This window comes from Pelophylax lessonae, assembly GCF_965119305.1.
Source record: "Pelophylax lessonae genome assembly, chromosome: 11".
In the NCBI taxonomy this organism is placed as follows: domain Eukaryota; kingdom Metazoa; phylum Chordata; class Amphibia; order Anura; family Ranidae; genus Pelophylax; species Pelophylax lessonae.
Window position 1 is genome coordinate 162,200,808 of NC_138778.1, and position 72,089 is coordinate 162,272,896.

A 72,089-nucleotide genomic window follows, 5' to 3' on the forward strand; every position below is an offset into this window, starting at 1 on the left:
AGGCGTTTTCCTGACATTTATAGAGCCCTTATGCGCAGATTCATTGATTCTTTCCCACTCAGCATCTGATAGGGTAATTTGTAAATCTCTTTCCCGGGCATTCATGGTTGTGTCAGAGATCTGGGGAGAATTTTCCTGGAGAAAAGAGTAAATCAGGGAAATTAAATGGTTTTGTGAAGACTTCCTTGTACACAAGGATTCAAAAGGCGTCAGTGGTCTAGACCACGCCCCTTCTGAAGCTGGGGATCTGAGAAAATGGTGGATTTGCCTAAAAGTCCACAACGGAAAGGAGTTTGTTAGGGATTTGGATTCTAGCTGAACCATGGAGAGAGTGGTTTACTATTGCAAAAGAAGAGGTGTGCCAACACCTCTTTATATGGCCATTCCTCCTTCAGGAATGTCCACAACATGCCAGGGGGAAAATATGGGTTGCCACGGATTGTGGTGAGAGGACCGGGGATGGGAGGATGTTTTACAGCAGAGCAATGATGGACCTATAAACAGATGTTCCTGAATCTACTTTGAAAGACAATGGAAGGTAAGCCAAGGCAATAGAGGGAGTGATAAGGGGGATTGGTCATGTTCAATTGCTACCAACGCTTTGTTTCGAGCATGGATGTTCCAATCCACTACTCAGGATAAATGACAGGCCATATAGTATTTCTGAATATCTGGTAGGCCAATGCCACCCCTCAGTTTCGGGAGAGTAAGTCGAGTATATTTAATGCAAGGTATCGAATCTTTCCGTATGAACTCAGAAGCAGCACGTCTATACTCAGAGAAGAAGGAGTTGGGTAAAGTATTCGGTATTGTTTGCATTAGGTACAGCAATCTGGGGAGTACATTCATTTTGATAAGTGTTGTATGTCCCCAGTTAGAGGAAATCCTGGAGGTGGGTTGCCAACATCCCAGAAGACTGTACAAGACAAAAAATTCCCCCTGGGAGTGGGACTTTAACGGCTATCACACTTCCAAAAAAGAGTAAAATCAATAGTTTATTTCTAGCAAGATAAAATAGATCATGGGATCAAATCAATATACAATTAAACAACATTTACAAAGATATATTGCATGGATATGAAGTCATGTGAGAGACATAAATAGGGGCGACATAAATCCTACAGCACTGTGCAGGCACTGGCGCCCTTAGTTCTCATATTTATACAGCGGTGGGCACGGTCAGTTTGCCCGCTGCTGTCAGCCATTGGACAACCATTGGAACACCCTGTTGGCACCCCTACCCAGGTAACCTCCACCTCCATACACAGCGCTAACACCCTCATACGACACCATACATGTTTTGATATATGTGCCATGCCTTTTACCCCAGATCCAGCACTTTGGGCCCACCTCTCCATATATGCTCCCAGGGAGGACCACCTATCCTCACAGCTCCTTGATGAGTGAACACATTACTACCTGGTGACTGCATTTGAAAGACAAAAGGGTACTCTTTTGATCCAGACAACTTTTCCTACATGACAATGTCCAGACTTTACGCTCACACATGTATATACAGTGGGTACGAAAAAGTATTCAGACCCCCTTAAATTTTTCACTCTTTGTTACATTGCAGCCATTTGCTAAAATCATTTAAGTTCATTCTTCTTCCTCGTGAATGTACACACAGCTCCCCATGTTGACGGAAAAACACAGAATTGTTGACATTGTTGCAGATTTATTAAAAAAGAAAAACTGAAATATCACATGGTCCTAAGTATTCAGACCCTTTGCTGTGACACTCATATATTTAACTCAGGTGCTTTCCATTTCTTCTGATCATCCTTGAGATGGTTCTACACCTTCATTTGAGTCCAGATGTGTTTGATTATACTGATTGGACTTGATTAGGAAAGCCACACACCTGTCTATATAAGACCTTCCAGATCACAATGCATGTCAGAGCAAATGAGAACCATGAGGTCAAAGGAACTGCCTGAAGAGCTCAGAGACAGAATTGTGGCAAGGCACAGATCTGGCCAAGGTTACAAAAAGATTTCTGCTGCACTTAAGGTTCCTAAGAGCACAGTGGCCTCCATAATCCTCAAATGGAAGACGTTTGGGACGACCAGAACCCTTCCTAGAGCTGGCCGTCCGGCCAAACTGAGCTATCGGGGGAGAAGAGCCTTGGTGAGAGAGGTAAAGAAGAACCCAAAGATCACTGTGGCTGAGCTCCAGAGATGCAGTCAGGAGATGGGAGAAAGTTGTAGAAAGTCAACCATCACTGCAGCCCTCCACCAGTCGGGGCTTTATGGCAGAGTGGCCCGACGGAAGCCTCTCCTCAGTGTAAGACACATGAAAGCCCGCATGGAGTTTGCTAAAAAAACACCTGAAGGACTCCAAGATGGTGAGAAATAAGATTCTCTGGTCTGATGAGACCAAAATAGAACTTTTTGGCCTTAATTCTAAGCGGTATGTGTGGAGAAAACCAGGCACTGCTCATCACCTGTCCAATACAGTCCCAACAGTGAAGCATGGTGGTGGCAGCATCATGCTGTGGGGGTGTTTTTCAGCTGCAGGGACAGGACGACTGGTTGCAATTGAGGGAAAGATGAATGCGGCCAAGTACAGGGATATCCTGGACAAAAACCTTCTCCAGAGTGCTCTGGACCTCAGACTGGGCCGAAGGTTTACCTTCCAACAAGACAATGAACCTAAGCACACAGCTAAAATAACAAAGGAGTGGCTTCACAACAACTCCGTGACTGTTCTTGAATGGCCCAGCCAGAGCCCTGACTTAAACCCAATTGAGCATCTCTGGAGAGACCTAAAAATGTCTGTCCACCAACGTTTACCATCCAACCTGACAGAACTGGAGAGGATTTGCAAGGAGGAATGGCAGAGGATCCCCAAATCCAGGTGTGAAAGACTTGTTGCATCTTTCCCAAAAAGACTCCTGGCTGTATTAGATCAAAAGGGGGCTTCTACTAAATACTGAGCAAAGGGTCTGAATACTTAGGACCATGTGATATTTCAGTTTTTCTTTTTTAATAAATCTGCAACAATGTCAACAATTCTGTGTTTTTCTGTCAGTATGGGGTGCTATGTGTACATTCATGAGGAAGAAGAATGAACCTAAATGATTTTAGCAAATGGCTGCAATATAACAAAGAGTGAAAAATTTAAGGGGGTCTGAATACTTTTCGTACCCACTGTATATCTTAGACCCTGTTGGAACTTCATACCAAACTCTCTGGAGATCTCTCTCCTTTGGCCCTTCTGGATTGATCTGGCACAGGCACAAGGTACAACTTACCTTTTTTTTTGTTACCCATGCTTTACTCCAGATATGACCTCTTACGCAGACAGTGACAGCACTTTTTACGCATATTCATATACCACTAGGGACGCCACAGCGGCCTTTTATATTGGCATCCTCGCTGAAAACTCCTCGGGGGGAGGCATCTCTTGGTGGTCAGGCTCCATCCACATATACCATCTTCCACAGCAGATCTACATACATTCTTCTTGATTTTACCCGCTGCGACTCTCTTGTCGCCTTCTACAATCACCCGGTATGCATTCATTTTTCCTTTTGTTTTTTATCATATCCTCTTGATCCCACGTGATCAATGTTGTATGATGTTATATTATACAGTAACTAATATGATACTATTTACTGTACTGTCTAGGAAATCAATGTTCTCCATCTATATGCCCCTGAAGAAAGGCACACCTGTCTGAAACGTGTTGGGTTGGAGGATTTCCTTTTCTTTCATCATATACACCACAGTATATGTACTATTTATGTCTCTCACATGACTTCATATCCATGCAATATATCTTTGTAAATGTTGTTTAATTGTATATTGATTTGATCCCATGATCTATTTTATCTTGCTAGAAATAAACTATTGATTTTACTCTTTCTTGGAAGTGTGATTGCTGTTAAAGTCCCACCCCCAGGGGGAATTTTTTGTCTTGTTCATTTTGATAAGAGTCGAAGGTCCAAACCAGGAAAGGGTGAGTCCCTTCCAGTTTTTTAAGTCATTCTGAATTTTACGAAGCAATGGCCTAAAGTTCATATCGGATCTTTAAAGGAGGGTGGAATTTGGATGCCCAGATACGTTATTGCATCTGACTTACAGGTGAACGGGAAATTCTCTTCACATGCGTTTTTAATTGATACTGGGAGCAAGATGTTCAGAGCGTGCGATTTAGCATAATTAATTTGAGGTGTGATAATTGACGGTATTAATCCAAATCTTTGAGTAGGTTTGGTAAAGATGTCTGTGGGGCCAATAAAAATAGCAGCAGGTCATCAGCGCACGCTGCTAGTTTATGTTCCGTCCCATTTAGGCCCCTTTTATACTTGTGCGACCTAAAAGTCGCACAATTTTACCACAATTTTGCTGCCTGCGATTTTGACGCGACTTTGACACAACTTGAAGCAATACCTATGTCTTTGGACCTCAAAACGCATTAAAATAGGCCAAAAGTAGTGCAGGGACTACTTTTGAAGTCGTTGCGACTTGAAGTCGTACAGATATGAACGGTACTCATTGGAAATCATGGAGAACGACTTTTATAGGCGTTTTTTGCAGGTGTTTGGAGGAAGGCATTGACATCTAACAAAAACGCCTGTAATCTGCCCAAAAAGAAGCTCATGTACTTTTTGGAGCATCTGGCTTTTTGCTCAAGGCGTCGGAACGCTCAGATGTGAACAGGGGCCATTGAAATGAATAGGATTTGTCTTGTTGGACCTTTTTTGAGCTGATCCTTAGAGCTGAAAAATGCCCCAAAACGCCTACATGTGAACGTAGTCTAAGTGTTAGAGGTACTAGTCTAGGTACTTTTCTAGTCTCCCTTCCAGTCTTATACTCATCTGTCTCCGATCCAGCAAGATATTGCTCCTTGGATTGCACAGCCACTTATCAAAATCTTTCTGGCTGGGCATGTGCATGTGTTGTGCTGTACTATTTATTTCTATGGACTTCAAAGTATGAACTTGTACCAAATACTTTAATTACATTATTTATGCAGTTAAATCATCTTTGAATAAATCTTCCCTTAAGAATAGCCATGATGAATGGAATCATGAATGGAAATGCACAAAAGAAAATGAGACATTGCATTGGTAATAATCTAAACCAGGGAATGATACAGAAACATACAAAAATATGGCCTACAATTGACCTCCCTTGAGAAAATTTCCAAGAACACGTACAGTCACCTAAAATTGGTCATAACTGAGGACAAAGGTTTCTAGTCCTTGGCAGCCTTTAGTATTTCATGGTTCAAATTCTAGTTACTGCATGAGTAAATGTTTACCGCTAGATCAGTGGTTCTCAACCTGTGGGTCGCAACCCCTTTGGTGGTCGAACGACTCTTTCACAGGGGTCGTCTAAGACCATTGGAAAACACATATTCCCGATGGTCTTAGAGGAGCGGTGTCTCGGTTCCTATCAGTCTCCAGGTGCTGACATCCCAAGTCTCCCGCCGATCTCCCGGCTGCCGTGGGAGACTTTTTCCTTTAGACTTACCAAAACCATATAATATGAGGTAAAACCTAAACACGTTCAATTTGTATGCAATCTGGCAAGCCCTTGCACTACATAGAAAAGGTAAATCTGAAGGAAATCTAACCACAAAAGTTGGATAGTGTGTATCCAGCTTTAGGATGTCAATGACAGAGCCGTTGCTTCCTGTATAGTTCCGGCTCTGTCACAGGCGGAGTGATATGAAATGCACTCCGCCTGTGAGAGGAGCCATAGGAAGCAGCGGCTCTGCTCTCTACTGCAGCCGCTGCTTCCTCCAGCAGTGTGCACACCTCTTTTCTGTGAGGAAACCTGAGACTACAAGGAAGAAAAGAACAATCGGGCTCACCAAGAATAGAGAAGTGGTGCAGTTACCTGCAAGACCATATGGTGAGTTTGAATTTCTTCCCCAATTCCACTGAACATGGAGGGTGTCACCACTATTACTTCTGGCATTTGGCACTTTCAAGGAGTGCATCTACTTTGGCTGTGACCCTTAACCACTCAGCGACCGCCCACCGCAGTTTTACTGCGACAGGCAGCCGCTCCTGGGCAAAGCGACGTAGTACTATGTCGCTCGCTCAGGAGACTCTAGGGGGAGCCAGTGCTCAGGAGACCGCTCGTCAGCTGGGGAGCCAGTGCGCGTGACCGGCGGCTCAGATGGCCGCCGGCCACTTGTGATCTCCCGCCGCTGACAGAGAAGGACGGACAGCTGATGTAAACACAGCCGTCTGTCATTCTCCCTTAGATAATCACAGAGGCTATGTGATCCTGCTATATAGGAGCGCATTTCTCTGTGATGATCTCACAAGCCACGCCCCCTCTACAGTTAGAATCACGCCCCTAGGGTCACATTTAACCCCTTGATCACAGTACAGTTAACCCCTTCCCTGCCAGCGTCATTTTTACAGTAACAGTGCATATTTCTAGCACTGATTACTGCAGTAGTGTCACTGGTACCCCCAAAAGTGTCAAAAATGTCAGGGGTCCGATCTGTCCGCTGCAATGTCGCAGTCCCGCAAAAAATCGCAGATTGCCGCCATTACTAGTAAAAAAAAAAAAAAAAAAACAATAAAAATTACATACATCTTTCCCGTAGTTAGTAAACGCAATAACTTTTGCGCAAACCAATCAAAATACACTTATATCGATTTTTTTTTTTTTTTACCAAAAATATGTGGCAGAAAACAAATTGGCGTAAAATGTTAAAAAATTTTTGAGAATTTTATATAAAAGAATGGGAAAAATATTGTTATTTTTTTCAAAATGGTTGCTCTTTTTATGTTTATAGCGCAAAAAATAAAAATCGCACAGGTGATCAAATACCACCAAAAGAAAGCTCTATTTGTGGGGAAAAAAGGACGTCAATTTAATTTGGGTACAGAGTCGCACGATCGCGCAGTTGTCCGTTAAAGTAACGCAGTGCCGTATCGCAAAATAGGGCCTGGTCATTGAGCAGCCAAATTCTCTGGTCTTAAAGTGTTTAAAGGAGTCCACGTCACATTCTGGCTTATTAGTGGACTCTTTTTTTTCTGCACGTTGCACTTGTTTTCCGGACTTGTTTTTTGCACAATATTTTTGCACACAACTTGTATATTTATTTTTATAATTTTTCCATGTATTTTTGATTGAATTTTCCTAGTGTTTATATGTATTTATAGCTTTAACACTTTGCACAGAAGCACTTTATCACCCATCTTTGAATATTAGGATTGTATTTAGTATTGTATTTTTTTGTGATTATATATATATATATATATATATATATATATATATATATATATTTAAAGTACTGTATGGGTACACTATATTAGCACTGGGATTCATTATTGGAAGAGTTTGCGCTGCTAAAATTGCAATTATTGCAATTTAATTATATACGATCTGTTCCTCCAGCAGTAACCGCATGACCAGCATTACTCGCCACCAGTGCCAGCATTACCACCAGCATTACCAGCCAGCAGTTACCGCCAGAAGTAACCACCAGCAGTAACCGCCAGCAGTATGCAAAATAAGTAGAAAATATGTTTTTTAATAACTAGTTGTATTTTGTCATATGTCCTTGTTCATACATGTATGTATAAGGGCATGGCATTTTCTGGCTGCCTAAGTCATATGTGCTAGGGGAGCAACTAGCCCCCAGCACAAAACTGTAAATATCCCAGCATGTGCAGTGTTCCTGACTCCTCCCACCATGACCACTTGAAATCACTGAAGTGGTCATGGTAGTTAGAGTGTTCCTTTAGTTATATCTCTCAGAAGAAGTAAACCTCTGTATACTGATTCCATTTCATTTGATCATCCTCTAGTTGTGTTAAATTAGTGCGGGGGGAATGGCGGCGCAGGAATGGCAAATAATCACTATGCTTTAATTATGTTCAATTTGTAACAATAAAAATACATCCTGCATATCAAATATCTACATTACGATTCATAACCGTAGCAAAATTACAGTTATGAAGTAGCAATGAAAATGATTTTATGATTGGGGGTCACCACAACATGAGGAACTGTATTAAGGGGTTGCGGCATTAGGTACGTTTAGAACCACTGCACCAGTGGCGGCTGGTGCATTGGGGGCGCCGGGGCGCCACCCCCCCTATCCATGCGTCCGGCCCCCTAATCTACATGCGGGGCGCCGGACACATGGAGTTCAATGGTTTTTTTTTTTAATCACCTGATTAGAGCCAGAGGCTCAAATAGCCTTATTGTCACACGGATCCTCCTCCTGGCCAATCAGGGCCCGCTTCCTGATTGGACCAAAAGGCGAACCCATGCCATTGGCCGAGGAGGAGGCGGGAGGACTCGAGGAGACGCGGGGCACTGACGAGAAGCCACCACTGCAGGGAAGTGCACTGGTCTCTCTGCATTGAATGGGGGCACGGCACAATGGTCTCTCTGCATTGAAAGGGGGCACGCTGGTCACTCTGCATTGAAAGGGGGCACGCTGGTCACTATGCATTGAAAGGGGGCATGATGGTCACTATGCATTGAAAGGGGGCACGCTGGTCTCTCTGCATTGAAAGGGGGCACGGCACACTGGTCACTCTGCATTGAAAGGGGGCACGATGGTCACTCTGCATTGAAAGGGGGCACGATGGTCACTCTGCATTGAAAGGGGGCACGGCACACTGGTCACTCTGCATTGAAAGGGGGCACACTGGTCACTCTGCATCGAAAGGGGGCACGATGGTCACTCTGCATTGAAAGGGGGCACGACACACTGGTCACTCTGCACTGAAAGGGGGCACACTGGTCACTCTGCATTGAAAGGGGGCACGATGGTCACTCTGCATTGAAAGGGGCACGATGGTCACTCTGCATTGAAAGGGGGCACACTATACCTTGATTACTGAAGGCCCCTTTCACACTTTTGTGACCTCAAAGTCATGCAATTTTTTACATTGTTTTGTGCCGCAAAGCAATGCCTATTACATTTTTCTGTTTGCGCCCCCCCCCCCCCAAAAAAAAAATTTTGAGCACCAGCCGCCACTGCACTGCACTAGATGGTGGCAATTTTGTATGGATAATTATTCAGCACCAGTACACAAAGATTTCCCGGTGCATTTACCACCTGGCCTGCAAAAAAAAGCCGAATTGACCCTGTCTAAAAATCCACATTAAAAACAGAGGTTTTAGTTGCACACATTTGCAAATATATGTGGAAGCTGCAGTGCCTAGTCAAGGCTCTTTTGTGTACTGCGGTCCTGAGAGTCTCCAAGTTGGAGTCTATATAGCAGTGTATAAATCAGAAACGTTTGCCTTTAGAAACATATTACATGTTTTTATGGTGAAACATGTAACATGTAACTCCTGCAGCCTCTCATCGATCAAACATCCCCGTGACAGCTGGTCGGTGATCTTCTCCCAGCATCAGCTGTCACAGTTTGAAAAGGCCACCTCATTCATTCACAGTTTGCTTAATGAATGAACTGCAAGTACCAACAACCTTTGGGGCTAACGGCTTGTAGTTCTCAATGAACTTCCAGGGTGCTAGTGAGCACTCTAGGTAGTTGCTTAAAGTGGTTGTGAAGTCACATATATCCGATACTTGTATCCTCTCTTTTTTTATAGTTATAAAGTAGTGTGTGTCCCCTTTTTTTTTTTTATTCTAATCCCAAATACCCTTTTTCACAGCGCCGCGCTGCGGTCATGTGACCTCCATGTGATCTCCTTCCCTGATCTCAGGAGAGCAGCAGAAGGAGCTGATATTACCCACTGATGACATTCGGCCAGCAGAGGGAGGTCACATGACCGCAGCGTGGCTCTCTCAGAGCCCATAAGTACCTGTCTGTTTATTGGGTAGCATGGGACTCTTTCCTCTTCCACCCATGATGGAGTAATTGCGTGTTTATTCCCAAAGCCCAAGCACTGTCAGATGGGCACAGGGTGATTTACACTGTGTAAATTCCAATCCAGAGCATACATAGGGCTTTTTCACAGGGTTCTAATGGGTGAGTGGGGTGGAAGGGGATTAAAGGGACAATAAGCATCTGCAGTGGAGAGGGCATGATTCTGTTACTTTGCTCTGAATGGGCAAACTACATGTTTGCTTTAATGGAAATCTCCATTAAATTAAAAAAGATCAAATACTGAAAGAAAAATACAAAGTAGAAGTTATCGCTAATAAAAACCTTATGTGCCAACATAGATCCAGATAGAGAAGCAAGTGAAATTACAAGTACTTTTGTTGTAAAAAATTCAGATCTGGCCTGCCGTCTGTCTTATGGTCAGTGAGGTTATCCGTCACTATAAAGAACCTATAGGAGGATTGGCAAGGAAATACTACAAGGTAAATTCTGGGCAGATTTCAGCAGTTGCTTTTAAAGTGATTGTAAACGTTCAGTATTTTTTTTTTTTTTTTAACCACTTCTGGACCAGAAGATTTTCCCCCTAATGACCAGGCCATTTTTTGCGATTTGGCACTGCATTACTTTAACTGACAATTGCGTGGTCATGCGCCGCTGTACCCAAATAAAATGTATGTCCTTTTTGTCCTACAAATAGAGATTTCTTTTGGTAGTATTTGATCACCTGTGCGATTTTTATTTTATTTTTTGCATTAAAACCAAAAAAAAGAGCGACATTTTTGAAGAAAAAAAAAAACCCCCAATAATTTGTACTTTCTGCTATATAACATTCCCAATAAAAAAAAAAAATTAAAAATCTAATTTTTTCATCATTTTAGGCTACATATTTTTGGTAAAAAAATCAGTGTGTATTGATTGGTGTGCACAAAAGTTATCGTGTCTACAAACTAGGAAAAAGATTTATGTCATTTTTATTTATTTGTTTATTTTTTTACTAGTAATGGCGGCGATCAGCGATTTTTAGCAGGACTACGACATTGCGGTGGACAGATCGGACCCCTAACTGACATGTGTGATACTTTTGGGGGGACCAGTGACATTACTACAGTAATCAGTGCTAAAAAAATATGCATTGTTACTGTAATAATGACACTGGCAGGGAAGGGGATAACCCAGGGGTGATCAAAGGGTTCAATGTGAGCCTAGTGGGGTGTTTTCTAACTGTGAGGGGGATGGGCTTGTGGAATCAACACAGGGACCTGTGTTCCTAAATAGGATTAACACAGGAGCTCTATGTTGATTACTTAGCGAACGCTCTAGTGTGTTTACATCAGCAGACCGCTGTTCTCTCTCCACAGGGAGCGATCGCGGGTACCCGGCAGCTTCCCCTGTGGGGATTGGGGGCAGGCGCTTGCACCCCCAGGATCGCTCCCGGCGATTTGTGGGAACCTGCCGCCGTATATAAGTGGCGACTGTTCGGCAAGTGGTGAATAACAAACATGTTGTACTTACCTGCTCTGTGCAATGGTTTTGCACGGATCAGCTCGATCCTCCTCTTCTCAGGTCAGTGCTCCTGGCTCCCCCCTCCACCAAGTGTCCCCAAAGTAAGCCGCTTGCTGTTTAGGGGCACTCGTGCTTGCTTTTTCCTGACCCGGCTCCGTGTGTCCATAAGACGCACAGAGTGCATCTCAGCCCCTGTAATTGACATCCGCGAGATATAGTGGCTTTCGCTGCTGTGTCTGAGCCAATCAGGAGAGGGAGTCAAGAGAGCCACTGCTCTTGTGCACATCGCTGGATAGTGATTGGTAAGTATAAGGAGGGGCTGGGGGGGGGGGGGGTAGCACACTGGAAGTTTTAAACCTTAATGCAGAAAATACATTAAGGCAATAAAGTGGTTCTTAACCTGGGTTCGATCGAACCCCAGGGGTTCGGTGACTCAGTCTCCGGGGTTCGGCGGGGGGGACAAAGGGGCAATTGCTCCCCCCAAGAAAATATTACTGATTGTGAGGCCGAGCGCACCCCGGGAAATCAGAGCTGCAGTCGGAACAACTCACAGCCATTACACATAGACACTTGACACTCCACCCCCTGTACCTCCCCCAGCAGGTTTCCAGCCTATCTCCTGCAGGCTGCTTGCTGCGTGAGTGGGCGGGATGGGGATGTACCTGACCACGGAGATCGCGCCCGCCTGGAAGAGGGAAGTGTGAGCAGCTGAGCAGAGGGAGCCGAGTGAATGTTCCTGGAGGTAGGCTCAGCTAGCTTTACATGGTGGATTAGTTTACAAGGACCTCTATGCTACGTCTGCTGAGTTAATGCAGCTTAGCATAGAGGTGCTGTTAGCTGACAGATGGAAATGCATGTCCTTTTCATTTAGCTCAATAAAGCATTGTGAATACCCCCTGGTGTGTGCCCTCCTGATACCCCATGGAATGCTCTCCCAACACCTCCCCCCAATGTGTGCCCTCCTAACACCCCATGGTATGCCCTCCAAACACCTCCCCAAAGTGTGTGTTCCCTCTTGACACCCCATGCTATGTCCTCCCAACCCCCCCAGTGTGTGCCCTCCTGATACCCCATGGTATGCCCTCCCACCAAACCCCCCCCCCCCCCAGTGTATGTCCTCCTGCAGGGCCGTCGCGTCAAGGCAGGCAAACAAAGCAATTGCTTGGGGCCCCGAGCTGGCCTGGGGCCCCAAGACCCGACACAGACGACTGACATTATCATCAGGGCCGGCTGCAGCCCCGGCCCCCGCTGTGCTCCAGTGACAGATCTTTCCTGCTACGTCAGCCGCTATGAGCTGCATGACGTCACATCCGGCGGGAGCGGCTGCGCGGCGGTTGTTCATTCATCTGACAGTCTGACTGGCTGCAACTCCGCAAGACGGTCACGGCGCGTCGGCGCCGATCCCTCCCACAGCACGCAGAAGCCAGCAGCAGCATGATCGATTCGCAGGAGTCTGTCTGACTGAGACTGACTGAAGCTTTCAGTCTGAAGGAGCGGAGCAGAGCAGAGCCTGAGACAGCCAGCTGAGCCAGGCAAGAGTTAATGGGCTGGGGCCTGGGGGACCTGGACCTCTTGCATTTGGGGGGATCAGCATATTTTAGGGCCCCTACTAGTACTGCAATGCTAACCCCCCCCCCCTCATACAATGCTTATCTGCCAATGCCATCCCCCCCTGGGGCCCCCTCCCCCTAATACAATGCTGATCCCCCCCCCCCAAATTTTAGGGGGAGGGAGGGGAAACAGCATTGTATTAGGGGGAGGGGGGTTAGCACTGTATTAGGAGGAGGGGAGCAGCATTGTATTAGGGGGAGGGGGGATCAGCATTGTATTAGGGCCCCTGATAATTCTGGCATCTCCTGTACCATGTCCGCACAGCCCCCGACATCTCCTGTACCATGTCCGCACAGCCCCTGACATGTCCTGTACCTTGTCCGCACAGCCTCTGACATCTCCTGTACTATGTCCGCACAGCCCCTGACATGTCCTGTACCATGTCCTCACAGCCCCTGACATTTCCTGTACCATGCCCGCACAGCCCCTGACATGTCCTGTACCATGTCCGCACAGCCCCTGACATGTCCTGTACCATGTCCGCACAGCCTCTGACATCTCCTGTACCATGTCCGCACAGCCTCTGACATCTCCTGTACCATGTCCGCACAGCCCCTGACATCTCCTGTACCATGTCCGCACAGCCCCTGACATTTCCTGTACCTTGTCCGCACAGCCCCTGACATCTCCTGTACCATGTCCGCACAGCACCTGACATCTCCTGTACCATGTCCGCACAGCCCCTGACATCTCCTGTACCATGTCCACACAGCACCTGACATCTCCTGTACCATGTCCGCACAGCCTCTGACATCTCCTGTACCATGTCCGCACAGCCTCTGACATCTCCTGTACCATGTCCGCACAGCCCCTGACATGTCCTGTACCATGTCCGCACAGCCTCTGACATGTCCTGTACCATGTCCGCACAGCCTCTGACTGGCTTTGCGTGTGTGCGGGGGGGCCTCCATGTCCATTTTGCTTGGGGCCCCCAAATTCCTTCAAACGGCCCTGTCCTTCTGATACCCCATGAAATGCCCTCCCAACACCTCCCCCCAGTGTGTTCCCTCCTGACACCCCATGGTATGTCTTCCCAGCCCCCCCAGTGTGTGCCCTCCTGATACCCCATAGTATGCCCTCCCAACCCCCCACCCCAGTGTGTGCCCTCCTGATACCCCATAGTATGCCCTCCCAACACCTCCCCCCTCAGTGTGTTCTCTCCTGACACCCCATGTTTTAATGGTTTTGTTCTTAATGGTTTTGTTTTTTGAGATACAGTCGCCAATCCTTGCAGGGAGGCCCCAGCGAGATTTGAACTCGCGACCCCTGGTTTACAAGACCAGTGCTCTAACCCCTGAGCTATGGAGCCTTTTTTTTTTTTTTTTTTTTTTTTTTTTTTTTTTTTTTTTAATGGTTTTGTTCATTTTGTGCACCTATGTATAAATATATACCTAAATATATACCTATGTTTTGAATTTGAAAAAATCATATTTTATTTTTTCAATTAAGAAGGGTTCGGTGAATGCGCATATGAAACTGGTGGGGTTCAGTACCTCCAACAAGGTTAAGAACCACTGCAATAAATCTTCTGCCTTTAGAACCACTTTAAGTCCTTTGGCAGCACTTCTGCCCTTATTTAGGGATCTTTGTTCGTCTCAAAACAGCCATTCTTAAAATGGCCTTACTGCTAGGCCACTAATACTTTCAAGCTGAAGTTTAACCAATTGCTGACCGCCCGTCACATATATACTGCGGCAGGCTGGCTCAGCTGCGCGAATCCCCGTACCTGTATGTGGGAGCGATCCTGGGGGCGACAGAATGGCGGGCGGCCTGCTGTTGTAAACACAGCAGACCCTTGTTCTCTCAGGAATCAGCACAGAGCGCCTGTGATCCTCCTATTTTCGGATTCCACAAGCCCATCCCCCTCACAGTTAGAAAAACACCCTCTAGGCATAGATTTAACCCTTTGATCGCCCCTGGGTTAACCCCTTCTCTGCTAGTGTTTTTACAGTAACAGTGCATATTTTTAGCACTGGTTACTATAGTATTGCCACTGGTCCCCCCAAAGTGTCAAAAATGTCAGTTAGGGGTCTGATCTGTCCGCCGGTGGCCTGGTCATTAAGAGGGAATATCTTCTGGTCCAGAAGTGGTTAAAGTTAAAAATATACAGTAACATTTTGCTAAATCTCCTTCCATTATTTGATTGAAGCCTTTCTTACATGTGACGCTGAGTCTTGAAGCAGCAGATCACTGGACAATCCCTTGAGAAACAATTGTGTTTATTCAGTTTAGTTCTTCTAATTCAGTCAAGGCACCCTTATTATTTATAGGCAATCTCGAGGCACCCTATAAAATTATGGACAGTCTTGAGGCACCCATTCTAAAATGTAAAAAACTATTCTAATAGCTTTACACAATGCAGTCACATCCACACCTAGAACACCCCAGGTTAGAGGTTATTTATTCTTCCAAAACAAACACACTTTTGCACATTGGTACTGACTAGTATTCCAATGTTTCTCTTCTCCATCAATTTCTCTGCATCCGTCAGCTAATGTCACCCCAGTGCTGAGGGAGAGGGGCACAGGAGGGTCAAACAAGAATACTGTGGAGGCGACAGACATCCTCCTTATTAACAACAATAAGAACGCCCGCTGCAGATTTACGGCGGCAGGCAGCCTCTCCTGCACGAACCGATGTAGCCCTCCGTTGGTGGCGCACGTGCCACTAGGCAGCGGAGATGCCGATGCATGGGGCCGGTGACCGCGATTGCCGCCGGGCACCCGTGATCGCTCCCCGCTGAGAGAGGACGGTCATCTGTTGTAAACACAGCTGACCGTTCTTCTCTCTGAAATGATCACAGAGCTCCTGTGATCCTTCTATATAGGAACACAGGTCTCTTTGATCATTTCACAAGCCCAACCCCCATGCAGATACTTTTGCGCAAACCAATCAAAATACGCTTACTGCGATTTTTTTTTTTTTTACCAAAAATATGTAGCTGAATACAAATTGGCCTAAAAGGATGAAAATTTTTGATGTTTTAATATTTTTTTTTCGGGAATGTTATATAGCAGAATGTGATAAATATTGCTTTTTTTTTTTTTTTCCAGAAATGTCGCTCTTTTTTTGTTTATAGCGCAAAAAATAAAAATCGCACAGGTGATCAAATACCACCAAAAGAAAGCTCCATTTGTGGGGAAAAAAGAACATTAATTTTATTTTGGTACAGCATTGCACGACTGCTCAATGTTCCGTTAAAGTAACACAGTGCCGAATCGCAAAAAATGGCCTGGTCATTAAGGGGGCGAATCCTTCCGGTCCAGAACTGGTTAACTGATGATGTCATTGGTTGTTAGGATGCCAGTGTCTAGAAATTCATAATGGTGCATAATAAAAACCCGTAGCTTTGTGTAACTAAGACAGGTTTAATCCACCTGCTGGCTTGTATACAATTTTTGATCAATTTTTAGGCATTTTGCCAAGGCACCCCTGAAGAAACCTCAGGATGGATCCTGGGAGGTTCTAATACTCCTTAGTTTTGCTCTATAATTAATTACAGTGAAGTTTTGCTCTATAAAACTTACTGCGACTATAAAATCCCCAACAAGTGACAGCCTAAGCAAGAAAACTTAGAGATTAAAGCGGAGTTCCACACATTTTAATAAGTTGAGATGTACATAATCCCCTTTAACCACTTGCCGACTGCCGCACAACTATATACGGCGGCAGTCAGCCCCTCCTGGGCAAAGTGACGTACCGGTACGTCACTCGCCCGCGAGCCAATAGGGGGCGAGCTCCCGCCCCCGCTCATTCACTGGGATCCCCGCGCGAGTGACCGGTGGCTCCGATGTCCGCTGGTCACTCGCAATCTCCCGCTGGAGAGAGAGAAAGGCAGGCGGCTAATGTAAACAAAGCCGTCTGTCATTCTCCCTGGTGTAACTGCAGAGACTATACGATCCTGCTATGTAGGATCGTATGTCTCTGTGGTTACATCAAAAGCCACACCCCTTTACAGTTAAAATCACGCCCCTAGGGACACACTTAACCCCTCGATCACTAATAAAGTTAACCCCTTCCCTGCCAGTGTCATTTTTACGGTAACAATGCATATGTATAGCACTGATTACTGTAGTAATGTCACTGGTACCCCCAAAAGTGTCAAAAATGTTAGTCAGGGGTCCGATCTGTCTGCCGCAATGTCGCAGTCCCGCAAAAAAAATTGCAGATCGCCACCATTATTAGTTAAAAAAAAAACATTAAAAATTACATAAATCTGTGTACCCTACTGCTACTACTGCACATTTTTTCTTTAGGCTTGTACCTCTCCCAAGCCTCTGCCAGAAGGGACCAGTATCAAAGCTGTGTGGTGGAGATTTTCTCAATTGGGCATTTTGCTTTTTTATTTTGTATGTTGTCCTCCATGCTCCCGATGCCTCCTGGGATTTGCAAATTACAAAAGGCGGTACATTTTCACATGCAGTAGGACCACGTAGAGCGAAAGTAGACTACCTTATCAGGGGTTAGGAGATTTTAAATGCATTTTTTTTATAGATGTGTTGTGCAATGCTTGCTTTAGAATGGACAACAATGACTAACAATCAAGTTATGAAAGTGGTTCTGAAGGTTTTTTCACTTTAATTCATTCTATGCATTAAGGTGAAAAACCTTCTGTGCTGCAGCTCCCCCCCCCCCCCGTTTTTCTTACCTGCGATCCAGCGATGTGCACGAGAGCAGTGGCTTTTGCAGCTGCCTCCCTCCTCATTGGGCAGATTGATAGCAGCAGGAGCAATGTTGTGACATGGGAGCAGGGGCAGGGCCAGGTGTGAGCTAGGGAGTGAGTAAGCATGGGTGCCCTCATGGAAAGCGGCAAAGAGGAGGGGACTGGGGCACCGGCGGGCGACCCCAGAAGAAGAGCATCGGGGGTGCTCTTTGCAAAAGCATTGCACATAGCAGGCAAGTATAGATGTGTTTGATATTTATTTTAATAAAAACAAAGGTTTAATATCACTTTAGGTTTTTTTAATTAGGTTTAGTGACACTTTAAAGAATAGGTACACATTTATACAAAGTGCAGGTATTCTTTTTGCTCCTTACCATTGTGACCAAGGTGCAGGATGGTGTGGTGGGCAGTAAACACAAAGAGTCCAAGTCAGGCAACTAAGTCATATTGTAGAATAGGTTCAACACAACTTAATCAGGTCTTGGTGGGTAGGCGCACGCGCCTAGAGCCACTTACAAAGAGTGACAGCGGTCTTAAGACTTGAAGATGCCAACAGCGTCTCCAACGAGGAGCAGAATGTGGCCTGGCTGGTCCACACCCATAGAGGAGGCTTTCTAAAGAGAGTTGGACGTAGTCCCTACACTTTCTCTACTCCTCTAGAACCTTTCCCTACCTCTAAACACTGTTCCTGTTAAATGGGGTCCTGTCCCTACGCTAGCCACTCACATAAAAGTGCACCAAACTGGGGAGCCAGGGTCTTAGACTCTGCCCAACCCAAGATGCTGCCGGAGTCCAATCAGACAGCTGTCTCCCTGTGACCTCAGGAAGTCATGGAGGAACCAAGTTCCTCCAAACGTTCCTCCTCCCCATCTGCATCACCGTCTCGGTCAAGTACCCCCTGAAGTGGGGAGTACAGACTGCACCTGCCTACACCCTGGCCTAACAGATCCAACCCCTCCTCCACAGATGAATCCTTACTGAGATCGAACAACTGCGGTCATTGGGTATTGTTTAGTCCTCTCTCTTGGCCGTGTCTGTGCTGTAGAACTAGAGCTGCACGATTCTGGCAAACATGAGAATCACAATGTTTTTGCTTAGAATGAACATCACAATTTTCAAAATCTTTTAACCACTTAAGCCCCGGAAGATTTTACCCCCTTCCTGACCAGACCCCTTTTTTCAATTTGGCACTTCGTGACTTTAACTGACAATTGCGCGGTCATGCAATGCTGTACCCAAACGAAATTTACGTCCTTTTTTCCCACAAACAGAGCTTTCTTTTAGTGGTATTTGATCACCTCTGCACTTTTTATTTTTTGCGATATTAATAAAAAAAGGGCCAAAATATATTTAGCTACATGTCTTTGACAAAAAAAAATTCAATGAGTGTATTTTTATTGGTTTGCGCAAAAGTTATAGCATCTACAAACTATGGTGTAAATACTGAAATTTACGCAGCTTTAATTTCTGATGGCAGGGCAGTACAAACCCCCCCCCCCCAAACTACCACTTTTTGGAAAGTAGACATCATAAGGAATGTTCTGAGAGGCATGTTGAGCTCATTGAATATTTCATTTTTTTGTCACAGGTGTTTGAAAAATGACTAAAAAAAAATAGTTTTTTTTTTTTTTACACAAAGTTATCATTGAAATGATATATTGCTCACACATGCCATGGGTATATGTGTAATTACACCCCAAAATATATTCTGCTGCTTCTCCTGAGTACAGGGATACCACATATGTGAGACTTTTTGGGAGCCTAGCAGTGTACGGGAGATAGCACAAACCCCCCCCCCCCCCCAAATGACCCCGTTTGGATTTGGAAAGTAGACACCCCAAGCTATTTGCTGAGAGGCATGGTGAGTCCATGTAATATTTATATTTTGCCACAAGTTCCGGGAAATATATATATATATATATATATATATATATTTTTTTTTTTTACACAAAGTTGTCAGTAAATGATATATTGCTCACACATGCCATGGGTATATGTGAAATGACACCCCAAAATACATTCTGCTGCTTCTCCTGATTACAGGGATACCCCATGTGTGAGACTTTTTTGCAGTCTAGCCGAGTACAGGACCCGGAAACCAATCTCCCCACTTTCAGGCTTTCCAAGGGCGTAAATTGTTGATTTCACTCCTGACTACCTATCACAGTTTCGGAGGCCATGAAATGCCAAGACAGCACAACCCCCCCCCATCCCCCCCAAATGACCCCTTTTCGGAAAGTAGACACCCTAAGCTATTTTCAGAGAGGCATGTTGAGTGTTTTGCAGATCTTACTTTTTGTCACAAAGTTTCGAAAATTGAAAAAAGATACATTTTCCTGTTTTTTCTTCATTTTCCCAAAAAAATGAGAGCTGCAAAATACTCACCATGCCTCTCAGCAAATAGATTGGAGTGTCTACTTTGCAAAATGGGGTCATTTGGGGGGGTTTTGTGCCATCTTGGCATTTCATGGACTTCAAAAGTGTGAAAGGTAGTAAGGAGTGAGATCAACAATTTACACCCTTAGAAAGCCAGAAGGTGCGGATTGGTTTTCCGGGTCCTGTGCGCGGCTAGACTGCCAAAAAGTCTCACACATGGGGTATCCCTGTACTCAGGAGAAGCAGCAGAATGTATTTTGGGGTGTCATTTCAAATATACCCATGGCATGTGTGAGCATTATATCATTTACTGACAACTTTGTATAAAAAAACAAAGAAAAAAAATAATAATTTTCCCGAAACTTGTGGCAAAATATAAACTATTCCATGGACTCACCATGCCTCTCAGCTAATAGCTTGGAGTGTCTACTTTGCAAAATGGGGTCATTGGGGGGGGGGGTTGTGCTATATTGAAATTTCAGGGCCTCTGAAACTGTGAAAGGTAGCGTAGTGGTAAAATCAGCAATTTACGCCATTAGAAAACCTGAAGATGGGGATTGGTTTTCGGGGTCGCGTACACAGCTAGGCTCCCAAAAAGTCTCACACATGTGGTATCACTGTACTCAGGAGAAGCAGCAGAATGTACGTACATTTTTAAAAGCCTTTAAAAGTCTTTACAGGTTACCACTTTAGACTTACAGAGGAGGTCTACTGCAAGAATTACTGCACTCGACCTGGCGTTCGCGGCGATACCTCACATGCATGCTGCAATTGCAGTTTACATATGACACTAGACCACCGCTTGTGTGCTCCATTGCGCGCAAGCACGGGGGGACAGGGGGGGCTTCATTTTTTTTTTTTTTTGCTTTTTTATGTTATTTTGACACCTTTCCTTTCATTTTTTTTTTTTTTTATCATTTTTATTGTTATCACAGTGAATTTAAATATCCCCTATGATAGCAATCTGTAGTGACAGGTACTCTTTTTTAAAAAAAAATTGGGGTCTTTTAGACTCTAGATCTCTCCTCTGACCTTAACGCATCTGACCACACCGGTATCTTAGGCCATAGAGATGATTGGAGCCATTCTCATCTCCAATTAGCTCTATGGTTAGATAATTGAACCACCGGCTGCACTCTCGGGTTAACCGGTGGGACAGGAGAGCCCGAGAAAAACCACGGAAAGGCGGAAGGTGGCGGTAGGGGGCGGTAGGGGGGGGTCCCCTCCCCCTCCCACTGCATGTAAAAGCAGTCTAGCGGCCAATTATTCGCTAGGATTGCTTTTACATCTAATCCGACCGCTGGCTGTAAAAAACAATACCAAGATGATGCCTAAATCTGCAGGCATCATCCTGGTATAACCACTCAAAGTCCAGCAACGTACCAGTACATTACTGGTCCTTGTTTGGCATATAGTGTAGGTTTTTTTTTTTTTTTTTTTTCATGCAGCCTGTGGGCTGAATGAAAAAAAAGAAAACCTATCAGAAATCAGCACAGGAATAATGTGTAGTAATACCCACCATTAACCGCCCAAACATCCACCCACTGAATTTAATGATGGGTATACACAACACTATCCACGTATACCAAAATAGGATTTTAACTGCAGTGCTGAAATCAGAAAATCACCACAGCTGCTGCCAGCAAAGGTATCCATATATGCTGAGCGCAAACGCTGTTTGTGTCAGAATATATAAAATCAATGTGGCAGCTGACGAGTACCTTCAAGAGAAACAGGTCACAAAAGAATGAAAAACAAACAAAGTACAGTAAAAGTACAGTAGGAAGAGTAGAAGAACATAAAAAATGACTGACACAACAACTGTTTTTGGATTCTATTATTTTTCTAACTGTTGTTTCTCAATTTGGGACTGCGATTTTCCAGCTTGGGTCTCTCAAAATGTCGATGGACATCCAACATCTTTCGAGACCCTGTGTTTGTGTGCCCTACACTGTGTCGTGCTGTACCCTACACTAATACTCCACTAGTGTATGGTAGCGCTCAAAACATTCCCCGATGCAGAGACCAGGTTGGTCAGGACATTTGGAACAATAATAACGGGTGTCACGCCTAAATCCGCGCCTGCTACAGACACGACATCTTCTTTGGGGGTATCTTTGGGTAGGGGTACTCGGGAGGACATGTGAGAAATGCCTCTCACGCAGCCGGCTCACTGCATCTGGAAGGGGAAGTTGGGCAGGCATGCCTCCTGGGTACAGGTAGGCAAGGATGATCTCTTCCTGGAATTCCCGGAAGGATCCAGTTTGTCCTGACGCTCTGTATAGGACAAAGGCGTTCAGCATAGCAAATTGGAATAAATAAACAGACACTTTTTTGTACCAGCGTCTGGCTTTACAGGCAACTAAATAAATACGGCGCCAAAAGCTGGTCGTTAAGGTCCACCCCTCCCATATTAAGGTTATATTCGTGGACACAGAGGGGTTTCTCCATTAAAAAAAAAAAAACACAGTATATTACCTTTGTATTAGTGTGCAATGTGACAGGGGGGAAGGGGTTAACTGGGGGTGATCGGGGGGGGGATCAGGGGGTTAAATCTTTATGGGGGGGTGGGGGGTATTTTAAGTGAAAAGGGGGGGGTCACAAGCGTTACACCTGGTCACAAATCACACTTATACAAGTATATAGGAAAATGCTATATGCTGTATACAGTGTGTGTTGTGACAGGGGGTGTAGGGGTTAACTGGGGGGGCCAATGGGGGTTAAATGGGCCTATCTATGTGTACAAGTGTGTGCTTGTGCAGTTACTCACAGTTAGATGTGCTCTCCTCTTACGCTGGATCTAAAAAGGATCATGGGAGGGGAGGACACATCTTTTCTGAGCCTGTGTTTACATTTCACAGGCTCAGCATGTAATCTGATTGGGCAGAACCGATCTACAGGTCCAGGCCAAAAATGATTGGCATGGACCTGATGACTGATCGGTTCTGAACCCAATCAAGCCATCGGCGGCGGCGGGGGGCGCGGGAGCGCGCACAGGACCGGCGGGAAGTGCCGACGTAGACCTACGTTACTTTGCCTAGCCGGGGCCAGAGATGTATAGTAACGAAGTAGAACTACTTAAGTACTGTACTTAAGTACCGAAATGCGGTATCTGTACTTTCCTAGAGTAGAATTTTTTTCTCCTACTTCTACTTTTACTTCACTACATTTTTTCGATGATTTCGATACTTCTACTCAAGTATTTTTTTTTTGTGCTGCATAGTTACTCGTTACTTTTAAAAAAATTACCACTGCCAGAACAGTAGATGGCAGGTTGCATAAAGCTCAAAAAAATGTGTATAATGTCATTTGTAAATCAGCGCATACGAAAATAAAGGCTGTGTATAATAAAAGCTGCTATACCAAATCTTTCCAATAAAAAGAAAATACGAAACAAACAAATAAATGGTGCTACAGCGCTTAAAGTGCATCAAGAAACTACTAACAAACACAGGTTAATCATTTGAATAAATCATTTGAAATAATAAAAACAATGTGATGTTCATACTTTTGACTTCTTTCTTTAATAACTACATAACACAGTACTTGTACTTCTACTTTCAGTACTTGAGTAGAATTTTTTTTTTATAACTACTGGTACTTTTTACTTTTAGTACTTAAGTAGCAAATTTTTTGAAAAAACTACTTGCAATACTTAAGTAAAAAAAATGTTGAATACTTTAGTACTTCTACTTAAGTAACTTTTTCTGCGAGCACTTCCACTTCTACTCAAGTAATTTTTTGATCGAGCACTTGTACTTTTACTCAAGTAGAAATTTTGAGTACTTTATACAAGTCTGGCCGGGGCTGACTGCCGACGTAGATAGTCGTGCGGCGGTCAGCAAGTGGTTAAATGTAAAAATATATATATATTTTTTTTTTTTACTAACCATTTGAAAATAAGCTGTGACTAGGATTACCCCCCCCCCCCCCGTCATGAATTACCCCTGGGTACTGGTGTGGGCACTGCTAGTGGGTACTGCTGGCTGTGGCTGGTACTGCTGTGGGTACTGCTGTGGATACTGCTGGCTGGTACTGCTGTGAGTACTGCTGGCTGGTGGGTACTGCTGTGGGTACAGCTGGCTGGTGGGTACTGCTGTGAGTACTGCTGGCTGGTGGCTACTGCTGTGAGTACTGCTTGTTGGTGGGTACTGCTTGTTGGTGGGTACTGCTGGCTGGTGGGTACTGCTGTGGCTACTGCTGGCTGGTGGGTACTGCTGTGGGTACTCCTGACTGATGGGTACTGCTGGTGAAGTGCAAGGGGCAGCGCAAAGCCAATGCTTCCTGTTGGTCTACTCGGTCTCCTCTCACAGGCAGAGTGCATTTCATATCAATCCGCCTGCGACAGACCAGAGTCGGAACTACACAGGAAGCATTGGCTCCATTCTGTCAGCTGAGCTCTGACACATACAGCCGGGATATCGACCGGGTGTCAGACAGCTGCAGCCCACATGCCGGAGACTTGGGATGTTTGGCTATGTGTCATACCCAGACACATAACACTGAGAATCATGAAATTTGGGGATTGAGATCGCAGGGGTTGGGGTGAATCAAGATTGTGATTATCATACGATTAATCGTTCAACTCTACATAGAACCCTATAGAATTTTATGTTAGGCAGGGACAGCCAGGAAACAAAGGACTTATGGTTTTGGATCTCTAAATGTGCATCTGCACCTGGGGGAGGAGAGAGTGAGCTTTGTTAGATCAGCAGAGGGGCAAAAGTGCATTATGTATGAAAGGGCATTTCTTTAAATGAATAAATATTCAAGCTTTCAGGATGCCTCAGATCCATTCTATAGGTTTCAAAACACATCTAAACCACACAACTAATGCTTTATAGCAGAGGCGTAACTAGAACCCCGGGGTCCAAGAAACCATAATGAGCCCCCTGGATCCCTGGCCAGGGCCCTTCCATTCAATCCTGGGGCTTTTCCCACCGATCCTGGGACCCTTTAATCTCGTTGCAGGATCCTTTCACAAGTTCTGCAGTGGGCCCCCTTCCTGCCATCTTGGGGCCTCTCCACGGTGGTGGAATGCCAGGGCCCGGTCGCAAGTGTGACCTTTGCGATCCTGGAAGTTCACCCACTGGTGTCAGTAGTTTTTATTTTTTAGTATTTTAATTGTATTATTATTTATCATTTTATTTTTATTTTTTTACAATGTCACTGACTATGACTCTGTCCATTCAGAAAAGGAAGGAGCTGGTAAATTACATATTTACTGACCCCTTCCTGGTTCTCTATTGTGACACACCCCCTGCAGCAGCCGGCAGGAGAGGGAAAGGAGCACAGTGGGGCGGGGACGACCAGGGGAGCACACAGGGGCCCAGAGACAGCAGAACACAAGTGAACTGGATAGGAGGAGTGGTGGGGGCAGCATACAGAGGAACCAATCTCCATTTTCCTCCTGCAGCTACAGAAGGAAAAAGGAGGACAGTGATTTCTCTACATGCCTTCTCTGCCCCCGCCGCCCCTCCTATCCAGGTGTACAGGGGAGCCACACAGGCCCCCTGGAGCATGGGGCCCGGTCGCAATTGCAACCCCTGCAACCCCTGTAGTTACGCCCCTGCTTTATAGGTAAGTAAAGTGCATTATTCTTAACTAACGTCTCAAACAACAGACACACTGCTAGCTGTTTTAAAAACCAGCAACTACCCCCCCCCCCAACCCCCTTGGCCCCGTGTCAGTAAGTAAAATCCTAAAGTGCCCCTTAAATGGCACCATCATAGCAAATGCAAAGGACACATGTGGCAAAACTCAGCCTTGCACAAGGATAAGAATCCTTTTTTTATTTTTTTTTAACCATGTAATTTTAATTTTAGTCTTAAAATCTCATTGGCTTAAGCCTGGTACACGCTACTATTTTTTTTTTTCAACCCAGTGGGCTGAACAAAAAAAAACTGACAGCTCAGGTTGAAGCCGCTTTACTAACAATCCGATGTTAGTACAGCGATCTCCCCTGCTGAGCTATTGGAAAGCACTGATGAGGCTGCACTGGTGATGAGGCTGCACTTATGGGCACTGATGAGGCTGCACTGATGAGGCTGCACTTATGGGCACCGATAAGCTGCACTTACGGGCACTGATGAGGCTGCACTGATATGCTGCACTGATGGGCACTGATGAGGCTGCACTGATCTGCTGCACTTATGGGCACTGATGAGGCTGCACTGTGAAAGGTGCACTGATAAGGCAGCACTGATATGCTGCACTGATGAGGCTGCACTTTTGAGCACTGATGAGGCTGCACAAATAAGGCTGCCCTGATGGGCACTGATGAGGCTGCACTGATCTGCTGCACTTATGGGCACTGATGAGGCTGCACTTTTACTTGTAATGTCTGTGAATGTATGTAAAACAGCATGTCCCAGCTCGCTCTTTCTGTGTTGCGGCTAGGGATGTGCTCTTATACACAAGTACTGATTGCTGTTAGGAAGATCTCAAAGCTGCAGGAGGGGGAATATTTATAATACTGAATTACAGCAGAGTACAGCGGGTAAAATATATCATTATGGGCATCATGTACCTACAGTTCGGTAATGATTACATAAAGCAAGTAAGGTCAATACATTTATCCCCTGTTGTGGGTGGAGGGGGAGAGCACAAACATGCTTTGCATTTATAAGGCTGTAACCTACCTATCCTGCTGTGTGTTACTGAGTAGTGTGGCTGGCTGGCTGGCTGCAGAATAATGGGGTGTATTTATGTTGAAGTGAACTCGTTCACATTTTACATCTACAGGCCTAATGTACCCTCCCACATTTACAGCAATTCCCAAAGCATGATGGGAAGTGTAGTTTCATTATAGTGTAGCCAGAGAGGAGAGGATATGATGCAATCAAAATTGTATCGCAGGTAGCCAAGACGCTCCCCTATAGCTGATAAAAATGTGGGGTCTCTGGGATGAAAGGGCGCGGAGCAGCCCGGGCCTCGGGGTCACTGCTCCGCGCCCTTTCATCCCCGAGACCCTACATTTTTATCAGCTATAGGGGAGCGTCCTGGCTACCTGCGATACAATTTTGGGGTCTCCAGCACCTTTGGTTCGCCCGTGACAGCAATTTTCCTGCGGCGGTGTGTGCGTCCCACCTCAGCCCCTCCTCCTCTCAATCAGCTGTTCGCTAAGTCTTAGAATTTCATCGGACCTTGAAAAATGTCTTGTGCGCATGCACACCAGGGCTCACACCAGCTGGGTTATGACGTAGCGTCACCGGAAGTGACGAGGTCCGGAATTTTCATGGGTCCGACAAAATTTTAGAACACCCCCTCCTTGGTAGAATAGATGCTGCATCTTTTGAATTAGAGAGATGACTTCCTGAAAACTCAGTTAGACTTTTCTCTTCAATGGTAAGGAATTTTACAAATGTAATAACTGTTTAGTGTTTTGTGTAGGAGGGTGTACTAATGGGGGATTTGCTTTAATTCTGCTCTAACTCCATGTAGTTTCCGGTTTGTAAGACCGGTGGCTGCTATGCCTCCTGTTTCCCCAGCCATTGGTCTTGGTCTTGGCACATCCTATCTCGTCTAGTTCTGTTCTTCAGCAAGCAGTGATGTAATTTCATCCCTTCTTGCTATAGAGGGCAGACCAGGATTTACAGATCGCTGGTCTGTACTGCAAATGGAGGTGGTTTCCTAGAAATGAGATCCCTCCTGGGCCGCTCTGAAAGACTGTACCTAACCCACACTGCCAGGGCATTGGGGCCACATCACGGCTGGCTCAGAATCCTGTTTGTCATATTAATGCTGTACCATGTGGAGATCCTGTTCCTGGTGTAGCATCAAACAGTCGTTGGAAACAAGAAATAGAAATCGGACGCGAACTTCAGGAAAACAAACCTTTTTTATTTGCTAGCGAGTGACTTAGCCCGGCTCATGCCCATTTGCCAAGTGACTAAATAAGCGTGTACATCACATATATAAAACAGTTACGTCACAGATACATATTTCCCTAACTAGCCTGGCAAGCAATACATATCCTTCTCATACAGATGTTTCCTGTAACATTTATCTATCAAAATTAACATTCCTGGCTTTACGTTTATCTGTATTCTCATTACATAGTTAGTCAGGATGAAAAAAGACACAATTCCATCTGGCTCAACCAATAAAAAACAAAAAAAAGCAAAGAAAACCCAACCATACAATCCCATGTACACAATCCTATACCCGCAGTTGATCCAGAGGAAGGCGAAAAACCCCAGCAAAGCATGATCCAATTTGCTACAGCAGGGGAAAAAAATTCCTTCCTGACCCCCCGAGAGGCAATCGGATATTCCCAGGATCAACTTGACCTATAAATAATAATACCCATTTATATTACCGTATGTACACCTAGGAAAGAATCAAGGTCTTTTTTAAAGCAATCTACTGAGCTGGCCAGAATCCCCTCTGGAGGGAGTCTATTCCACATTTTCACAGCTCTACGGTGAAGAAACCTTTCCGTATATGGAGACAAAATTGTTTTCCTCTAGACGTAAAGAGTGCCCCCTTGTCCTCTGTGTTGACCTTAACCACTTAAGCCCCAGCCCTATTTCGGACACTTTTTTTCCTAGAAAACTACTTAGAACCCCCAAACATTATATATATATATTTTTTTAGCAAAGACTCTGGAGAATAAAATGTCGGTCATTGCAAAAATATTTGTCACGCGGTATTTGCGCAGCGGTCTTTAAAACGCCATTTTTTTGGGAAAAAATTAGAAAAATCACATTTCACTGCATTTAAAAAATACTAAACTGTAAAGTTAACCCATTTTTTTGTATATTGTGAAAGATGATGTCACGCCGAGTAAATAGATACCCAACATGTTACGGTTTAAAATTGCGCCCCCCCGTGGGATGGCAACAAACTACGGTCAAGATCTCAATCTGCGACGCTTTAAATTTATTTAACGGTTACCAGTTTAGAGGTAGAGTGTAGCTCTTTTTTTTAAATTATTGCCCACATGTGATACCTCACATGTGATACCTCACATGTGGGGTTTGAACAGCGATTACATTCGCGGCTCGACTTGCGTATACGTTTTTTTTTGTGCGCGAGCTAACGGTGACGGGGGCGGCTAAATTTTTTTTTTTCCTATTTATTTTTTATTTATTTTCAACTTTATTACAGGTTTTTTAAAAAAAAAAAAATCTGATCACTTTTATTGCTGTCACAAGCAATGTAAACATCCCTTGTGACACCAATATGTAGTGACAGGTACACTTTATGGAGGGATCGAGGGTCTAAAAGACCCTAGACCCCTCCACTAAACTTCCCTGTATGCAAAACGCCGAAAACGGCATTTTTGCATACAGCCGTATTTTAAATCTGCCGCCTTTTGCAGCACAGTAACCAAGAAGTGACGTCATGGACGCCGCCTCCGGGTTACGTCATCAGAGACCCGATCAAAGCCGTTTCCGGCATTCATCGGGACTCCATCCAGCCGGCGGACGTGCCGGCTGGGTGCTCGGGGCTCCTGGTGGGACGGGAGCCCCAAGCAAAGCCACAGAAGGCGGCGGGAGGGGGGGATGTCCCCTCCCGCCCCCCCCCCGGGTAACGATCGAGCGGCTCCCGAGCCGCATCAGTCGTTACCGACGGAAAGCCGACCGTCGACTTCAAACCACGGTACCGGGATGATGCCTCTAGCTAGAGACATCATCCCGGTATAACCCCGCAAAGTGTACCAACGTACCGTTACGTTAGAATGCGGTAAGTGGTTAAAGTGAATAACTCAACACCAAGTTCACTATATAGACCCCTTATGTATTTATACATGTTGATCATATCCCCCCTTAATCTCCTCTTCTCAAGAGAGAATAAATTCAGTTCCTCTAATCTTTCCTCATATCTGAGCTCCTCCATGCCTACTATCAGTTTGGTTGCCCTTCTCTGCACTCTCCAGTTCCCCGATATCCTTTTTGAGAACTGGTGCCCAAAACTGAACTGCATATTCCAGATGAGGTCTTACTAATGATTTGTACAGGGGCAAAATGATATCTCTCTCTCTGGAGTCAATGCCTCTGTTAATACAAGAAAGGACTTTGCTTGCATTGGAAATTGCATGCTATTATTAGGCTTAGGATCTACTAGAACACCCATATTCTTGCACATTAGTGCACATTAGTTACAGAAGAACAGAGAGGAAGAAAGGGAGAGAAGGGGGGGGGGGTCTAAAATAAGCAGCTTGACTGTCCTGGGCTCTGTAGTACCACAGGGATTGTCAGACTCTACCAATTTGTTTTGTTAATTATCCACCATTTTAGAAGGCAATATGTTCAGGGGACCATCCATTATCTTTCCTATCTGGAGGCCAGGTGCCCTCTTTCCCATTCTAATCCCCCGCAGCCTCTCCTGGGGAAGCCGTTGAGGTTAATGGCAAAATCCAAGCTTACAGTTTATCAGCTGGCCTATGGAGCCAAAGCTCTAAGCGGCTAACCACGTTTTGGTGGTTGCATAGGTGGGGTCATAACAGGTTACCTGGTCCTCTGCAGTGCACATTGAATAGGTGGTTTCATTATGCACGCAGATACCAGTTACCACGCCTTCACATTTGTAATATGAATGCCACAGCAACATTTTGGTAGTTATGGGGCCTACCTTTTGATACATGGGTCACATGATGTGCCCTCCCTCATTACGGGTATTTCCAGCATAATCACCATGGTTATCATCATGGTTACTAGTAAACTTATTAAAGCATTTCTAACAAACATCATAACCGTGAATAGTCCCAGTTTCAACTGTGCGTTGACCAGTCAGCTTCCGGGTGTGACTGGAGCAGAGTTAGGAGATATCAAATGTCCTATTCTTCTATGGTGCGTTGACCCAACAGTTTCCAGGTATGTGTTGGGAGCAGAGCTGCAGATATCAGATGTCCTATTCTTCTGCCGTGCATTGACCCAACAGCTTCCAGGTATGTGTTGGGAGCAGGGCTGGAGTTCTTCCCTCTAATTTCTCTGGTCAGTTTTAGTTTTAACAGGTCCTGAGGATCTAAAGTACTCAGCCAGGAGTCTGTGTGGTCAGCAATTTGCTTTACCCTGGAGTGGTGTATCCAGGGGGGTCACCTTTACCACCCTAATGGCTGTAGGGGTTGAAAGTAGAACAGTATAAGGACCCCTCCATTTTTGCCCTAAGGTGGTTGTGTTCCACTCTTTCACCCACACTGTATCTCCTGGCCTAAAGGGGTGGACTGGGTTTGTCAGACTTATGGGGAGTTTATCCTGGATCCATTTCCCTATGTCCTGCATATTCTCCTCTAATTTCAGCAACAGTTTGCGGTTCACCACCTCCCCCCCCCCCCAATCTGGGGTAAGTCTCCCTTCATGTCTTTTATGATGGAGCAGGCATTTGATCACTGCTTTCTCTCTCTCTCTCTCTTCCTGCTTCCCTCTCTCTCCCCTCCTTCTCTCTCCCCTCCTTCTCTCCCCCCCCTTCTCTCTACCCCCTTTTCTTTCTCTCTCTCTCTCTCTCCATCCCTCCCCCCTCTCTCTCTCTCTCTCCACCCCCCCTCTCTCTCCATCCCTTCCCCCCTTCTCTCTCCCCCTCCCCTCCCCCCTTCTCTCCCCTCCCCACCCCCCTTCTCCCTCCCCCTTCTCTCCCCCCTCCCCCCCTTCTCTCCCCTCCCCACCCCCCTTCTCTCCCCCCTCCCCCATCTCTCCCCCCTCCCCCTTCTCCCCCCTTTTCTCTCCCCCTCCCCCCTTGTCTCCCCCCTTGTTTCCCCCCTCCCCCTTTCTCTCTCTCTCTCTGTCCATCCCTATCTCTCTTTTTCAAAATTGTCGGTCTTTTTTTGTTTATAGCACAAAAAATAAAAACTTCATCCGCCTGTTTTTATCATCTTCTTGTGACCCGTGAACGAGTCATTACACCATATCTGCTATGCATGGCGAACACTTAAAATTATAGGCACTGCATTTTATGCAATGGACCATCACAAAAATAAGAAAAAAGACGGCAAAACTGATACCAATAAACTTCATCGCGAAGATGGAGTCGGGATGAGAGGCCGTTCGCTTTTCTGCTGGGTCCGCTTGAATGACCAGCTTGACGCCAGCTTTAAGCTTCCCTTGGAGCCAACAGTAATATGTTGCTTGGTCGCTGTACCGGACATAGCGGAAGTTCAGATTATTGCCGTGATCTATGTAGATACGTGTCGCCTTCTCTTGGCCAATCAAATAGTCTAATTTGTAGAGTCTTATTTTGCCCTTATCCCAGGCAACGGCATCTTCTGGTTGGGCACCTGGGCAGGAAAGAGTAAGGCTGCTCCCCAAGGTGTATGTAAGTTTTTCAGTCGGAGCCCTGGAGAGGAATGGGATATAATCCTTAATCTTGCCTATTTTGTGTATCCAGTGTTTGATGGTGCCTAACACCCCTGGATTCCTTATGTGGCAGGGGATCTGACATTTCCTGATAAATATTTCTGGTCCCCGATCGGAAAGTTCCTTTCGCAGGTTGTCAGGAACCCCATGTGAGCCGCAGGGAACAACGCCGCTCTCTGAGAGCATGTACCTTGGGTCAAGATAGGCACTACTGACATAGCAAAAGCCTATCTTTCTTTGTTCTGCGAGCGCATCACAGCGGTCACACTTTTCCCATTTCCAGAAGGCGGTGAAGGTTGTCAGGTGCTCAGTTTTCAGGTCTGGTTGGGGATCTTGGTGGTGCTCCTCAAATGCCACATAAGCATTTGAGGTATCCTGCACATCAACGTTGTAACCCCAGTAGAATGTACCATCGCCATTTCCACAAATGTAAAGTCCTGAGTCTTCTACGCGGGCCTTGTGTATGATGACGTTGTACACTTTAGTGGTGATCTTTGACTCCACATGAAGAGACTTCTGTGTTCCATCTGGGGTCAGCATCCGAGTTTCTGCACTGTTCATGGATTTTTTATAGAACCAGTAAACGGGTGTCTCTAGCCTGCATTTACAAAGTAGTTCTATGGTCATGTCAGCGGCATAGGCCACACTTTCATAAATCACACTAGACGGGCATAAAAGCTTTTCATCTGTTTCTTCCTTTTCTGGAAGAACGTGGGCATCCTTTTCTGGAAGAACGTAAGCATTCACTTCTGTGATCTGCCAACAGATGAAAAACAGCAAAATACTAACAAGCTTTCTGAATGTCATTCTAGAATGCATCAAAAACGGTCTGCACTGCACGGAGGTCAGAGTCGTCTGGCAGAAGCAGTGAGAGGCAGTTGGTTTTATAACCTCTCAGCTGGAGCTGCTATTGGACGTCATAGTGTTCCGTGGTTGCCATGGAAACCTTACCCAGGCTTTGCAAAGGTAAACACAGGAAAAATTCACCCCTGTATACTGCTTTAACAGATGGATTAGTTTGGTCTGGGAAAATTTAACAAAGAATCCTGGATGGAAATTGCTACATAATATATAGATATATATATAGATTTCTACATACAGTATATCAAGATATGGTTTAGCCTCTAAAAACCAATCAGAGATGCTAGATTTTATTTGATCAGATTGGATGCAATCAGATTTTTCTTATTTTTTTTTCTATAATGAGTTTAATAAAGATTTAACAAGGATAGGGGTCTTTATTTTCAGCTGTCTGAGTGTCATATTCAAGTCTCAGACAGGGATAAAAATATCTGTGTTAGCGATGTCAGTTAGCCAGAAAACAAATTCAAATTCCAACTGGCATTTGATAACTGCAGGTCTGGAAGTGGGGACACCCCTCACATTTTTGTAAATATTTTATTATATATTTTCCTGTGACAACACTGAGGAAATGACACTTTGCTACAATGTAAAGTAGTGAGTGTACAGCTTGTATAACAGTGTAAATTTGTTGTCCCCTCAAAATAACTCAACACACAGCCATTAATGTCTAAACCGCTGGCAACAAAAGTGAGTACACCCCTAAGTGAAAATGTCCAAATTGGGCACTATTAGCCATTTTCCCTCCCCGGTGTCATGTGACTCGTTAGTGTTACAAGGTCTCAGGTGTGAATGGGGAGAAGGTGTGTTAAAGCGGAGTTCCACCCTGGGAACGTTTTTTTTTTTTTTTATAAAAATACCCCCGGGACAGTCAGGGCTAGTGCATTCCACAATGGATAGCCTCTGATCTGTCCCGGGTTGCACTTACCTTTTAGAAGAAATACTTACCTTGAAAATGTATTGTCCAGCGCTGCCATCTCAGGTGTGGGCAGCTTGAAGCCAGCGCGATCCTCTTCTGTGTCCTCTTCCGTCTTCTTCGGTCCCACGATGCACTGCACCGGCCCCGCCATTGCTTCCGATGTCGCAGCGTCATCCCTGCACAGCTTCTGGGCACGCCCAGAAGCTGTTTAGCAAGGTATGACGGCGCCTGCACCGGAACGGATGTCGGGGCCGGTGCAGGCGCATTGATTCCTGGGAGCGATGACGTTCAGCTCCCAGGAATCATTGCAAGCCAGGAAGTGACGACTCGCCGTGGCCGCCAAATGGGAGGAAGAGGAAGTAAGGTAAGTATATTTTCTTCTAAACAAGGTAAGTAAAAAAAAAAAAAAATTGCGATTATCCATTTGTTTTTCAGGTGACCCCGGGCATGAAGATGGAGGTAAGTTTAATTTTAGGGTGGAACTCCGCTTTAAATTTGGTGTTGTTGCTCTCACTCTCTCATACTGGTCACTGGAAGTTCAACATGGCACCTCATGGCAAAGAACTCTCTAAGGATCTGAAAAAAGAATTTTTGTTCTACATAAAGATGGCCTAGGCAATAAGAAGATTGCCAAGACCCTTAGCTACTTAAGCCCCGGAGGATTTTCCTGCTCAAAGACCAGGGCCTATTTTGCGATTCGGCACTGCGTGATTTTAATAGACTATTGCACGGTCGTGCGACGCTGTACCCAAATGAAATTGATGTCCTTTTTTTCCCACAAACAGAGCTTTCTTTTGGTGGTATCTGATCACCTGTGCGATTTTTATTTTTTGCGCTATAAACAAAAAAAGAGCGTAAATTTTGAATAACAATATTTTTCACATTTTTTTATATGAAATTCCCAAAAAAAAGTAAAAATCAAAATTTTTTAACATTTTAGGCCAATTTGGTTTTTGCTACATATTTTTGGTAAAAAAAATTGCAATAAGCATTTTTGGATTGGTTTGTGCAAAAATTATTGCGTTTACTAACTACAGGAAAGATTTATGTAATTTATGTAATTTTTATTGTTTTTTTTTTTAACTAGTAATGGCGGCGATCTGTGATTTTTTTTTTGTGGGACTGCGACATTGCGGCGGACAGATCGGACCCCTGACTAACATTTTTGACACTTTTGGGGGTACCAGTGACATTACTACAGTAATCAGTGCTATACATATGCACTGTTACTGTAAAAATGACACTGGCAGGGAAGGGGTTAACTTTATTGGTGATCAGTGGGTTAAATGTATCCCTAGGGGCGTGTTTCTAACTGTGGGGGGTGTGGCTAGTGATGTAACCACAGAGACATACGATCCTACATAGCAGGATCATATAGTCTCTGCAGTTACATCAGGGAGAATGATGGACGGCTGTGTTTACTGCCTTTCTCCCTCTCCAGCGGGAGATCGCGAATGGCCGGCGGACAAATCGGAGCCGCCGGTCACTCGCGCAGGGATGTCAGGGAATGAGCGGGGCGGGAGCGCGTCTCCGGCGGTGCACGCTTGCCCCCTAGAGGCTCGTGGGCGAGTGACGTTCTAATATTCCTTAGTTTTGCTCTATAATTACAGTGAAGTTTTGCTCTATAAAACTTACTGCGACTATAAAATCCACAAACAATCCCCAACAAGTGACAGCCTAAGCAAGAAAACTTAGAGATTAAAGCGGAGTTCCACACATTTTAATAAGTTGAGATGTACATAATCCCCTTTAACCACTTGCCGACTGCCGCACAACTATATACGGCGGCAGTCAGCCCCTCCTGGGCAAAGTGACGTACCGGTACGTCACTCGCCCGCGAGCCAATAGGGGGCGAGCTCCCGCCCCCTATCGTTCACTGGGATCCCCGCGCGAGTGACTGGCGGCTCCGATGTCCGCCGGTCACTCGCGATCTCCCGCTGGAGAGAGAGAAAGGCAGGCGGCTAATGTAAACAAAGCCGTCTGTCATTCTCCCTGGTGTAACTGCAGAGATCATACAATCCTGCTATGTACGATCATATGTCTCTGTGGTTACATCAAAAGCCACACCCCTTTACAGTTAAAATCACGCCCCTAGGGACACACTTAACCCCTTGATCACTAATAAAGTTAACCCCTTCCCTGCCAGTGTCATTTTTACAGTAACAGTGCATATGTATAGCACTGATTACTGTAGTAATGTCACTGGTACCCCCAAAAGTGTCAAAAATGTTAGTCAGGGGTCTGATCTGTCGCAGTCCCGCAAAAAAAAAAAAGAAAAAAATCGCAGATCGCCGCCATTACTAGTTAAAAAAAAAACATTAAAAATGACATAAATCTTTCCCTTAGTAAACGCAATAACTTTTGCGCAAACCAATCAAAATACGCTTATTGCGATTTTTTTTACCAAAAATATGTAGCAGAAAACAAATTGGCCTAAAATGTTAAATTTTGATTTTTACATTTTTTGGGGGGGAATTTCATATAAAAAAATGTGAAAAATATTGTTGTTTTTTCAAAATTGACACTCTTTTTTGTTTATAGCGCAAACAATTGAAATCGCACAGGTGATCAAATAGCACCAAAAGAAAGCTCTGTTTGTGGTTAAAAAAGGACGTCAATTTCATTTGGGTACAGCGTCGCACGAACGCGCAATTGTCTGTTAAAGTCACGCAGTGCCGAATCGCAAAATAGGGCCTGGTCTTTGAGCAGCCAAATCCTCCAGGGCTTAAGTGGTTAAATATGCTTTTACCTATGCAAACTATGTATTTCTTTTTTGTAAGGAAATACCATCTTTCTTCATTCTACGGAATGTAATGCTTTCAGTCCGCGCTCACTAAGAGGAGGCGGGGCGGAGCGCGGACTGAATAAAATACATCCCCGAGAACAGCTGGTGCCGGTCTGGAAATAACGCGAGATTTCGTCACTAGGGCTGCTGGGATACGTGACACCGCTATCCCAGGAGCCCTTGCGAATCCCCGAGTGATGTAATCGCAGCAGGAACCGCAAGTGCGGATGAATAAAGAAGTAAAACAGTATTTCCTTACAAAAAAGAAAAAAAAAATAGTTTTCATTGGTAAAAGCATATTTAAAGGGGATTACGTTCATCTCAACGTAATAAATGGGTGGAACTCCGCTTTAACTTTCCTAACAGGTATTAATAAAATACTTCTATACAATTCTATAACTGCTGTTCGATTCCTTTGGAACTTGCAGAAAAAAGATAAAGGCAGCAGCCATTATTGACTGAGACTTTCATAAAACATCATCGCCTCCTACTGGTAAAGTATTGTTTCTGCAACAACTAGAATTTAACCACAAACTAAGAAAATGTCATCAAGATGCTACCAAGGTCTCCAGTTGTATCTGAATTCCAGGGGTAGTCCTGACTTTTGAATATATGTTAAATTTCAAATCCCAACTCTCAGTGTGCCCTACTGCTACTACTGCACATTTTTTCTTTAGGCTTGTACCTCTCCCAAGCCTCTGCCAGAAGGGACCAGTATCAAAGCTGTGTGGTGGAGATTTTCTCAATTGGGCATTTTGCTTTTTTATTTTGTATGTTGTCCTCCATTCTCCCCTAGGCAAGAATTACATGTTCTGCTCCCGATGCCTCCTGGGATTTGCAAATTACAAAAGGTGGTACATTTTCACATGCAGTAGGACCACGTAGAGCGAAAGTAGACTACCTTATCAGGGGTTAGGAGATTTTAAATGCATTTTTTTTTATAGATGTGATGTGCAATGCTTGCTTTAGAATGGACAACAATGACTAACAATCAAGTTATGAAAGTGGTTCTGAAGGTTTTTTAACTTTAATGCATTCTATGCATTAAGGTGAAAAACCTTCTGTGCTGCAGCTCCCCCCCCCCCCTCCGTTTTTCTTACCTGCGATCCAGCGATGTGCACGAGAGCAGTGGCTTCTGCAGCTGCCTCCCTCCTCATTGGGCAGATTGATAGCAGCAGGAGCAATGTTGTGACATGGGAGCAGGGGCAGGGCCAGGTGTGAGCTAGGGAGTGAGTAAGCATGGGTGCCCTCATGGAAAGCGGCAAAGAGGAGGGGACTGGGGCACCGGCGGGCGACCCCAGAAGAAGAGCATCGGGGGTGCTCTTTGCAAAAGCATTGCACATAGCAGGCAAGTATAGATGTGTTTGATATTTATTTTAATAAAAACAAAGGTTTAATATCACTTTAGGTTTTTTTAATTAGGTTTAGTGACACTTTAAAGAATAGGTACACATTTATACAAAGTGCAGGTATTCTTTTTGCCCCTTCCCATTGTGACCAAGGTGCAGGGTGGTGTGGCGGGCAGTAAACACATAGAGTCCAATTCAGGCAACTAAGTCATATTGTAGAATAGGTTCAACACAACTTAATCAGGTCTTGGTGGGTAGGCGCACCCGCCTGGAGCCACTTACAAAGAGTGACAGCGGTCTTAAGACTTGAAGATGCCAACAGCGTCTCCAACGAGGAGCAGAATGTGGCCTGGCTGGTCCACACCCATAGGGGAGGCTTTCTAAAGAGAGTTGGACGTAGTCCCTACACTTTCTCTACTCCTCTGGAACCTTTCCCTACCTCTAAACACTGTTCCTGTTAAATGGGGTCCTATCCCTACGCTAGCCACTCACATAAAAGTGCACCAAACCGGGGAGCCAGGGTCTTAGACTCTGCCCAACCCAAGATGCTGCCAGAGTCCAATCAGACAGCTGTCTCCCTGTGACCTCAGGAAGTCATGGAGGAACCAAGTTCCTCCAAACGTTCCTCCTCCCCATCTGCATCACCGTCTCGGTCAAGCACCCCCTGAAGTGGGGAGTACAGACTGCACCTGCCTACACCCTGGCCTAACAGATCCCACCCCTCCTCCACAGATGTATCCTTACTGAGATCGGACAACTGCGGTCTTTGGGTATTGTTTAGTCCTCTCTCTTGGCCGTGTCTTTGCCGTAGAACTAGAGCTGCACGATTCTGGCAAACATGAGAATCACAATGTTTTTGCTTAGAATGAACATCACAATTTTCAAAATCTTTTAACCACTTAAGCCCCGGAAGATTTTACCCCCTTCCTGACCAGACCCCTTTTTTCAATTTGGCACTTTGTGACTTTAACTGACAATTGCGCGGTCATGCAATGCTGTACCCAAACAAAATGTACGTCCTTTTTTTTCCCCACAAACAGAGCTTTCTTTTGGTGGTATTTGATCACCTCTGCGCTTTTTATTTTTTGCAATATTAATAAAGAAAGAGCGAAAATTTTGCGAAAAAATTACATTTTCAACTTTGTCTTTAAAAAAATATCCAATATACTCAATTTATGTAAATTTTTTTGGCCAAAATATATTTAGCTACATGTCTTTGACAAAAAAAAATTCAATGAGTGTATTTTTATTGGTTTGCGCAAAAGTTATAGCATCTGCAAACTATGGTGCAAATACTGAAATTTACGCAGCTTTAATTTCTGATGGCAGGGCAGTACAAAACCCCACCAAACTACCACTTTTTGGAAAGTAGAAATCATAAGGAATGTTCTGAGAGGCATGTTGAGCTCATTGAATATTTCATTTTTTTGTCACAGGTGTTTGAAAAATGACTAAAAAAAATAGTTTTTTTTTTACACAAAGTTGTCATTGAAATGATATATTGCTCACACATGCCATGGGTATATGTGTAATTACACCCCAAAATGTATTCTGCTGCTTCTCCTGAGTACAGGGATACCCCATATGTGAGACTTTTTGGGAGCCTAGCAGTGTACGGGAGCCCGAGAACAACTCACCACCATCAGAATTTTAAAGGGCGTACATTTTTCATTGCATTTTCTCACTACCTATAACGGTTTAGGTGGCCCTGAAATGTCAAGATTCCACAAAACTCCCCCAAATGACCCCATTTTGAAAAGTAGACACCCCAAGCTGTTTGCTGGGAGGCATGGTGAGTCCATGGAATATTTTAAATTTTGCCACAAGTTTTGGGAAAATTACAATTTTTTTTTTTTTACACAACGTTGTCACTAAAAGATAAATTTCTCACACATGACATGGGTATATGTAGAATGACACCCCAAAATACATTCTGCCCCTTCTCCTGAGTATGGGGATGCCCCATGTGTGAGACTTTTTGGGAGCCTAGCTGTGTACGGGACCCCGAAAATCAATCACTATGTTTAGGTTTTCTAATGGCGTAAATTTTTGATTTTACTCCTCACTACCCATCACAGTTTCGGAGGCCATGAAATTTCATGATAGCACAAAACCCCCCAAAATGACCCCATTTTGGAAAGTAGACACCCCAAGCTATTTGCTGAGAGGCATGGTGAGTCCATGGAATATTTTATATTTTGCCACAAGTTTTGGGAAAATTACATTTTTCTCTTACGTCCTCCGACAGTCGCCGCCCACTTCATATTCATCACCAATGGGGTTATGTCCTCTATTCCGTAGGAGTAGCTAGGCAATAGAATATGTTAGTACAAAGACTTTTAACATATCCCACCCCCAGGGGGTGGTCCCCTCAGTACATAACCCTCCACTTCCTGTATCCAACTCAGTTTCATTTGTCTAGCTGTCAGGAGTAGCTGGAAGTTTCTGTGCTGGGGCACCTTGTCTCAGCTCTCTTTCCTTTCTTTGGATTTTATTTGAGTTTTTTCTCTCTTTCTTGTTAGCTGTTATTTTACCAGCGTTAGTTAGTTCTTCGGAAGAAGAGGATCATGCGGGCTGCGTCTCGGGCTGACCCCCCTGGTAGCAGGCTGTGGGTCAGTGGTTTCTCAGCCCGCCATCGAGCGTTCAGTCAGGTATCGCTCCTGAGTTATCTGAACGACCCATCCCTGTTCCGTGCAGGGATGCTAGGTGAGGTGGCTACCTCACCGGACGCTGTGCGGTTTCTCAACCCACCTTCTGATGCGTCCTGGATGCGACTCTCCCTGCCTCATGTGCAGCGGTTTGTTCGCCTGTGCGGGTCCCCCACGCCATGTAAGAGGTAAGTGCATTTATGTGGGGACCTGTCTGTCTGGGGGGTGTCAGTCTGGGACTGTGTACCTTGCCCTGTGTTCACACTATTACGTTTTCCCTATCTCTCACATTGCATGCTGTGGGCTGCAGGAGGGGGGGCTGGCTGCACTCTGTGTCAGTTTTCTGTCTGTGTGAACGGCTGTGTGCTGTGGGGCTTGAGTTTCTCATGCTTGGGGCACATTACAGCGCCGCTGCGGCGGTTTACCATGTTCCTTTTTTGGGCAGATGGTGTGTTTTACTTCACCCTCATGGGGTGTGGGAGCGGCGGTTTCGGCGCCAAAACGGCGCCATTTTGGCTGCGATCGCTCCGGCCGCATGTTTTACACGCATGGCGGCCATTTTCTTGTAGCCTCCATAGGCTTTAATAGAGCGCCCTGTATGCCAGCACTTCCTTTCCTTCAGGAGCACCGCAGGCAGCAGCAGCAGCACCGATCTCTCCAGGTTCATTTCTCTCTATTCCCTGTATCCTGCCTTGGTTACTTGTCCCTGTGGGGGTCCCTTGTGTAGGGTGCTTAGTGTGAGTGGGCTACGATCGCAGCGCTCTCTTAAAGGGGCGGTCACCCATTTATTTTTGCTACTACAGGGGCATGGATTCTCAGGAATGCAAGTTTCCTGCCAATTTAGTGGGAAGCCAGGGGACTGCGGTTTCCCCCCCCCCCCCCCGGGGGGGATTTGGCTGCGATTGTGGCTAGCCTTGCGACTCAGGTGCAAATGCTGGTGGCTGCTCAATCCTCTAAAAGGCCCAGAGTTTCAATTTCCTCTGATTCAGAGGGTGATGGTACTGGGGCTGCTGTGGCAGAGATCTCCTTATCGGGGTCTCGTTCCTCCCTGGACCTGGATGAATTGGTTGCTTCTATCAAGCAAACTCTGCGTTTGGAGGAGGAAACATGTCCTCCAGCTGCCTTGGCGGCTTATGGGACGCAGAAAAGGCGCAAATCATCGCAGATGTTTCCATGCACTGATGATTTTCGGCGCGCTGTGAAAGAACGATGGCGTAATATACGCAAACCTTTTGCTGTACCGAGTAAGTTTAAGCTGCGCTATCCTTTTACGCCCGCTACTGATGGGCGTTGGTGTGTCCCACCTCCGGTGGACCATGCGTTAGCAGTTTTGAACAAGTCCACTGCGATTCCTGCTGAAGACACCCCGGTGTTCCGGGATGCCACGGACAAGAGGATGGAGTCCCTTGCCCGTCGTACCTATTCTATTATGGGTTCTATGTTGAAAGCTTTATTTGCTTCACTTATGGCGGCCCAGGCGGTCGCGAGCTGGACGCAGGTGCTTAGGCGTGTCCTGGTGGCTGATTCTGCCCCCCAGGCGACTTTGGATATGGTGGATCAAATCCACCAGGGTGTCATGTATTTGTGTGATGCGGACCTGGATATGGTTCCGTTGGCTGCACGTGTACACAGTGTGGCGGTGTTATCTCGCCGCCTGGTTTGGTTGAAGTGTTGGTCTGTGGATCAATCTTCACGTAAGACCTTGGCCAATCTGCCTTTTGATGGTTCTCGCCTTTTTGGCGAATCCCTGGATGCCCTAATTAAAGGGGTCACGGGGGGTAAGAGCACGCTCTTATCTCAATCCCACAAGACTAAGACGGCTCCTGGGAAAAAAGAATGCTTTCTTTCGGCCCCCTCAGGGGTCCTTTCGTGCCTTTCGGTCACACTATAGGGGCAAGCCGTCCAAGGGTCAAGGCTCCCGCAAGAAGCCGTGGGCAGGTAAGCAAAAGTCCGGCCAATCCGGTTCTGCGGCCCACAACAGTGCGGCCTGAAGGGGCGCCCTCACCCGAATCACAGGAAATCGTTCGATCTGGCTACTAGATCGAGTTTCTCTCTCGGCCGGAGAGCAGATTTTTTCCCTCAAGTCTTCTGTTATCCCCGGAGCGTTTGCGGGACCTGCATCTAGCGGTGCAGGACCTGAGGGCTCAGGGAGTGGTGGTCCCGGTGCCTCATCGGGACAGATTTCGAGGGTTCTATTCCAATCTGCTCACCGTGCCCAGGAAGGAGGGCAAGGTGCGTCCGATTCTGGACTTGAAGGCGCTGAACCGCTTTCTGCGGGTGCGCAAGTTCCGCATGGAATCCCTGTGGTCGGTGGTGGCTGCCCTGGTTCCGGGGGAGTTCATGGCTTCCATCGACTTGAAGGATGCGTATCTTCACATCCCGATTTTCGAGGGTCACCAGAGGTACCTTCGATTCGCCATAGCGGAAGATCATTACCAATTTGTGGCGTTGCCTTTTGGTCTCGCCTCGGCTCCGAGGGTGTTCACCAAAGTGCTGGCACCGGTTCTGGCTTTGTTGAGGGCCCAGGGCATTTCGGTTCTGGGGTATCTGGACGATATTCTGGTTCGGTCTGCGACCAGCCAGAGTCTGGAGAAGGATCTGTCCGTCACGTTGCAGACTCTGCAGGAGTTTGGTTGGACGATCAATTTTCCAAAGTCGACATTGTGCCCATCGGTTTGGATTTCTTACCTGGGTATGATTCTGGAATCTGTCCAGGCGAAGGTCTTCCTGCCGGAAGAAAAACTCGCAGCTCTTCAGGAGGCAGTCAGGTCCCTCAGGGACGTTCCATCTTCGTCCATTCGGACGTGCATGCGGTGTCTGGGATTGATGGTCTCGGCTTTCGAGGCAATTCCCTTCGCCCAGTTTCACACACGGGATCTCCAAGCGGAGATATTGCCCAAGTGGGACGGGCGTCCGCAGTCTCTGGATCTCCAGATGTCATTGAGTTCTCAGACCAGAAGGGATCTTCTGTGGTGGCTTCAATCCCCCTCAGTATCGGGGGGCAAGTCTTTTCGTCCCCTTTCATGGACGGTGATCACCACGGACGCCAGCCTGTCGGGCTGGGGTGGTGTTCTGGGCGTTCTGTCCGCCCAGGGTGTTTGGTCGACGGAGGAATCCTCCCTTCCGATCAACGTTCTGGAACTGCGAGCGATACTCCTCTGTCTTCGTCGTTGGACGGACAATCTTGACGGCTACCCGGTTCGGGTGCAGACGGACAATGCCACGGCGGTGGCTTACATCAATCACCAAGGGGGCACCAGGAGTGCCCGGGCGGCTCGAGAAGTGGCCGCGATTCTGTCTTGGGCCGAGACGCATGTCCCGGCAATATCGGCAGTTCACATTCCGGGGGTGGAAAATTGGCAGGCGGATTATCTGAGCCGCCAGACCCTGGACCAGGGGGAATGGTCCCTTCACCCGGCTGTCTTCCAGATGTTGTGCGCGAGGTGGGGTCTTCCGGAGGTAGACCTGTTCGCGTCTCGTCTGAACAACAAAGTACCACGGTTCGTGGCAAGGACGCGCGATCCTCGGGCAGACGCGTCGGACGCGTTGGTTGCCCCGTGGCATCAGTACCAACTGATGTATGCGTTCCCACCGATTCAATTGCTGTCCAGGTTCCTTCGCAGGTTACACGCGGAACCGACCACGGTGATTCTTGTGGCACCGGACTGGCCTCGCCGGTCCTGGTACGCAGACCTCGTAAATCTGGCAATCGACGCCCCGTGGCGTCTGCCTCTTCGAGAAGATCTTCTGTCGCAAGGACCGATCTTCCATCCTGCTTTACAGTCGCTGGCTTTGACGGCCTGGCTGTTGAAACCGAGGTCCTGAAGAACAGGGGTCTTTCCCCTGAGGTCATTCACACCTTAATAAATGCGAGGAAGTCTTCCTCGGGGAAGGTTTATTACCGTACTTGGAAGGCGTATTTTGCCTGGTGCGAATCCAGGGGTTTCTCTCCTGACACTTATTCGGTGTCTAGGGTGTTGCCCTTCCTTCAGACGGGTGTTGACCAGCGTCTGGCGCTGGCCACGATCAAGGGTCAGGTGTCTGCTTTGGCCGCTCTTTTTCAACGGCCTGTGGCATCTGATTCTTTGGTTAGCACTTTTGTGCAGGGGGTACGTCATCTGATCCCTCCTGGGAGGGACCCTCTTCCCCCTTGGGACTTGAATCTAGTTCTATCAGTATTGCAGCGTGCTCCTTTTGAAAGGATCAGGGAGATCTCGCTGTCTTTGTTATCCAAGAAGGTCGCCTTTTTGGTGGCTATCACCTCGGCTCGTCGAGTGTCGGGGCTGGCAGCCTTGTCCTGCAAGTCTCCGTATCTGGTTGTGCATTTGGACAAGGTGGTCTTGCGACCTAACCCTTCTTTTCTTCCAAAAAGGGTTTCGGACTTTCATCTCAATGAGGACATTGTCCTACCTTCGCTTTGAGCGAAGCCGAAGCATCCGACGGAGGTGTTGCTTCACTCCTTGGATGTTGTCCGGGCGATTAGAGTCTATCTCAAATCGACTGAGTTTTTTCGCAAGTCGGATGCCTTGTTTGTCCTTCCGGAATGTCCTCGGAAGGGCATGGCGGCGTCGGCTTCTACAATCGCCAAATGGATCAGACAGACCATTGATCAGGCCTATGCTTTGAAGGGGAAAGTTCCCCCTGTACCTGTGAAGGCGCACTCTACCAGATCTCTGAGTACGTCTTGGGCCTGTCGTCATGGGGCCTCTGTGTCCCAGGTGTGTAAGGCGGCGACTTGGTCGACCGTACACACTTTCACGATATTCTACAGAGTAGATGTTCAGGCATCGGCTGATGCTTCCTTTGGCCGCAAGGTTCTTAGTGCGGCAGTTCCCTAGAGCCCTTGTTACGGGTTCTTTGGCTTTTTGGGATATTTGTTTTTTCCCTGGGTTTTCTTGCTCCTGTTGAGCGAGTGCTTTGTTCTTATGCCCAACTGGTTTCCTTCCTTTGGTAAGGTTCCTTTCTCTGATGGGGAGACGGCGTTGCCTTGGGCGCGGCTGCGTTCTTCCCACCCCTCATGTTTACACTGCTTTGGGACATCCCCATTGGTGATGAATATGAAGTGGGCGGCGACTGTCGGAGGACGTAAGAGAAAACTGAATTTTTGTAAAATCTTACCTGTAAAATTCCTTTCTCTGAGTCCTCCGACAGTCGCCGCCCCCGCCCCTCTTTTGGGGTTTTGATGTACTCTCTACTGCTATTCCACTGAAACTGAGTTGGATACAGGAAGTGGAGGGTTATGTACTGAGGGGACCACCCCCTGGGGGTGGGATATGTTAAAAGTCTTTGTACTAACATATTCTATTGCCTAGCTACTCCTACGGAATAAAGGACATAACCCCATTGGTGATGAATATGAAGTGGGCGGCGACTGTCGGAGGACTCAGAGAAAGGAATTTTACAGGTAAGATTTTACAAAAATTCCGTTTTTTTTTTTAAATTTTTTTTTTTAACACAAAGTTGTCACTAAATGATAAATTGCTCACACATGCCATGGGTATATGTGTAATGACACCCCAAAATACATTCTACTGCTTCCCCTGAGTACAGAGATACCCCATGTGTGAGACTTTTTGGGAGCCTAGCTGTGTACAGGACCGCAAAAAACAGTCAACACTCTCAGGTTTTCTAATGGCGAAAATTGTGCATTTCACCTCTGAACTACCTGTCACAGTTTCGGAGCCCCCCCCACCAAATGACCCCGTTTGGAAAGTAGACACCCCAAGCTATTTTCTGAGAGGCATGGTGAGTCCATGGAATATTTTATATTTTGCCACAAGTTCCGGGAAATATATATATATTTATATATATATATATTTATTTATTTTTTACACAAAGTTGTCAGTAAATGATATATTGCTCACACATGCCATGGGTATATGTGAAATGACACCCCAAAATACATTCTGCTGTACAGGGATACAGGGATACCCTGAGTACAGGGATACCCTGAGTACAGGGATACCCCATGTGTGAGACTTTTTTGCAGTCTAGCCGAGTACAGGACCCCGAAAACCAATCCCCACTTTCAGGCTTTCCAAGGGCGAAAATTGTTGATTTCACTCCTGACTACCTATCACAGTTTCGGAGGCCATGAAATGCCAAGACAGCACAACCCCCCCCCCCCCCCCCCAAATGACCCCTTTTCGGAAAGTAGACACCCTAAGCTATTTTCAGAGAGGCACGTTGAGTGTTTTGCAGATCTCACTTTTTGTCACAAAGTTTCGGAATTTGAAAAAAGAAGAAAAAAGATGCATTTTCCTGTTTTTTCTTAATTTTCCCAAAAAAATGAGAGCTGCAAAATACTCACCATGCCTCTCAGCAAATAGATTGGAGTGTCTACTTTGCAAAATGGGGTCATTTGGGGGGGGGGGGGGGGGTTTGTGCCATCTTGGCATTTCATGGACTTCAAAAGTGTGATAGGTAGTAAGGAGTGAGATCAACAATTTACACCCTTAGAAAGCCAGAAGGTGCGGATTGGTTTTCCGGGTCCTGTACGCGGCTAGACTGCCAAAAAGTCTCACACATGGGGTATCCCTGTACTCAGGAGAAGCAGTAGAATGTATTTTGGGGTGTCATTGCAAAAATATACCCATAGCATGTGTGAGTATTATATCATCTACTGACAACTTTGTATAAAAAACCAAAGAAAAAAAAAAAATAATTTTCTTGAAACTTGTGGCAAAATATAAACTATTCCATGGACTCACCATGCCTCTCAGCTAATAGCTTGGAGTGTCTACTTTGCAAAATGGGGTCATTTGGGGGGGGGGGGGGGGTTGTGCTATATTGAAATGTCAGAGCCTCTGAAACTGTGAAAGGTAGCGCAGTGGTAAAATCAGCAATTTACGCCATTAGAAAACCTGAAGATGGGGATTGGTTTTCGGGGTCGCGTACACAGCTAGGCTCCCAAAAAGTCTCACACATGTGGTATCACTGTACTCAGGAGAAGCAGCAGAATGTACGTACAATTTTAAAAGCTTTTAAAAGTCTTTCTCTGTCGCTCATTGACAGACGCAGTCCTCTTTGATTAATAGCAGTAGGGTTATACTGCCCCCTACAGGAGTAGGACACTAGGCAGGAAAAACGTTCTGGCCACACCTTAGGGGCAGTCCCAGAGGGTATATCCTCTCTCTCCCTGCTACAGGATGTCAGTTTTTTCTGCATAGTCAGGAGTAAGGACCTAAGTTCCTTGCTGGGATCTCTGGTCCTGGCAAGCTTTTTTAGATAAATCTTTTTTAGTTAGCTTTTTCTCTCCAGTTTTTGTTCCTGTGAGATCTTCAAGCAATTATGCTGGAGCTGGGCGACAGGCTGGATGTTGAGATCCAGTGGTCACCCCAGCCGGCCTACGAGCGCGTGCAGGCCCTAGCTCCGTCCCACTGGACGTACTCATTCCTTGGTGGGGAATTTCATCCAGGGGGTGCGGCACCTGGCTCCACCGGTGCACGCGCCCTTACCGCCCTGGGATCTTAATTTGGTGTTGTCGGTTCTTCAGAGACCTCCCTTTGAAAATATCAGGGAGATTCCCTTGCTTACCTTATCTCAGAAGGTGGCCTTCTTGGTGGTTATCACTTCTGCACGCAGGGTGTCAGAACTGGCCGCATTGTCCTGTCGTTCCCCATATCTGGTGGTTCATAGGGATAAGGTGGTTCTTCATCCGAATCCATCCTTCCTTCCTAAGGTGGTTTCAGATTTCCATCTAAATGAAGATATTGTGTTACCTTCCCTGTGTCCTAAGCCCAGTCATCCTCGGGAGTTTGCGTTACACTCCTTGGATGTGGTTCGGGCGATCAGGGTGTACTTGACTACACGGAATCTTTCCGTAAGACGGATTCACTGTTTGTGATCACGGATGGCCCTAGAAAGGGGTTGCCTGCGTCTGCCGTGACCATCTCTAGATGGATCAGACAGACGGTGGTACAGGCTTATTCTATTAAGGGTCGGGTTCCTCCGTTCCCTGTTAAGGCGCACTCCACTGGAGCGCTTAGTGCTTCCTGGGCCTTCCGCCATCAGGCGTCAGTGGTTCAGGTTTGCAAGGCGACTACCTGGTCGTCGGTTCATACCTTTACAAAATTTTATAAGGTTGATGTGCTGGCATTAGCGGATGCCTCTTTTGGCCGCAAGGTTCCTGCAGGCCGCTGTTTGAGGAGACCGTTGGTCTACCTCGAGGGTTTGTTGGGTTCTTCACTTGGGTCTCATCTTTTTGCTCGATGAGTCCTTGATGCTTCTGGTTGGCTCCGGTTGGGCCTTCTGGATTGGATTTTGATTTCTGTTATCCCACCCCTCATTTGTGGCACTGCTTTGGGACGTCCCTACTGATATTAATCAAAGAGGACTGCGTCTGTCAATGAGCGACAGAGAAAATTGGATTTTTTTTCTCTTAAGCTCATTGACAGACGCAGTACCAGCCCCTCTATTTTTGAGTTGGCTTGGGTTAAATTCTCTGACACTGCTTTGTGACATAACTGACATCCTGTAGCAGGGAGAGAGAGGATATACCCTCTGGGACTGCCCCTAAGGTGTGGCCAGAACATTTTTCCTGCCTAGTGTCCTACTCCTGTAGGGGGCAGTATAACCCTACTGATATTAATCAAAGAGGACTGCGTCTGTCAATGAGCTTAAGAGAAAAGTATTTTACGGTAAGTCAAAAATCCAATTTTACAGGTTACCACTTTAGACTTACAGAGGAGGTCTACTGCAAGAATTACTGCACTCGACCTGGCGTTCGCGGCGATACCTCACATGCATGCTGCAATTGCAGTTTACATATGACACTAGACCACCGCTTGCGTGCGCCATTGCTCGCAAGCACGGGGGGACAGGGGGGGGTTGGATTTTTTTTTTTTTTTGCTTTTTTGATGTTATTTTGACACCTTTCCTTTCATTTTTTTTTTTTTATCATTTTTATTGTTATCACAGTGAATTTAAATATCCCCTATGATAGCAATCTGTAGTGACAGGTACTCTTTTTTTCCCAATGGCCCTGTTTATTTCTGGCGAAACAGAAGTCATGAAATGCTCGTAGTTTCCGGTATCTTAGGCCATAGAGGTGATTGGAGCCATTCTCATCTCCAATTAGCTCTATGGTTAGATAATTGAACATTGAACCACCGGCTGCACTATCGGGTTAACCGATGGGACAGAAGAGCCCGAGAAAAACCACGGAAGGCGGCGGTGGGGGGTGGGGGTGCGGAGTCTCCTCCCACTGCATGTAAAAGCAGTCTAGTGGCCAATTATCCGCTAGGATTGCTTTTACATGTAAGCCGACCGCTGGCTGTAAAAAACGATACCAAGATGATGCCTAAATCTGCAGGCATCATCCTGGTATAACCACTCAAAGTCCAGCAATGTACCAGTACATTGCTGGTCCTTGTTTGGCATATAGTGTAGGTTTTTTTTTTTTTTTTTTCATGCAGCCTGTGGGCTGAATGAAAAAAAAGAAAACCTATCAGAAATCAGCACAGGAATAATGTGTAGTATTACCCACCATTAACCGCCCAAACATCCACCCACTTAATTTAATGATGGGTATACACAACACTATTCCACGTATACCAAAATAGGATTTTAACTGCAGTGCTGAAATCAGAAAATTACCACAGTTGCTGCCAGCAAAGGTATCCATATATGCTGAGCGCAAACGCTGTTTGTGTCAGAATATATAAAATCAATGTGGCAGCCGACGAGTACCTGCAAGAGAAACCGGTCACAAAAGAATGAAAAACAAACAAAGTACAGTAAAAGTACAGTAGGAAGAGTAGAAGAACATATAAAATGACTGACACAACAACTGTTTTTGGATCCTATTATTTTTCTAACTATTATTTCTCGATTTGGGACTGCGATTTTCCAGCTTGGGTCTCTCAAAATGTCGATGGACATCCAACATCTTTCGAGACCCTTGCGGTGGGGGGTGGGGGGGGCGGAGTCTCCTCCCACTGCATGTAAAAGCAGTCTAGCGGCCAATTATCCGCTAGGATTGCTTTTACATGTAATCCGACCGCTGGCTGTAAAAAACGATACCAAGATGATGCCTAAATCTGCAGGCATCATCCTGGTATAACCACTCAAAGTCCAGCAATGTACCAGTATATTGCTGGTCCTTGTTTGGCATATAGTGTAGGTTTTTTTTTTTTTTTTTCATGCAGCCTGTGGGCTGAATGAATAAAAGGAAAACCTATCAGAAATCAGCACAGGAATAATGTGTAGTATTACTCATTATTAACCGCCCAAACATCCACCCACTTAATTTAACGATGGGTATACACAACACTATTCCACGTGTACCAAAATAGGATTTTAACTGCAGTGCAGAAATCAGAAAATCACCACAGCTGCTGCCAGCAAAGGTATCCATATATGCTGAGCGCAAACGCTGTTTGTGTCAGAATATATAAAATCAATGTGGCAGCCGACGAGTACATGCAAGAGAAACCGGTCACAAAAGAATGAAAAACAAACAAAGTACAGTAAAAGTACAGTAGGAAGAGTAGAAGAACATAAAATGACAGACACAACAACTGTTTTTGGATCCTATTATTTTTCTAACTGTTATTTCTCGATTTGGGACTGCGATTTTCTTAGCTTGGGTCTCTCAAAATGTTGATGGACATCCAACATCTTTCGAGACCCTGTGTTTGTGTGCCCTACACTGTGTCGTGCTGTACCCTACACTAAAACTTCACTAGTGTATTGTAGCGCTCGAAAACATTCCCCGATGCAGAGACCAGGTTGGTCAGGACATTTGGGACAATAATAACGGGTGTCACGCCTAAATCCGCGCCTGCTACAGACACGACATCTTCTTTGGGGGTATCTTTGGGTAGGGGTACTCGGGAGGACATGTGAAAAATGCTTCTCACGCAGCCGGCTCACTGCATCTGGAAGGGGAAGTTGGGCAGGCATGCCTCCTGGGTACAGATAGGCAAGGATGACCTCTTCCTGGAATTCCCGGAAGGATCCAGTTCGTCCTGACGCCCTGTATAGGACAAAGGCGTTCAGCATAGCCAATTGGAATAAATAAACAGACACTTTTTTGTACCAGCGTCTGGCTTTACGGGCAACTAAATAAATACGGCGCCAAAAGCTGGTCGTTAAGGTCCACCCCTCCCATATTAAGGTTATATTCGTGGACACAGAGGGGTTTCTCCATAAAAAAAAAAACACAGTATATTACCTTTGTATTAGTGTGCAATGTGACAGGGGGGAAGGGGTTAACTGGGGGTGATCAGGGGGGATCAGGGGGTTAAATCTTTATTGGGGGGGGGGGGTGGCGGGTATTTTAAGTGAAAAAGGGATGGCCGCAAGCGCTACACCTGGTCACAAATCACACTTATACGGGTATATAGGAAAATGCTATATACTGTATACAGTGTGTGTAGTGACAGGGGGTGTAGGGGTGATCAGGGCGGATCAGGGGGTTAAATCTTTATTGGGGGGATGGCAGGAACCCTAAACCTCCTTTGGGAAAGAAGCTAAGTCGCTAGCGCTAATTCAGGTCACAAACACACTAATACAAAATACAAAAACACAGTATATTAGCTTTGTATTAGTGTGCAATGTGACAGGGGGGAAGGGGTTAATTGGGGGTGATCGGGGGGGATCAGGGGGGATAAGGGGGTTAAATCTTTATGGGGGTGGCGGGTATTTTAAGTGAAAAGGGGGGGGTCGCAAGCGCTACACCTGGTCACAAATCACACAGGTATATAGGAAAATGCTATATGCTGTATACAGTGTGTGTTGTGACAGGGGGTGTAGGGGTTAACTGGGGGGGGGGCCAATGGGGGTTAAATGTGCCTATCTAAGTGTACAAGTGTGTGCTTGTGCAATTACTCACAGTTAGATGTGCTCTCCTCTCACGCTGGATCCAAAAAGGATCTTGGGAGGGGAGGACACATCTTTTCTGAGCCTGTGTTTACATTTCACAGGCTCAGCATGTAATCTGATTGGGCAGAACCGATCTACAGGTCCAGGCCAAAAAATGATTGGCATGGACCTGATGACTGATCGGTTCTGAACCCAATCAAGCCATCGGTGGCGGCGGGGGGCGCGGGAGCGTGCACAGGATCGGCGGGAAGTGCCGACGTAGACCTACGTTACTTTGCCTAGCCGGGGCTGACTGCCGACGTAGATAGTCGTGCGGCGGTCAGCAAGTGGTTAAAGGTAAAAAAAAAAAAAAATATATATATATATATATATATATATATACTGTGTGTATATATATATATATATATATATATATACATATATATATATTTTTTTTTTTACTAACCATTTGAAAATAAGCTGTGACTAGGATTACCCCCCCCCCCTTCCTCTGTCATGAATTACCCCTGGGTACTGGTGTGGGCACTGCTAGTGGGTACTGCTGGCTGGTGGATACTGCTGGCTGTGGCTGGTACTGCTGTGGGTACTGCTGTGGATACTGCTGGCTGGTACTGCTGTGAGTACTGCTGGCTGGTGGGTACTGCTGGCTGGTGGGTACTGCTGTGGGTACAGCTGGCTGGTGGGTACTGCTGTGAGTACTGCTGGCTGGTGGCTACTGCTGTGAGTTCTGCTTGTTGGTGGGTACTGCTGGCTGGTGGATACTGCTGTGGCTACTGCTGGCTGGTGGGTACTGCTGTGGGTACTCCTGACTGATGGGTACTGCTGGTGAAGTGTGAGGGGCAGCGCAAAGCCAATGCTTCCTGTTGGTCTACTCGGTCTCCTCTCACAGGCAGAGTGCATTTCATATCAATCCGCCTGCGACAGACCAGAGTCAGAACTACACAGGAAGCATTGGCTCCATTCTGTCAGCTGAGCTCTGACACATACAGCCGGGATATCGACCGGGTGTCAGACAGCTGCAGCCCACATGCCGGAGACTTGGGATGTTTGGCTATGTGTCATACCCAGACACATAACACTGAGAATCGTGAAAATTGGGGATTGAGATCGCAGGGGTTGGGGTGAATCAAGATTGTGATTATCATACGATTAATAATGCAACTCTACATAGAACCCTATAGAATTTTATGTTAGGCAGGGACAGCCAGGAAACAAAGGACTTATGGTTTTGGATCTCTAAATGTGCATCTGCACCTGGGGGAGGAGAGAGTGAGCTTTGTTAGATCAGCAGAGGGGTAAAAGTGCATTGTGTATGAAAGGGCATTTCTTTAAATGAATAAATATTCAAGCTTTCAGGATGCCTCAGATCCATTCTATAGGTTTCAAAACACTATCTAAACCACACAACTAATGCTTTATAGCAGAGGCGTAACTAGAACCTTCAGGGCCCCGGGGCCCAAGAAACCATAATGAGCCCCCTGGATCCCTGGCCAGGGCCCTTCCATTCAATCCTGGGGCTTTTCCCACCGATCCTGGGACCCTTTAATCTCGTTGCAGGATCCTTTCACAAGTTCTGCAGTGGGCCCCCTTCCTGCCATCTTGGGGCCTCTCCACGGTGGTGGAATGCCAGGGCCCGGTCGCAAGTGTGACCTTTGCGATCCTGGAAGTTCACCCACTGGTGTCAGTAGTTTTTATTTTTTAGTATTTTAATTGTATTATTATTTATCATTTTATTTTTATTTTTTTACAATGTCACTGACTATGACTCTGTCCATTCAGAAAAGGAAGGAGCTGGTAAATTACATATTTACTGACCCCTTCCTGGTTCTCTATTGTGACACACCCCCTGCAGCAGCCGGCATGAGAGGGAAAGGAGCACAGTGGGGCGGGGACGACCAGGGGAGCACACAGGGGCCCAGAGACAGCAGAACACAAGTGAACTGGATAGGAGGAGTGGTGGGGGCAGCATACAGAGGAACCAATCTCCATTTTCCTCCTGCAGCTACAGAAGGAAAAAGGAGTACAGTGATTTCTCTACATGCCTTCTCTGCCCCCGCCGCCCCTCCTATCCAGGTGTACAGGGGAGCCACACAGGCCCCCTGGAGCATGGGGCCCGGTCGCAATTGCAACCCCTGCAACCCCTGTAGTTACGCCCCTGTTTTATAGGTAAGTAAAGTGCATTATTCTTAACTAATGTCTCAAACAACAGACACACTGCTAGCTGTTTTTAAATCCAGCAACTATGGGCACTGATGAGGCTGCACTGTGAAAGGTGCATTGATAAGGCAGCACTGATATGCTGCACTGATGAGGCTGCACTTTTGGGCACTGATGAGGCTGCACAAATAAGGCTGTCCTGATGGGCACTGATGAGGCTGCACTGATCTGCTGCACTTATGGGCACTGATGAGGCTGCACTGTGAAAGGTGCACTGATAAGCACTGATATGCTGCACTGATGAGGCTGCACTTTTGGGCACTGATGAGGCTGCACAATTAAGGCTGCACTGATGGGCACTGATCAGCAGTGGACACCACCCACTGCTTTACTGACACTGTCGACTGCCAAATATCTGTAGGAGGGGTTTCCACCAATTCTGCAAAGTTTAATTTTTTTATGTCTTATTTTAAGTCTGATGTGTATTATATGAGACGTTACATATCACAAAGTCCAATATTGTGGTAATATTGAAGTTTATTGAGATTTTTATACATTAGATGGTTCCACCATTATTGTGTTATTGATTAGTAAGGTAGCGCTAGTTTTTTTTTCTCATGCTGACATTTACTTGTAATGTCTGTGAATGTATGTAAAACAGCATGCCCCGGCTCGCTCTTTCTGTGTTGCGGCTAGGGATGTGCTCTTATACACAAGTACTGATTGCTGTTAGGAAGATCTCAAAGCTGCAGGAGGGGGAATATTTATAATACTGAATTACAGCAGAGTACAGCGGGTAAAATATATCATTATGGGCATCATGTACCTACAGTTCGGTAATGATTACATAAAGCAAGTAAGGTCAATACATTTATCCCCTGTTGTGGCTGGAGGGGGAGAGCACAAACATGCTTTGCATTTATAAGGCTGTAACCTACCTATCCTGCTGTGTGTTACTGAGTAGTGTGGCTGGCTGGCTGGCTGCAGAATAATGGGGTGTATTTATGTTGAAGTGAACTTGTTTTTTACATCTACAGGCCTAATGTACCCTCCCACATTTACAGCAATTCCCAAAGCATGATGGGAAGTGTAGTTTCATTCTAGTGTAGCCAGAGAGGAGAGGATATGATGTAATCAAAATTGTATCGCAGGTAGCCAAGACGCTCCCCTATAGCTGATAAAAATGTGGGGTCTCTGGGATGAAAGGGAGCGGAGCAGCCCGGGCCTCGGGGTCACTGCTCCGCGCCCTTTCATCCCCGAGACCCTAAATTTTTATCAGCTATAGCGGAGCGTCCTGGCTACCTGCGATACAATTTTGGGGTCTCCAGCACCTTTGGTTCGCCCGTGACAGCAATTTTGCTGCGGCGGTGTGTGCGTCCCACCTCAGTCCCTCCTCCTCTCAATCAGCTGTTCGCTAAGTCTTAGAATTTCATCGGACCTTGAAAAATGTCTTGTGCGCATGCACACCAGGGCTCGCACCAGCTGGGTTATGACGTAGCGTCACCGGAAGTGACGAGGTCCGGAATTTTCATGGGTCCGACAAAATTTTAGAACACCCCCTCCTTGGTAGAATAGATGCTGCATCTTTTGAATTAGAGAGATGACTTCCTGAAAACTCAGTTAGACTTTTCTCTTCAATGGTAAGGAATTTTACAAATGTAATAACTGTTTAGTGTTTTGTGTAGGAGGGTGTACTAATGGGGGATTTGCTTTAATTCTGCTCTAACTCCATGTAGTTTCCTGTTTGTAAGACCGGTGGCTGCTATGCCTCCTGTTTCCCCAGCCATTGGTCTTGGTCTTGGCACATCCTATCTCGTCTAGTTCTGTTCTTCAGCAAGCAGTGATGTAATTTCATCCCTTCTTGCTATAGAGGGCAGACCAGGATTTACAGATCGCTGGTCTGTACTGCAAATGGAGGTGGTTTCCTAGAAATGAGATCCCTCCTGGGCCGCTCTGAAAGACTGTACCCAACCCACACTGCCAGGGCATTGGGGCCACATCACGGCTGGCTCAGAATCCTGTTTGTCATATTAATGCTGTACCATGTGGAGATCATGTTCCTGGTGTAGCATCAAACAGTTGTTGGAAACAAGAAATAGAAATCGGACGCGAACTTCAGGAAAACAAACCTTTTTTATTTGCTAGCGAGTGACTTAGCCCGGCTCATGCCCATTTGCCAAGTGACTAAATAAGCGTGTACATCACATATATAAAACAGTTACGTCACAGATACATATTTCCCTAACTAGCCTGGCAAGCAATACATATCCTTCTCATACCGATGTTTCCTGTAACATTTATCTATCAAAATTAACATTCCTGGCTTTACGTTTATCTGTATTCTCATTACATAGTTAGTCAGGATGAAAAAAGACACAATTCCATCTGGCTCAACCAATAAAAAACAAAAAAAAGCAAAGAAAACCCAACCATACAATCCCATGTACACAATCCTATACCCGCAGTTGATCCAGAGGAAGGCGAAAAACCCCAGCAAAGCATGATCCAATTTGCTACAGCAGGGGAAAAAAATTCCTTCCTGACCCCCCGAGAGGCAATCGGATATTCCCAGGATCAACTTGACCTATAAATAATAATACCCATTTATATTACCGTATGTACACCTAGGAAAGAATCAAGGTCTTTTTTAAAGCAATCTACTGAGCTGGCCAGAATCCCCTCTGGAGGGAGTCTATTCCACATTTTCACAGCTCTACGGTGAAGAAACCTTTCCGTATATGGAGACAAAATTGTTTTCCTCTAGACGTAAAGAGTGCCCCCTTGTCCTCTGTGTTGACCTTAACCACTTAAGCCCCAGCCCTATTTCGGACACTTTTTTTCCTAGAAAACTACTTAGAACCCCCAAACATTATATATATATATTTTTTTAGCAAAGACTCTGGAGAATAAAATGTCGGTCATTGCAAAAATATTTGTCACGCGGTATTTGCGCAGCGGTCTTTAAAACGCCATTTTTTTGGGAAAAAATTAGAAAAATCACATTTCACTGCATTTAAAAAATACTAAACTGTAAAGTTAACCCATTTTTTTTGTATATTGTGAAAGATGATGTCACGCCGAGTAAATAGATACCCAACATGTTACGGTTTAAAATTGCGCCCCCCCGTGGGATGGCAACAAACTACGGTCAAGATCTCAATCTGCGACGCTTTAAATTTATTTAACGGTTACCAGTTTAGAGGTAGAGTGTAGCTCTTTTTTTTAAATTATTGCCCACATGTGATACCTCACATGTGGGGTTTGAACAGCGATTTCATTCGCGGCTCGACTTGCGTATACGTTTTTTTTTGTGCGCGAGCTAACGGTGACGGGGGCGGCTAAATTTTTTTTTTTCCTATTTATTTTTTATTTATTTTCAACTTTATTACAGGTTTTTAAAAAAAAAAAAAATCTGATCACTTTTATTGCTGTCACAAGCAATGTAAACATCCCTTGTGACACCAATATGTAGTGACAGGTACACTTTATGGAGGGATCGAGGGTCTAAAAGACCCTAGACCCCTCCACTAAACTTCCCTGTATGCAAAACGCCGAAAACGGCATTTTTGCATACAGCCGTATTTTAAATCTGCCGCCTTTTGCAGCACAGTAACCAAGAAGTGACGTCATGGACGCCGCCTCCGGGTTACGTCATCAGAGACCCGATCAAAGCCGTTTCCGGCATTCATCGGGACTCCATCCAGCCGGCGGACGTGCCGGCTGGGTGCTCGGGGCTCCTGGTGGGACGGGAGCCCCAAGCAAAGCCACAGAAGGCGGCGGGAGGGGGGGATGTCCCCTCCCGCCCCCCCCCCGGGTAACGATCGAGCGGCTCCCGAGCCACATCAGTCGTTACCGACGGAAAGCCGACCGTCGGCTTCAAACCACGGTACCGGGATGATGCCTCTAGCTAGAGACATCATCCCGGTATAACCCCGCAAAGTGTACCAACGTACCGTTACGTTAGAATGCGGTAAGTGGTTAAAGTGAATAACTCAACACCAAGTTCACTATATGGACCCCTTATGTATTTATACATGTTGATCATATCCCCCCTTAATCTCCTCTTCTCAAGAGAGAATAAATTCAGTTCCTCTAATCTTTCCTCATATCTGAGCTCCTCCATGCCTACTATCAGTTTGGTTGCCCTTCTCTGCACTCTCCAGTTCCCCGATATCCTTTTTGAGAACTGGTGCCCAAAACTGAACTGCATATTCCAGATGAGGTCTTACTAATGATTTGTACAGGGGCAAAATGATATCTCTCTCTCTGGAGTCAATGCCTCTGTTAATACAAGAAAGGACTTTGCTTGCATTGGAAATTGCATGCTATTATTAGGCTTAGGATCTACTAGAACACCCATATTCTTGCACATTAGTGCACATTAGTTACAGAAGAACAGAGAGGAAGAAAGGGAGAGAAGGGGGGGGGGTCTAAAATAAGCAGCTTGACTGTCCTGGGCTCTGTAGTACCACAGGGATTGTCAGACTCTACCAATTTGTTTTGTTAATTATCCACCATTTTAGAAGGCAATATGTTCAGGGGACCATCCATTATCTTTCCTATCTGGAGGCCAGGTGCCCTCTTTCCCATTCTAATCCCCCGCAGCCTCTCCTGGGGAAGCCGTTGAGGTTAATGGCAAAATCCAAGCTTACAGTTTATCAGCTGGCCTATGGAGCCAAAGCTCTAAGCGGCTAACCACGTTTTGGTGGTTGCATAGGTGGGGTCATAACAGGTTACCTGGTCCTCTGCAGTGCACGTTGAATAGGTGGTTTCATTATGCACGCAGATACCAGTTACCACGCCTTCACATTTGTAATATGAATGCCACAGCAACATTTTGGTAGTTATGGGGCCTACCTTTTGATACATGGGTCACATGATGTGCCCTCCCTCATTACGGGTATTTCCAGCATAATCACCATGGTTATCATCATGGTTACTAGTAAACTTATTAAAGCATTTCTAACAAACATCATAACCGTGAATAGTCCCAGTTTCAACTGTGCGTTGACCAGTCAGCTTCCGGGTGTGACTGGAGCAGAGTTAGGAGATATCAAATGTCCTATTCTTCTATGGTGCGTTGACCCAACAGTTTCCAGGTATGTGTTGGGAGCAGAGCTGCAGATATCAGATGTCCTATTCTTCTGCCGTGCATTGACCCAACAGCTTCCAGGTATGTGTTGGGAGCAGGGCTGGAGTTCTTCCCTCTAATTTCTCTGGTCAGTTTTAGTTTTAACAGGTCCTGAGGATCTAAAGTACTCAGCCAGGAGTCTGTGTGGTCAGCAATTTGCTTTACCCTGGAGTGGTGTATCCAGGGGGGGTCACCTTTACCACCCTAATGGCTGTAGGGGTTGAAAGTAGAACAGTATAAGGACCCCTCCATTTTTGCCCTAAGGTGGTTGTGTTCCACTCTTTCACCCACACTGTATCTCCTGGCCTAAAGGGGTGGACTGGGTTTGTCAGACTTATGGGGAGTTTATCCTGGATCCATTTCCCTATGTCCTGCATATTCTCCTCTAATTTCAGCAACAGTTTGCGGTTCACCACCTCCCCCCCCCCCCCCCCCAATCTGGGGTAAGTCTCCCTTCATGTCTTTTATGATGGAGCAGGCATTTGATCACTGCTTTCTCTCTCTCTCTCTTCCTGCTTCCCTCTCTCTCCCCTCCTTCTCTCTCCCCTCCTTCTCTCCCCCCCTTCTCTCTACCCCCTTTTCTTTCTCTCTCTCTCCATCCCTCCCCCCTCTCTCTCTCTCTCTCCACCCCCCCTCTCTCTCCATCCCTTCCCCCCTTCTCTCTCCCCCTCCCCTCCCCCCTTCTCTCCCCTCCCCACCCCCCTTCTCCCTCCCCCTTCTCTCCCCCCTCCCCCCCTTCTCTCCCCTCCCCACCCCCCTTCTCTCCCCCCTCCCCCATCTCTCCCCCCTCCCCCTTCTCCCCCCTTTTCTCTCCCCCTCCCCCCTTGTCTCCCCCCTTGTTTCCCCCCTCCCCCTTTCTCTCTCTCTCTCTGTCCATCCCTATCTCTCTTTTTCAAAATTGTCGGTCTTTTTTTGTTTATAGCACAAAAAATAAAAACTTCATCCGCCTGTTTTTATCATCTTCTTGTGACCCGTGAACGAGTCATTACACCATATCTGCTATGCATGGCGAACACTTAAAATTATAGGCACTGCATTTTATGCAATGGACCATCACAAAAATAAGAAAAAAGACGGCAAAACTGATACCAATAAACTTCATCGCGAAGATGGAGTCGGGATGAGAGGCCGTTCGCTTTTCTGCTGGGTCCGCTTGAATGACCAGCTTGACGCCAGCTTTAAGCTTCCCTTGGAGCCAACAGTAATATGTTGCTTGGTCGCTGTACCGGACATAGCGGAAGTTCAGATTATTGCCGTGATCTATGTAGATACGTGTCGCCTTCTCTTGGCCAATCAAATAGTCTAATTTGTAGAGTCTTATTTTGCCCTTATCCCAGGCAACGGCATCTTCTGGTTGGGCACCTGGGCAGGAAAGAGTAAGGCTGCTCCCCAAGGTGTATGTAAGTTTTTCAGTCGGAGCCCTGGAGAGGAATGGGATATAATCCTTAATCTTGCCTATTTTGTGTATCCAGTGTTTGATGGTGCCTAACACCCCTGGATTCCTTATGTGGCAGGGGATCTGACATTTCCTGATAAATATTTCTGGTCCCCGATCGGAAAGTTCCTTTCGCAGGTTGTCAGGAACCCCATGTGAGCCGCAGGGAACAACGCCGCTCTCTGAGAGCATGTACCTTGGGTCAAGATAGGCACTACTGACATAGCAAAAGCCTATCTTTCTTTGTTCTGCGAGCGCATCACAGCGGTCACACTTTTCCCATTTCCAGAAGGCGGTGAAGGTTGTCAGGTGCTCAGTTTTCAGGTCTGGTTGGGGATCTTGGTGGTGCTCCTCAAATGCCACATAAGCATTTGAGGTATCCTGCACATCAACGTTGTAACCCCAGTAGAATGTACCATCGCCATTTCCACAAATGTAAAGTCCTGAGTCTTCTACGCGGGCCTTGTGTATGATGACGTTGTACACTTTAGTGGTGATCTTTGACTCCACATGAAGAGACTTCTGTGTTCCATCTGGGGTCAGCATCCGAGTTTCTGCACTGTTCATGGATTTTTTATAGAACCAGTAAACGGGTGTCTCTAGCCTGCATTTACAAAGTAGTTCTATGGTCATGTCAGCGGCATAGGCCACACTTTCATAAATCACACTAGACGGGCATAAAAGCTTTTCATCTGTTTCTTCCTTTTCTGGAAGAACGTGGGCATCCTTTTCTGGAAGAACGTAAGCATTCACTTCTGTGATCTGCCAACAGATGAAAAACAGCAAAATACTAACAAGCTTTCTGAATGTCATTCTAGAATGCATCAAAAACGGTCTGCACTGCACGGAGGTCAGAGTCGTCTGGCAGAAGCAGTGAGAGGCAGTTGGTTTTATAACCTCTCAGCTGGAGCTGCTATTGGACGTCATAGTGTTCCGTGGTTGCCATGGAAACCTTACCCAGGCTTTGCAAAGGTAAACACAGGAAAAATTCACCCCTGTATACTGCTTTAACAGATGGATTAGTTTGGTCTGGGAAAATTTAACAAAGAATCCTGGATGGAAATTGCTACATAATATATAGATATATATATAGATTTCTACATACAGTATATCAAGATATGGTTTAGCCTCTAAAAACCAATCAGAGATGCTAGATTTTATTTGATCAGATTGGATGCAATCAGATTTTTCTTATTTTTTTTTCTATAATGAGTTTAATAAAGATTTAACAAGGATAGGGGTCTTTATTTTCAGCTGTCTGAGTGTCATATTCAAGTCTCAGACAGGGATAAAAATATCTGTGTTAGCGATGTCAGTTAGCCAGAAAACAAATTCAAATTCCAACTGGCATTTGATAACTGCAGGTCTGGAAGTGGGGACACCCCTCACATTTTTGTAAATATTTTATTATATATTTTCCTGTGACAACACTGAGGAAATGACACTTTGCTACAATGTAAAGTAGTGAGTGTACAGCTTGTATAACAGTGTAAATTTGTTGTCCCCTCAAAATAACTCAACACACAGCCATTAATGTCTAAACCGCTGGCAACAAAAGTGAGTACACCCCTAAGTGAAAATGTCCAAATTGGGCACTATTAGCCATTTTCCCTCCCCGGTGTCATGTGACTCGTTAGTGTTACAAGGTCTCAGGTGTGAATGGGGAGAAGGTGTGTTAAAGCGGAGTTCCACCCTGGGAACGTTTTTTTTTTTTTTTATAAAAATACCCCCGGGACAGTCAGGGCTAGTGCATTCCACAATGGATAGCCTCTGATCTGTCCCGGGTTGCACTTACCTTTTAGAAGAAATACTTACCTTGAAAATGTATTGTCCAGCGCTGCCATCTCAGGTGTGGGCAGCTTGAAGCCAGCGCGATCCTCTTCTGTGTCCTCTTCCGTCTTCTTCGGTCCCACGATGCACTGCACCGGCCCCGCCATTGCTTCCGATGTCGCAGCGTCATCCCTGCACAGCTTCTGGGCACTCCCAGAAGCTGTTTAGCAAGGTATGACGGCGCCTGCACCGGAACGGATGTCGGGGCCGGTGCAGGCGCATTGATTCCTGGGAGCGATGACGTTCAGCTCCCAGGAATCATTGCAAGCCAGGAAGTGACGACTCGCCGTGGCCGCCAAGGGGAGGAAGAGGAAGTAAGGTAAGTATATTTTCTTCTAAACAAGGTAAGTAAAAAAAAAAAAAAAAAAATTGCGATTATCCATTTGTTTTTCAGGTGACCCCGGGCATGAAGATGGAGGTAAGTTTAATTTTAGGGTGGAACTCCGCTTTAAATTTGGTGTTGTTGCTCTCACTCTCTCATACTGGTCACTGGAAGTTCAACATGGCACCTCATGGCAAAGAACTCTCTGAGGATCTGAAAAAAGAATTTTTGTTCTACATAAAGATGGCCTAGGCAATAAGAAGATTGCCAAGACCCTTAGCTACTTAAGCCCCGGAGGATTTTCCTGCTCAAAGACCAGGGCCTATTTTGCGATTCGGCACTGCGTGATTTTAATAGACTATTGCGCGGTCGTGCGACGCTGTACCCAAATGAAATTGATGTCCTTTTTTTTCCCACAAACAGAGCTTTCTTTTGGTGGTATCTGATCACCTGTGCGATTTTTATTTTTTGCGCTATAAACAAAAAAAGAGCGTAAATTTTGAATAACAATATTTTTCACATTTTTTTATATGAAATTCCCAAAAAAAAGTAAAAATCTAAATTTTTTAACATTTTAGGCCAATTTGGTTTTTGCTACATATTTTTGGTAAAAAAAATTGCAATAAGCATTTTTGGATTGGTTTGTGCAAAAATTATTGCGTTTACTAACTACAGGAAAGATTTATGTAATTTATGTAATTTTTATTGTTTTTTTTTTTAACTAGTAATGGCGGCGATCTGTGATTTTTTTTTTGTGGGACTGCGACATTGCGGCGGACAGATCGGACCCCTGACTAACATTTTTGACACTTTTGGGGGTACCAGTGACATTACTACAGTAATCAGTGCTATACATATGCACTGTTACTGTAAAAATGACACTGGCAGGGAAGGGGTTAACTTTATTGGTGATCAGTGGGTTAAATGTATCCCTAGGGGCGTGTTTCTAACTGTGGGGGGTGTGGCTAGTGATGTAACCACAGAGACATACGATCCTACATAGCAGGATCATATAGTCTCTGCAGTTACATCAGGGAGAATGACGGACGGCTGTGTTTACTGCCTTTCTCCCTCTCCAGCGGGAGATCGCGAATGGCCGGCGGACAAATCGGAGCCGCCGGTCACTCGCGCAGGGATGTCAGGGAACGAGCGGGGCGGGAGCGCGTCTCCGGCGGTGCACGCTTGCCCCCTAGAGGCTCGTGGGCGAGTGACGTTCTAATATTCCTTAGTTTTGCTCTATAATTACAGTGAAGTTTTGCTCTATAAAACTTACTGCGACTATAAAATCCACAAACAATCCCCAACAAGTAACAGCCTAAGCAAGAAAACTTAGAGATTAAAGCGGAGTTCCACACATTTTAATAAGTTGAGATGTACATAATCCCCTTTAACCACTTGCCGACTGCCGCACAACTATATACGGCGGCAGTCAGCCCCTCCTGGGCAAAGTGACGTACCGGTACGTCACTCGCCCGCGAGCCAATAGGGGGCGAGCTCCCGCCCCCTATCGTTCACTGGGATCCCCGCGCGAGTGACTGGCGGCTCCGATGTCCGCCGGTCACTCGCGATCTCCCGCTGGAGAGAGAGAAAGGCAGGCGGCTAATGTAAACAAAGCCGTCTGTCATTCTCCCTGGTGTAACTGCAGAGATCATACAATCCTGCTATGTACGATCATATGTCTCTGTGGTTACATCAAAAGCCACACCCCTTTACAGTTAAAATCACGCCCCTAGGGACACACTTAACCCCTTGATCACTAATAAAGTTAACCCCTTCCCTGCCAGTGTCATTTTTACAGTAACAGTGCATATGTATAGCACTGATTACTGTAGTAATGTCACTGGTACCCCCAAAAGTGTCAAAAATGTTAGTCAGGGGTCTGATCTGTCGCAGTCCCGCAAAAAAAAAAAAAAGAAAAAAATCGCAGATCGCCGCCATTACTAGTTAAAAAAAAAACATTAAAAATGACATAAATCTTTCCCTTAGTAAACGCAATAACTTTTGCGCAAACCAATCAAAATACGCTTATTGCGATTTTTTTTTTTACCAAAAACATGTAGCAGAAAACAAATTGGCCTAAAATGTTAAATTTTTATTTTTACATTTTTTGGGGGGGAATTTCATATAAAAAAATGTGAAAAATATTGTTGTTTTTTCAAAATTGACACTCTTTTTTGTTTATAGCGCAAAAAATTGAAATCGCACAGGTGATCAAATAGCACCAAAAGAAAGCTCTGTTTGTGGTTAAAAAAGGACGTCAATTTCATTTGGGTACAGCGTCGCACGAACGCGCAATTGTCTGTTAAAGTCACGCAGTGCCGAATCGCAAAATAGGGCCTGGTCTTTGAGCAGCCAAATCCTCCAGGGCTTAAGTGGTTAAATATGCTTTTACCTATGCAAACTATGTATTTCTTATTTGTAAGGAAATACCATCTTTCTTCATTCTACGGAATGTAATGCTTTCAGTCCGCGCTCACTAAGAGGAGGCGGGGCGGAGCGCGGACTGAATAAAATACATCCCCGAGAACAGCTGGTGCCGGTCTGGAAATAACGCGAGATTTCGTCACTAGGGCTGCTGGGATACGTGACACCACTATCCCAGGAGCCCTTGCGAATCCCCGAGTGATGTAATCGCAGCAGGAACCGCAAGTGCGGATGAATAAAGAAGTAAAACAGTATTTCCTTACAAAAAAGAAAAAAAAAATAGTTTTCATTGGTAAAAGCATATTTAAAGGGGATTACGTTCATCTCAACGTAATAAATGGGTGGAACTCCGCTTTAACTTTCCTAACAGGTATTAATAAAATACTTCTATACAATTCTATAACTGCTGTTCGATTCCTTTGGAACTTGCAGAAAAAAGATAAAGGCAGCAGCCATTATTGACTGAGACTTTCATAAAACATCATCGCCTCCTACTGGTAAAGTATTGTTTCTGCAACAACTAGAATTTAACCACAAACTAAGAAAATGTCATCAAGATGCTACCAAGGTCTCCAGTTGTATCTGAATTCCAGGGGTAGTCCTGACTTTTGAATATATGTTAAATTTCAAATCCCAACTCTCAGTGTGCCCTACTGCTACTACTGCACATTTTTTTCTTTAGGCTTGTACCTCTCCCAAGCCTCTGCCAGAAGGGACCAGTATCAAAGCTGTGTGGTGGAGATTTTCTCAATTGGGCATTTTGCTTTTTTATTTTGTATGTTGTCCTCCATTCTCCCCTAGGCAAGAATTACATGTTCTGCTCCCGATGCCTCCTGGGATTTGCAAATTACAAAAGGTGGTACATTTTCACATGCAGTAGGACCACGTAGAGCGAAAGTAGACTACCTTATCAGGGGTTAGGAGATTTTAAATGCATTTTTTTTTATAGATGTGATGTGCAATGCTTGCTTTAGAATGGACAACAATGACTAACAATCAAGTTATGAAAGTGGTTCTGAAGGTTTTTTAACTTTAATGCATTCTATGCATTAAGGTGAAAAACCTTCTGTGCTGCAGCTCCCCCCCCCCCCCCCCCGTTTTTCTTACCTGCGATCCAGCGATGTGCACGAGAGCAGTGGCTTCTGCAGCTGCCTCCCTCCTCATTGGGCAGATTGATAGCAGCAGGAGCAATGTTGTGACATGGGAGCAGGGGCAGGGCCAGGTGTGAGCTAGGGAGTGAGTAAGCATGGGTGCCCTCATGGAAAGCGGCAAAGAGGAGGGGACTGGGGCACCGGCGGGCGACCCCAGAAGAAGAGCATCGGGGGTGCTCTTTGCAAAAGCATTGCACATAGCAGGCAAGTATAGATGTGTTTGATATTTATTTTAATAAAAACAAAGGTTTAATATCACTTTAGGTTTTTTTAATTAGGTTTAGTGACACTTTAAAGAATAGGTACACATTTATACAAAGTGCAGGTATTCTTTTTGCCCCTTCCCATTGTGACCAAGGTGCAGGGTGGTGTGGCGGGCAGTAAACACATAGAGTCCAATTCAGGCAACTAAGTCATATTGTAGAATAGGTTCAACACAACTTAATCAGGTCTTGGTGGGTAGGCGCACGCGCCTAGAGCCACTTACAAAGAGTGACAGCGGTCTTAAGACTTGAAGATGCCAACAGCGTCTCCAACGAGGAGCAGAATGTGGCCTGGCTGGTCCACACCCATAGGGGAGGCTTTCTAAAGAGAGTTGGACATAGTCCCTACACTTTCTCTACTCCTCTAGAACCTTTCCCTACCTCTAAACACTGTTCCTGTTAAATGGGGTCCTGTCCCTACGCTAGCCACTCACATAAAAGTGCACCAAACCGGGGAGCCAGGGTCTTAGACTCTGCCCAACCCAAGATGCTGCCAGAGTCCAATCAGACAGCTGTCTCCCTGTGACCTCATGAAGTCATGGAGGAACCAAGTTCCTCCAAACGTTCCTCCTCCCCATCTGCATCACCGTCTCGGTCAAGCACCCCCTGAAGTGGGGAGTACAGACTGCACCTGCCTACACCCTGGCCTAACAGATCCCACCCCTCCTCCACAGATGTATCCTTACTGAGATCGGACAACTGCGGTCTTTGGGTATTGTTTAGTCCTCTCTCTTGGCCGTGTCTGTGCCGTAGAACTAGAGCTGCACGATTCTGGCAAACATGAGAATCACAATGTTTTTGCTTAGAATGAACATCACAATTTTCAAAATCTTTTAACCACTTAAGCCCCGGAAGATTTTACCCCCTTCCTGACCAGACCCCTTTTTTCAATTTGGCACTTTGTGACTTTAACTGACAATTGCGCGGTCATGCAATGCTGTACCCAAACAAAATGTACGTCCTTTTTTTTTCCCACAAACAGAGCTTTCTTTTGGTGGTATTTGATCACCTCTGCGCTTTTTATTTTTTGCAATATTAATAAAGAAAGAGCGAAAATTTTGCGAAAAAATTACATTTTCAACTTTGTCTTTAAAAAAATATCCAATATACTCAATTTATGTAAATTTTTTTGGCCAAAATATATTTAGCTACATGTCTTTGACAAAAAAAAATTCAATGAGTGTATTTTTATTGGTTTGCGCAAAAGTTATAGCATCTGCAAACTATGGTGCAAATACTGAAATTTACGCAGCTTTAATTTCTGATGGCAGGGCAGTACAAAACCCCACCAAACTACCACTTTTTGGAAAGTAGAAATCATAAGGAATGTTCTGAGAGGCATGTTGAGCTCATTGAATATTTCATTTTTTTGTCACAGGTGTTTGAAAAATGACTAAAAAAAATAGTTTTTTTTTTACACAAAGTTGTCATTGAAATGATATATTGCTCACACATGCCATATGGGTATATGTGTAATTACACCCCAAAATGTATTCTGCTGCTTCTCCTGAGTACAGGGATACCCCATATGTGAGACTTTTTGGGAGCCTAGCAGTGTACGGGAGCCCGAGAACAACTCACCACCATCAGAATTTTAAAGGGCGTACATTTTTCATTGCATTTTCTCACTACCTATAACGGTTTAGGTGGCCCTGAAATGTCAAGATTCCACAAAACTCCCCCAAATGACCCCATTTTGAAAAGTAGACACCCCAAGCTGTTTGCTGGGAGGCATGGTGAGTCCATGGAATATTTTAAATTTTGCCACAAGTTTTGGGAAAATTACAATTTTTTTTTTTTTACACAACGTTGTCACTAAAAGATAAATTTCTCACACATGACATGGGTATATGTAGAATGACACCCCAAAATACATTCTGCCCCTTCTCCTGAGTATGGGGATGCCCCATGTGTGAGACTTTTTGGGAGCCTAGCTGTGTACGGGACCCCGAAAATCAATCACTATGTTTAGGTTTTCTAATGGCGTAAATTTTTGATTTTACTCCTCACTACCCATCACAGTTTCGGAGGCCATGAAATTTCATGATAGCACAAAACCCCCCAAAATGACCCCATTTTGGAAAGTAGACACCCCAAGCTATTTGCTGAGAGGCATGGTGAGTCCATGGAATATTTTATATTTTGCCACAAGTTTTGGGAAAATTACATTTTTCTCTTACGTCCTCCGACAGTCGCCGCCCACTTCATATTCATCACCAATGGGGTTATGTCCTCTATTCCGTAGGAGTAGCTAGGCAATAGAATATGTTAGTACAAAGACTTTTAACATATCCCACCCCCAGGGGGTGGTCCCCTCAGTACATAACCCTCCACTTCCTGTATCCAACTCAGTTTCATTTGTCTAGCTGTCAGGAGTAGCTGGAAGTTTCTGTGCTGGGGCACCTTGTCTCAGCTCTCTTTCCTTTCTTTGGATTTTATTTGAGTTTTTTCTCTCTTTCTTGTTAGCTGTTATTTTACCAGCGTTAGTTAGTTCTTCGGAAGAAGAGGATCATGCGGGCTGCGTCTCGGGCTGACCCCCCTGGTAGCAGGCTGTGGGTCAGTGGTTTCTCAGCCCGCCATCGAGCGTTCAGTCAGGTATCGCTCCTGAGTTATCTGAACGACCCATCCCTGTTCCGTGCAGGGATGCTAGGTGAGGTGGCTACCTCACCGGACGCTGTGCGGTTTCTCAACCCACCTTCTGATGCGTCCTGGATGCGACTCTCCCTGCCTCATGTGCAGCGGTTTGTTCGCCTGTGCGGGTCCCCCACGCCATGTAAGAGGTAAGTGCATTTATGTGGGGACCTGTCTGTCTGGGGGGTGTCAGTCTGGGACTGTGTACCTTGCCCTGTGTTCACACTATTACGTTTTCCCTATCTCTCACATTGCATGCTGTGGGCTGCAGGAGGGGGGGCTGGCTGCACTCTGTGTCAGTTTTCTGTCTGTGTGAACGGCTGTGTGCTGTGGGGCTTGAGTTTCTCATGCTTGGGGCACATTACAGCGCCGCTGCGGCGGTTTACCATGTTCCTTTTTTGGGCAGATGGTGTGTTTTACTTCACCCTCATGGGGTGTGGGAGCGGCGGTTTCGGCGCCAAAACGGCGCCATTTTGGCTGCGATCGCTCCGGCCGCATGTTTTACATGCATGGCGGCCATTTTCTTGTAGCCTCCATAGGCTTTAATAGAGCGCCCTGTATGCCAGCACTTCCTTTCCTTCAGGAGCACCGCAGGCAGCAGCAGCAGCACCGATCTCTCCAGGTTCATTTCTCTCTATTCCCTGTATCCTGCCTTGGTTACTTGTCCCTGTGGGGGTCCCTTGTGTAGGGTGCTTAGTGTGAGTGGGCTACGATCGCAGCGCTCTCTTAAAGGGGCGGTCACCCATTTATTTTTGCTACTACAGGGGCATGGATTCTCAGGAATGCAAGTTTCCTGCCAATTTAGTGGGAAGCCAGGGGACTGCGGTTTCCCCCCCCCCCCCGGGGGGGATTTGGCTGCGATTGTGGCTAGCCTTGCGACTCAGGTGCAAATGCTGGTGGCTGCTCAATCCTCTAAAAGGCCCAGAGTTTCAATTTCCTCTGATTCAGAGGGTGATGGTACTGGGGCTGCTGTGGCAGAGATCTCCTTATCGGGGTCTCGTTCCTCCCTGGACCTGGATGAATTGGTTGCTTCTATCAAGCAAACTCTGCGTTTGGAGGAGGAAACATGTCCTCCAGCTGCCTTGGCGGCTTATGGGACGCAGAAAAGGCGCAAATCATCGCAGATGTTTCCATGCACTGATGATTTTCGGCGCGCTGTGAAAGAACGATGGCGTAATATACGCAAACCTTTTGCTGTACCGAGTAAGTTTAAGCTGCGCTATCCTTTTACGCCCGCTACTGATGGGCGTTGGTGTGTCCCACCTCCGGTGGACCATGCGTTAGCAGTTTTGAACAAGTCCACTGCGATTCCTGCTGAAGACACCCCGGTGTTCCGGGATGCCACGGACAAGAGGATGGAGTCCCTTGCCCGTCGTACCTATTCTATTATGGGTTCTATGTTGAAAGCTTTATTTGCTTCACTTATGGCGGCCCAGGCGGTCGCGAGCTGGACGCAGGTGCTTAGGCGTGTCCTGGTGGCTGATTCTGCCCCCCAGGCGACTTTGGATATGGTGGATCAAATCCACCAGGGTGTCATGTATTTGTGTGATGCGGACCTGGATATGGTTCCGTGGCTGCACGTGTACACAGTGTGGCGGTGTTATCTCGCCGCCTGGTTTGGTTGAAGTGTTGGTCTGTGGATCAATCTTCACGTAAGACCTTGGCCAATCTGCCTTTTGATGGTTCTCGCCTTTTTGGCGAATCCCTGGATGCCCTAATTAAAGGGGTCACGGGGGGTAAGAGCACGCTCTTATCTCAATCCCACAAGACTAAGACGGCTCCTGGGAAAAAAGAATGCTTTCTTTCGGCCCCCTCAGGGGTCCTTTCGTGCCTTTCGGTCACACTATAGGGGCAAGCCGTCCAAGGGTCAAGACTCCCGCAAGAAGCCGTGGGCAGGTAAGCAAAAGTCCGGCCAATCCGGTTCTGTGGCCCACAACAGTGCGGCCTGAAGGGGCGCCCTCACCCGAATCACAGGAAATCGTTCGATCTGGCTACTAGATCGAGTTTCTCTCTCGACCGGAGAGCAGATTTTTTCCCTCAAGTCTTCTGTTATCCCCGGAGCGTTTGCGGGACCTGCATCTAGCGGTGCAGGACCTGAGGGCTCAGGGAGTGGTGGTCCCG

The 72,089-nt window shown here is 45.9% G+C and overlaps 2 protein-coding genes across 2 annotated transcripts; both read right to left on the bottom strand.

Annotated features, from left to right (window-relative positions):
* Positions 1 to 31,780: 31,780 nt before the first annotated feature.
* On the bottom strand, positions 31,781 to 33,055 carry LOC309566239 (Ig-like V-type domain-containing protein FAM187A; the record flags this gene model as incomplete). Its single annotated transcript, XM_082271340.1, has 1 exon — positions 31,781 to 33,055. The coding sequence occupies one exon, from the start codon at positions 33,053 to 33,055 to the stop codon at positions 31,781 to 31,783; it is 1,275 nt and encodes a 424-aa protein (XP_082127466.1).
* A 27,842-nt stretch (positions 33,056 to 60,897) lies between these two features.
* Positions 60,898 to 62,172, bottom strand: LOC309567081 (Ig-like V-type domain-containing protein FAM187A; the record flags this gene model as incomplete). Its single annotated transcript, XM_082272405.1, has 1 exon — positions 60,898 to 62,172. One exon carries the CDS (start codon positions 62,170 to 62,172, stop codon positions 60,898 to 60,900), a length of 1,275 nt encoding a protein of 424 aa, XP_082128531.1.
* Positions 62,173 to 72,089: the final 9,917 nt, after the last annotated feature.